At 43.3% G+C, this 72,089-nt stretch overlaps 1 protein-coding gene across 8 annotated transcripts; it reads left to right on the top strand.

Moving 5' to 3' along the window:
- Positions 1-13,567: 13,567 nt before the first annotated feature.
- On the top strand, positions 13,568-70,251 carry GGTA1 (glycoprotein alpha-galactosyltransferase 1 (inactive)). Of its 8 annotated transcripts, XM_016185014.2 has the most exons (8): positions 13,569-13,588; positions 28,381-28,496; positions 39,536-39,624; positions 45,713-45,748; positions 48,363-48,428; positions 49,672-49,767; positions 60,031-60,168; positions 66,381-70,251. In XM_016185014.2, exons 3-8 carry the CDS (start codon positions 39,545-39,547, stop codon positions 67,072-67,074), a joined length of 1,110 nt encoding a protein of 369 aa, XP_016040500.1. In that variant the 5' UTR covers positions 13,569-13,588; positions 28,381-28,496; positions 39,536-39,544; the 3' UTR covers positions 67,075-70,251. The 8 variants fall into 8 exon arrangements, with proteins under 8 accessions (XP_060056062.1, XP_016040500.1, XP_060056061.1 ...); XM_060200079.1 differs by lacking the exon at positions 45,713-45,748 and having other exon boundaries at positions 13,568-13,588; XM_007539931.3 differs by lacking the exons at positions 13,569-13,588; positions 28,381-28,496 and adding an exon at positions 34,571-34,735.
- The last annotated feature ends 1,838 nt before the right edge of the window (positions 70,252-72,089 follow it).

The raw sequence follows: 72,089 nt of genomic DNA, 5'->3' as shown, positions 1-72,089 counted from the left end.
ATAGACCATAATGTGTTTACTCATTTGCTTATCAAGTTAGTTGAACTGTTTTCACCTTAATGACTCGGGAATAATGCTGCTTGGACACTGGCAGACAAATGCCTCTTAGGGTGTCTTCTTTCAATTATGTGGAACATATACCCACCAGGTCGATCATATGGCGATTCTTTGTGATTTTTTTATCAGAAGCTGTCATAGTTTTCCAGTAATTTTGATAAATAAGACCTATAGTTGAGAATATAGTCAGTGTGCAATTTGCATTTATTTTTCTATTTTATTATCCTTTTTAAAGGGTGTTTTCTATTTATTGTTGTTTATTTCTTTTTAGATAGAGACCGAGAGGCAAATAGAGAATGAAAGAGACCACAGCACTGAAGTTTCTTTCAGTAAAGGCCTTGAACCTGGGTCAAATGCATATAACAAAGCAGCACACTATCCAAGTGAGCTATTTCACCAGCTCAAAAAGATGCTTTTGGGGGCCAGGAGGTGGTGCACCTGGTTGAGTGCACATAATACAAAGCACAAGAACCCACACAAGGATCCCAGTTTAAGCCCTTGACTCCCCATCTAAGGGTGGGGGGGAGGTTGCTTTTTTTTTAAGTTTTTTTTTTGTATTTATTTATTTTCCCTTTTGTTGCCCTTGTTTTATTGTTGTAGTTATTATAGTTGTTCTTGATGTCATCGTTGTTGGATAGGACAGAGAGAAATGGAGAGAGGAGGGAAGACAGAGAGGGGGAGAGAAAGATAGACACCTGCAGACCTACTTCACTGCCCGTGAAGCAACTCCCCTGCAGGTGGGGAGCTGGGTGCTCGAACCAGGATCCTTACGCTGGTCCTTGGGCTTTGCACCACGTGTGCTTAACTTGCTGCACTACCGCCTGACTCCCTGAAAGGTTGCTTCATAAGTGATGAAGCAGGTCTTCAGGTGTCTCTCTGTCTCTCCCACTCTCTATCTCCCCCTCCTCTCTCAATTTCTCTATGTGCTAGCCTATAAAAATGGAGGAAATGGCCTCCAGGAGCAGTGGATTTGTAGTGTAGGCACCAAGACCCAGCAATAATCCTGGAGGCAAAAAAAAAAAAAGCTTTTTAAATGTCACATAATATTCCACTGCAGGACTACCTACACTTTTCCCCATACACATTGACTTTTGGGCCACAGCAGAATATTTTAAATTATGATAATGGTGGAAAGAACTTTATAATAGCCAAAACCTGGAAGCAACCCAGGTGTCCAACAACAGATGAGTGGCTGAGCAAGTTGTGGTCTATATACACAATGGAATACTACTCAGCTATTAAAAATGGTGATTTCACTTTTTGCATCCCATCTTAGATGGAGCTTGAAGGAATCTTGTTATGTGAGATCAGTCAGAAACAAAAGGATGAATATGGGATGATCACTCATAGACAGAAGTTGAGAAACAAGATCAAAGGGGAAAACACTAAGCAGAACTTGGACTGGAGTTGGTGTATTGCACCAAAGTAAAAGATTCTGGAGTGGGAGTCGGGGGGGGGGGTTCAGGTCCTGGAATATGATGGCAGAGGAGGACCTAGTGGGGGTTGTATTGTTTTGTGGAAAACTGGGAAATGTTATGCATGTACGAAGTATTGTATTTACTGTCAACTGTAAAACATTAATCCCCCAATAAAGAAATTTAAAAAAGAAAAATTTCCTCTAGGAAATAACCATATCCTTTGTTCATACTCAACACAGGTGGGGTGCTGCCTTCAGGGAATTTTGGAATTTCTCTTTGAGGTTGAAATGTTGATTTTATTTTTGCCTTTTAATTTTTATTGAGATAATGTTAGTGGGCAAGTTGATATGTTTTTGGTGTCCAATTTTTTATTAGTGATTTAATATTGGTTTACTAAATTATAACAGAAGTATAATTCTTTTTTAAAAAATTATCTTTATTTATTGGGTAGAGACAGCCAGAAATTTAGAAGGAAGGGGTGATAGAGAGGGAGAGGGAAAAAGAGACACCTGTAGCCTTGCTTCACTCGCAAAGCTTTCCCCCTGCAGATGGGGACTGGGGGCTGAAACCTGGGTCCTTGTGCACTGTAACATGTGTGCTCAACCAGGTGCGCCACCACCCAGTCCCTACAGGGGTATATAATCCTCACCTTTTCCACCACCAGAATTCTGTGTCCCCATTATCTTCACTGGACACTGCATTAGTTCTACCAAGATCACAGATATGGGTTGATATATATATATATATATTCCTATGGTCTTGCTTTCTCTTCCTTTCTGAGTCACACCTACTACTTCTGAGTGTCCTCCCCTTCTTTCTCCAGGTTTAGATGTACAATTAATTTAATTTAATTAATTAATTAATTTATTTTCTCTTTTGTTGCCCTTGTTGTTTTATTGTTGTAGTTATTGATGTCATTGTTGTTAAGACAGAGAGAAATGGAGAGAAGAGGGGAAGACAAAGAGGAGGAGAGAAAGACAGACACCTGCAGACCTGCTTCACCGCCTGTGAAGCGACTCCCCTGTAGGTGGGGGAGCTGGGGGCTCAAACCAGGATCCTTAACGCTGGTCCTTGCACTTTGCACCACATGCACTTAACCTGCTGCACTACTGCCCAACTCCCTAGATGTACAGTTTTATACAATTACCTCATGTATACTATCATAGCCATCCATCACCAAAGTATCAGTAATCCTCTACCAAAGTCTGCTGGATCCCCAACCCTTGTAGTCCCCACTTCCATCTTCCCTTTTGGTGATCCCCCTTCTTCACTCAGTGCCTAAGGGCTTATTTCCCTTTGACTTTGTCTCCTTGTTTTGTTTCTTTATACTACAAGTATAAGTGAGATCATCTGGAATCTTCCCTTTCCCTTTTCAATTCTTTCAGTTAGCACAACCCCCTCCAGGTCCATCCATGTTGTAGCAAAGGGCAAAATTTCATCTTTTCTCACACCTGAGTAGTATATGTATGTGTATGTGTATGTGTATATGTCATGCTTTCTTGCGCTTAGTACTATATGCGCTTAACGCAGTGTGCTACCGCCCTACCCCAAATGTCATGCTTTCTTAATCTACTTGTCTGTTGAATGCTTGAATTGGTTCCATTCTGAACCAACCATATATTGTAAACAGCACACAGTGAACACAGTTATGCATACAATCTTTGTGTGTGCTTGTGTTCTTCAGATTAATTCAGTGATTTCAAAAATTCTTTGTAACTAAGAAGACTTTATGACAAACAGTATATTGGCTGTTTGGGGGCTGGCAGTGGCACAGGGGTTAAGCTTACATAGTATGAAATGAAGCTTAAGGACCGCCAGCAAGGATACCAGTTGGAGTCCTCAGATCCCCACCTGTAGGGCGCAGATGGGGAGGGTTGCATCACAAGCAGTGAAGCAGGTCTGCAGGTGTCTATCTTTTTCTCTATCTTGCTATCTTTCCCTCTCCTCTCAATTTCTCTCTGTCCTATCAAAAAAAAAGTGTTCAACCCTTAAGCATGATGTTCTGAGCAGGATTGCAGGCAATGCATGTGTCAGAGTGATACTCTGGTGCTCGCTCTTTCTTATTGATAAATAAATAGCTACTGAAAAAAAATACAGAGTCCTAGGGGGCTGGGTGATAGGGCAGAGGGTTAAGCGCACATGGTGCAAAGCATAAGGATTGGGGCGTGGATCCTAATTTGAGACCCTGGCTCCCCACCTGCAGGGGAGTTGCTTCACAGGACTGTGAAACAGGTCAGTGGGTGTCTTTCTCTCACCTTCTCTGACTTTCCCACCTTTATCCTATCTAACAACAATGACATCAATAATAATAACAGCAACAACGGCAACAACAAAGGCAATATAATAGGAAAAACAGCCTCCAGGAGCAGTGGATTCGTAGTGCAGGCACCAAGCCCCATCGATAACCCTGGAGTAAAAAAAAAAAAAAAAAAAACCAAAAAAACACACAGATTCCTATGTAGGTTTGAGCCAAGTCCCCACCACACCACCACAATGGAGGAAATTTAGATGTTGTGTTGTGGGACCTTTCTTTTTCTCTCTCTCTGTCTCAATCTGAAAAAGTTGGCTTTGAACAGTGAAGTCTGCCTATCTGTATGTATCTAGAGAGAGCAAAACTCTGGGTCTTCCTAGATCCAAAGCAGTTTGTACAGACCAAGGTCAGAACTGGAGTCTCCCAACTCCGCAGCCCACACTGTGCAGTGCAATGTGGGGTGATGGCCACTGTAGTCCCCTGCATTTGCAGATGCTTGTTCTTTGAATATCCTTCTTCCTCCACACAGGACTCCACCTCACCCTTTAAAGCCTAGTCCAAATGCAGCCACTTCCCCTCTGAATCTTGCACAGCCCAGTGAAGACTGGCCGACTCCCCTCTCAGACCCAGTTACCACAGGGAACTTCTAGCTCCACTCACACTGGTTTTTCCTTGTCTTTGCTTCCAGGCCTATTTCCCCACTAGAATGTAAGCTCCTTATGGAGCATGTATAAAAGCTCTGATTTCCCCAGGATGCTATGTGTATGGTAGTTGTTTTGTGATTTTTTTTTTTTTATGGGTGGCACTTGGTTTCATAAAATCCCAGATACTCAATAACTAATAGGAGGCCAGTGGCCACCTGATTCCAGAGTTTTCCAATAACCTGGGATTTTTTTTTTGGCATGGCCGGGGAAGGGGAATCTGGAAAACTGTCTGATTTATGATTCAATATACCTGTTTGGATGCCTCTTGAAATTAACCTGCTGAAATTTCAGTATATACAGTATAGATTGTTACGTGAGTGCTACTTTGACTGTGTACAGCATGCAGATGCTAAGAAAGTGAGTCTGGAGAGGATGCATGATGTGAGGGGTAGATCAGTCAGCACTGTTTTCAGAGGAGGGTGCTGCTAGCCCCTCTGTTCTCCCAGCTTTTTATCAACAACTGATACTTAAGACACTGGATGTTAAAATTATTTTCTTTTTTCTTTTTTTGCCTCCATGGTTATTGCTGGGGCTCGGTGCCTGCACTAAAAGTCCACTGCTCCTGGAAGCTATTTTTTCCCTTTTGTTGCCCTTATTGTTTATCGTAGTTGTTATTATTGGTGGTGTTGTTATTTCTGTCATTGTTGTTGGATAGGACAAAGAGATATCGAGAGAGAAGGGGACAACAGAGAGGGGGAGAGAAAGATAGACACCTACAGACCTACTTCACCACCTGTGAAGCAACCACCCTGCAGGTGGGGAGCCGGGGGCTCGAACCAGGATTTTTACCTGTCCTTGTGCTTCATGCCATGTGTGCTTGACCTGCTGTGCTACCACTCAGCCTCATTGCAATACCTTTCTATCGGGGAAACACATGAAATCAATTTTGAACAAGGATTTATTTATTTACTTATTTATTTTTTAAGAGGGAGAGAGAGAGAGCGAGCTTTCACAGCACCAAATCTTCCTTCACTGCAGTTGGGATCCAGGCTCAAATTTGAGTCTCACACATGGCAAAGCAACATACTATGCAAATAATCTTACAATCCTGCAATCCTGTAACCTATGATTAATCATAAATAAAAAATGGGGAGAGGAACATGTCTTTGTGGCTGGGAAAGTTATATAGTGGTAGGACACAGGACTTGCAAGTATGAGGTCTCTAGTTAGAGCCCCAGCACTGCATATGTGAGTGATGCTCTGGTTCTATCAATCTTGTTAATAAAGACATCTTTTTAGGGTGGTGAAATAGTTCACAGTGATAACTCCCATATTTCTCATAAAGGACTTGTTCATTTTTATGATAACGTGTATATCCTCATCCCTCCTCAGTGTCTTCTTCCAGAACCCAAGACACTTGCTCCGAAGCTGGGTGATTCCCAAGTTGGTACCCGCACTCGCTCTTATCAAGTGATCTAGCTACCTATTTCATTGGGAAGGAAGACTAGAGAGAACATACTGAACCTCTGTCTCACTCCTTTCAAGTTCCACTGAATGTGTCCCAATCGTCAGTTAAGGAGAAAATTTCTACAGGACGTTGGGGCAGTATTGCAACATTGACGTCACTTGTTTTTCTTTCTGTAGGACTCTCATAGATGAGGGCAGAGCAAATTTTGGAGGGAAGTGGTGGATTAACATTTAGAGAGTACTGCGTGTGAGATGGCAGTGGATCCATCAGAATGGGGAAGTTATGCTGCAGCAAAAAGCAACCATATTTTAGGGGCTCAAACCACAAAGATTTCTTTCATTTTAAATATTTATTTACCAGAGCACTGCTCAGCTCTAGCTTATAGTGGTGCAGGGGATTGAACCTGGGATTTTCAGCCTCAGACATGAGAAGCTCTTTGCATAACCACTATGCCTTCTACCCCTGCCCAAGATTAATTTATTTAATGTCACTGTAACAACTACATTTTTTTTAAAAGATAGAGATGGAGAGAGAGAAAATGGAGATATAGAGAGAGATAAAAATATATAGAGACCACATTGAAGCTTCCTTCAATGCTGTAAAGGCTGGATTTGAACCTGGGTCCTGCATATAGCAAAGTTGTACACAACTACAATTTTGCAAAACGAAATTTCTTCAATTAAAAAATTATTTTCAATGAGCAAATATATACAAATATAGATAGAGAATTGTAGAAATAATAATTAACCCATATCTGCAACCTTAGGAGAACTGCTGTATCTTGCAATGGAGGGATTAGGGATTCAGAACTCTGGTGGTGGGAATGGTGAGGGAGCTGTACCCTTGTAATTTTTTCTTTTTGCCTCCAGGGTTATCATTGGGGCTTGGTGCCTGCACTATGAATCCACTGCTCCTGTGGCCATTTTTTTGGAAAAAATAAAAATAATACATTTTTTTTTTGCTAGGACAGAGAAATTGAGAGAGGAGGGGAAGATAGAGAGGGAGAGAGACAGAAATACCTGCAGACCTGCTTCATCACTTGTGAAGCGACCCCCCTGCAGTGGGGGGAGCCAGGGGCTTGAACCAAGATCCTTGCTTGGGTTATGCTTATGCTTCATACTATATGTGCTTAACCCTGTGCTCTACCACCTGCCCCTTGTCTTGTAATTTTATAAATTAATATTAAATCACTAATAAAAAATTTTGGTCCATACCTAAAAAAATTGTTTTCAAAGGACCCACACAAAGACTGGAGTTCGAGTTCCTGCTCCCCACCTGCAAAGAGAATGCTTCACACGTGGTTTCTCTTTCTCTCTCCCTCTCTGTCTCTCATTCCCTTCTCAATTTCTTTCTATCCTATTGAATAAAATAGGAATAAAAAAAAAAAGGAAAAAACATCCCCCCAGGAACAGTGAATTCATAATGCCAGGACCAAGCCCCAGAGGCAACCATAGAGGAAAGAGAGAGAGAGAGAGAAAAAAAAAATCTCTATATATGTATATAGATTTTTTTTTTCAAATAAAGATGCTTATATAAGTAGCCCAGGAGGTGATATAGGAATAGAGGGCACAACTTTCCAAGCATGGGTGTTCTGAGTTTGATCCCTGGCTCTGTATATGCCAGAGTCATGCTCTGACTCTCTCTCTTCCTTAGATAAATAAATAAGTAAATAAATATTTTTAAAATTGTTATTTATTGTGTCTGGAATGAGAACCAGAGCACTATTTGGCCATATGCAGAGATAGGGACTGAACTCAGGGTTTCTCACATCCAAGGAATGTAATTCTATTCACTGAGCTAGCTCCATGGTCAGAGATACAATGTTTTATTTTGTACCCCAGTTAACATGAACATCTTGGCAGACTGTACTCCTTATTCAAAGTTAGAACAATTACTTTGAGTATGCTTCATGGCGTAGACAAAGAGCCCTAAAAAAGCCTTTCACTGGCAATTAAAAACTTAGGGCTACCCTCTAAAGAGGGAGAGAGAGAGGAAGAGGAGGAGGAGAGACCAAGAATAAAGACCCTCCCATTTATAGTGCTTTCTTTGGCTCAGTCTTGGTTTGGGGTGCTAAAGATGAAATCTTGGGCCTCTTGCATGCAAGGCACCACTGAGCCGCCTTCCTGGTTGGATCCTCTCTTCTTATTCATCAGACTAGTGGCATGGTCCTACCCAACCACAGGAGACCAGAAAATGAAATCTTGTATGAAGGTGAAAAGCTGGAAAGTCGTGTTAGAAGAGCACAAATGAGTAGCCCAGCAGGGCGACATAGACAGAGTAGTCTGTGAACTCAGGGAAACCATGCCCAGAGAGGAGAAACCCCAAAGCCACTGCTCAGCCCCCTAAGTACTAAGCTAAGAAACAAGAAGGAACACACAGCCACCAGCCAGCATCTCTGGGGAGACGAGACAGAAGCTCAGGGAAGAAGGTATGAATCATCCATGAGGAAGGTAGACCATACCTGCTGGAAGCAAGGGGCTAAAGGAGGCATTCAGCGTGTGGGAAAGGCAGAGACAAGGGGCCTGTCCGTGTTTCCAAACTGTAGCCTTCTTGACAGACTCACCTGGTGTTTCCCAGGTAGGGCTCACATTTAGGTGTTTTCACTTTCTGGCTGAGCTTAACGTATACTTGACTTTGTTCTGAATTGAATACCTCACTTACCTTTGGTCCCCACATGATGCTAGCCTTTTCCCAATGGTGTTTCTCTGCCACATGAGAAGACCCACCAGGGCTTCCCCCAACCTTGCAGGAGCAGCAGGGGTGGGGAAGGGAAGGATAGTAGTGTGGTCATCTTGGGCAGAGATATCTGGGATTTCAAATAAAGAAACTTGGGAAAGGAGATGGATGACTGCTTGGAGGTTTCCTATGCTGTGGTAAAGAGGCTGCTAGTCCTGGAGGAGTCATACCCCTGGGTCATACCCCTGGGTGTCAGCCTTGGCTGCCTCATGGCCTCACTGGGGTCTTTAGCTTAAGGATGAAGGCCGGGATCATTCTTGAGAAGAGAGTGAAGTTGGACAGTAAGGCTGTTCCTGCAGCCACACAGTTGAGGTAGCATGTGAGACAGCTCTCTAGTCTTCCAAAAGTTCATGAGGCTCAGAGTCAGGGTGTGATTGAATGTTGGGCTGTCATTTGTCATTGTCAGGGCAAGGCACTCATCACAGTTGCAGAATACATTTGATGGCATGGTAATTGGATTCTAGGCTTAACTTCCCACTAGAACTCTACAAAAATAAGCTTGTAGAGTTCTGACCTTGTGGACTTAATGACCTGAGTAATGCCTGGCATGTCACTGGTGCTGATAATGACATTTAATAAATATTCACTTAATCAATGAATAAACAAGGAAACATGGAGCTCCCGTCAACTTTGACTCAGTGGTTTGCAGATGGAGCATAAGAAGGTTGGAGAAATTCTTGGCTTCACCCTGTCCCAGCTTCCACTTCCAGTTCTGAGTCACCAGATACCTGTCTTGCACAGCAGAGAGAGCTACCCTCATGCGACTTCATGGACGGTGTGGAGGTTGCTGCAGGCCAACGGGAGGAACTGAAAAGCAAAGGAGGGACTGGTGGTTGTTAGGATACAGGGAAGTGATGGATTCTCTGGGGACACAGAGCAGCAGATGGTAGCAGAGCCTCTGTGTTGGAGAGTGTCAGATTCATTATCATTAGGAGTTGAATAGCTTTTAGGCAACATCCAATATCAAGAATACCTGTGCCAAGCATTTTATGTGTGCTATCTCATTTATGGGAATCCAAGAGAGGGGCATGGTTCATCTCTTTTACAATGGAGAGAAACCATGAGTGGCTTGTCCAAGGTCATGCCTTTAGTTACAGTCCAGGCCAATCTCTCTCAAATGAAGGCTTTATGTCTGTTCAGTTGCCTTCTGCCATGGAAGATGTTGAGATGGTGTTGTCTTAGCCATCAGTGCAGATTGTGGCAACTGATTTTTCCTTAAGAACTCATGAGGTATCAGAAACTTTAAAAATAAATTTATTTATGGGGGCTGGGTGGTAGTGCAGTGGGATAAGCACACATGGCGCAAAGTGCAAGGACTAGCATAGGATCCCGGTTCGAGCCCCCGGTTCCCCACCTGCAGGAGGGTTGCTTCGCAAGTGGTGAAGCAGGTCTGCAGGTGTCTATCTTTCTCTCCCCCTCTCTGTCTTTTCCTCCTCTCTCAATTTCTCTCTGTCCTATCCAACAACAACAGCAATAATTACAACAACAATAACAACAAGGGCAACAAAATGGGAAAAATAGCCTCTAGGAACAATGGATTCGTAGTGCAGGCACTGAGCCTCAGCAATAACCCTGGAGGCAAAATAAAATAAAATAAAATATTTTTTAAATAAATAAAAATAAATTTATTATTTTATTTCTTTATTAGGGAATTAATGTTTTACATTTGACAGTAAATACAATAGTTTGTACATGCATGACATTTCCCAGTTTTCCATATAACAATACAACCCTTACTAGGTCCTCTGTCATCCTTTAAATTTATTTATTAATGGATAGAGACAAAGAGAAATTGAGAGGGGAGGAGATAGAAAGGGAGAGAGACAGAGAGACATCTCCAGCATCCACCTGCAGGTAGGGATCAGGGGCTTGAACATGGGTCCTTGCACACTGGAATGTGTGTGCTTAACCGGGTGAGCCACTACCTGGCTTCTTAGGTACCAGAAACTTTATAGACATTGCTGTTCATCCTTGGAACCATTCAAAAAGTTAGGTACCATTACCCCTACTTTATAGATTAGTATACTGAGGTGCACAGAGTGTGAGGTGACTTACTAGGGTCTCACCACAAGAAAGTGTGTGTATATGATTTCTTTTTAAAAAATGTTTTATTATCTTTATTTATTTGATAGAGACAGCCAGATATTGAGAGAAAAAGGGGGAAATAGAGAAGAAGACAGAGAGATACCTGCAGACTTGTTTCACTACTTGTGAAGCTTTCCTCCTGCAGGTGGGGACTGGGGCCTTGAACCTGGGGCCTTGCACATTGTAATATGTGCACTCAGCCAGGTGCACTACCGCCTGGCCCAGGAGTAGAATTTCAACCCAGGTCTATCTTCATTACAGAGTAGGCAGGTTAGCCCATCCCCATGGAGGTCTTCAGTTCAGAAATTAGTAGTGGTAGTGATTTTCTTTCATTCATTCTTTCTTTCTCTCTTTCCTTCCTTTTTTCCTTCCTTTTTTTTCCCCTTAGTTTCCTGGAACTTTATCATTAGAGATTAATCCTTGGAAGGCCTTCTATGCTCAAATCATCTAATTAAAAAAAAAAACTGAAGAAAAAGCTTGTGGATGGGAAAAACAAAACTAAGACAAAGCAACCTCTTGAGTTTCTAAAAAGTTTTTAGACTTTAAAGTTTTTAGACGTTTCCTGGCTGGCACAAGAAAAGCAAGGGGAACAGAGATGTTCCCAGCCACATGCACTGCTGGAACAGTGGGTCTGAGAGGTGCAGAGGTGCATCTGGAAGGCGCTGTTTCTGAGCAACAGCAAGAGGGACACCCGATGCTGGATGAGGATTTCCTAAGGGGCCAGTGGGTGGTACATACAAATCCCAAGTCCTAGAGCCCCTAAGTTAGAAGGGATCTTAAAGAGAACTTCACAGGGGCCAGGCAGTGGTAGACATGGTTAAGCACACATATTTTAGTGTGCAAGGATCTAGGATCAAGCCCCTAGTCCCCACCTGCAGGGAGAAAGTTTCACAAGTGGTGAAGCAGGGCTACAAGTGTCTCTCTGCCTCTCTCCCTTTCTCAATTTCTCTGTCTTTATCCAACAATAAATAGAGAGAAAGAGAGAGAGAGAACTTCACCAAACTCATCTTTTTTATGTATTTATTTTCCCCTTTGTTGTTATTGTTGTTTTTCATTGTTGTTGTAGTTATTATTGTTGTTAATAGATGTCATTGTTAGATAAGACAGAGAGAAATGGAAAGGGGAGGGGAAGATAGAGAGGGAGAGAGAAAAATGCCTGTAGACCTGCTTTACTGCCCGTGAAGTGACTCCTCTGCAGGTGGGGAGCTGAGGGCTCAAACCGGGATCCTTATGCCAATCCCTGCACTTTGTGCCACCTGTGCTTAACCTGCTGCACTACCGCTCAACTCCCCAAACTTGTTATCTTATTGAACCATTTCTACATAGCCTGAGCCTTTGGCTTATCCTCCAGGATCTCATCCTGACAGCATGGGGGTGGAAGGGAGCACTAAAACATTGACTTAACTGCTCACTGATCTGCAACAGATGCACATTAGGACTATCTGAGAGAAAGCAGTGTGTATGGTCACCCTGATTTCAGAGGCCTTCTCACAGTTCCTCTTTCTAGATCTGCAAAACAGGGTGGACTACTTGGAGGTAGTCCATATGAAAAGGCAAAGCACAAGCAGCAAAGATAGTGAAAAATAAATATTGGGGGTGGATGATAAATAACAGGGTGGTAAAACCATTCAGAAGCACGGGCCGTGGGGCCCTGCAGTGGGACCTTCAGGGACCCACACCAGCGGACACCCATGAAGCCTTGCTGTGTGCCAAGCCCGGCCTGGAGAGCACTGACAGAGGCCAGCAGACAGATCCTCTTTGGTATTTGTGGGCACACATGCTCCCGATACCTGACTTGGGCTTGAATCATGCAGGGTGTGGTTCTGATACCTCTCTGCCTGTCCCAGCCCCAATACAGTCCTGGGTACAGAGTAAATGTCCTCCAAATGTTTACTGATGGAATAATGGTGCTGGAAGGGCACAGCTTTCCCGAACTCTGCTAGTGCTGATGGTTTTTGCTCAGAGAGGAAAAAGTCAGAGGTCCCTATCTCTGAGCATCTGCTAGGCACTGTAGACAGGAAGAGCTTATTAGTTGTGTGATGTCTTCATTACTTAACTGCTGAGCCTGTTTTCCCTGCTTGGAGAGGATGGTTACCTGTTTTGTAGTAAGAGTTGCATGAGCTGGTTTCTGTAATGAGTGGTAGGGAGTTCTTTGTATTACTAATAGTAGCATTCCGAAAGCGGGGCTCAGTTTCACACTGAAAAGATGTGTTTCATAATCAAAATAGTTCAGAGAAGAAACAGATTTCTTGGGAGATGGTGAGTTCCTACCACTAGGCTTCAAGCAGAAGCTGTCTGGCCTGGATACACTAACAGGGAGCAGAGGGGCACTTTGGGGAGGGAGGCGGGGCTCCTGAGACTGGCAGAGGGTTGACAGATCACCACAGGCATGACTCCTGTGCATGAGTGCCTTGTTTATTCTTCTGTGTCACCTGAAGAGTGCTGTCTAGCAGCCTGACAGGGCGGGGCTGAAAGTAGATCATAACTAGAAGCCGAGAGGCCTGCTTTGTGGCACAATTGGGGACAGGCAGAAGCCAGTCTGGGAACTTTTACTTCTTCCCACAGGAAACTCCCCTCTGCTGGCTCCCGGACCCCCATTTGACTGCAGAAGGAGAAGCCTTCTTTGGGACTTGACTATCAGCAGTTCTGAAGATGGTTCCCAGATAAAGCCTGAGATCAGCCGCACCCATTGGCTCTGCTGCCCTAGCAGAGTGCCCCTCCTCTATTCCAAAGCCAACACCTCTTCTAACTCTGGCCTCCAGAGCCTCTCCATGTGCCAATGGCTCTGAAGACACTGACGGCTCCTAAGCAAGGGGTGGGACTCTGCGCAGAGCCTGTGACTGGGCATGAAGCATTGCTGTGAACCCCCAGAACTGGGGTGCAAGATAGAGTTAGAGACACTAGTCTAACCTTCCCATCCAACAGAGGGGTGAATTCTTTTATTTTTTTCTTTTTCATTTTTTCCCCCTTTTGTTGCCCTTGTTGTTTATCATCAGTTGTTGTTATTATTGTTGTTGTTATTGCTGTCACTGTTGTTGGATAGGACAGAGAGAAATCAAGAGAGATGGGGAGGTGGGGAGCCAGGGGCTTGAACCGGGATCCTTATGCTGGTCCTTGTGCTTCACGCCATGTGTGCTTAACCCACTGTGCTACTGCCCAGCTCCCCCAGAGGGGTGAACTCTCCAGGGACATGAAAGGAGGTAGCTGGCATTGTGGGCAGGGCTGCCAGTGGATCTTATGTTACCACACTGCGTGCCTTGGGACTGTCAAATAGCCTTGCCTGGGCACAAGCCTGCTAGCTGCTCTCTGGCAGAGCCAGGTGGGCACATGTGTTCAAAGGAGGGTGCCACAGAGGGAGGCGACCTTCGAACCTGGCCTGGAGTTCGCAGACTCCCATCTTTCCACCTGCATACTGGCATCTTGGCTGCATTTGTTGTTTTCTCTTGGCATTTGGGCCTTCTTTTGTTCCGGGTTCTCCTGCCAGTCTAGCTGTGGCCCTCAGGCTCCAGGGCAGTGCTTGAAAGATGCCCCACTTTGCCTTCTGTGCTTCCCCTCCCTCAGCACACTTGCCTGCTCTTGCCTGCCTCCTGGGCTCCCCTCACCTGCCAGCAACACGCAAATGCACTCCCCACCCCACTCCCAGCTGTCACTAGAATTCTGCTGCTTAGCTGGCCCCACAGACTTCAGACTCTAGTGGATCTACCACAGAACTCATCTCCCTCTCTCTCTCTCTCTCTCTCTCTCTCTCTCTCTCTCCTGGTCACCTATAATCCCCTTTTCAATCAACACTAGCCACTCACTAACTTCAAAAGCCTGGCCAACTCCACCTGGTATAGGCATACATTCCTGAACCTCGCCACAGACATCCTGACTCCATGAGAACTGGTGCGCCTTGTGCTCTACCTTTCTTCCTCCTCCTCATTCTTCTTCTTTCTCCTCCTCCTCCTTTTCCCTCTTCTCTCTCTGTGGAGAGAGGGCTTCATATACGTATGCCCCCCATCATGTTTTCATTCTGATAGACAGAGAGAAGGAACACTAGAGCTTGGTCCAGTGCCATAATACTTCCCATGTGATGCTAGAGCTCAAACCTGTGTCCTGCACTTGGCAAAGCATATGCCCTGCCTGGTGAGTTATCCCTCTGCCCCCGCCCCCAATAAATAAATATTCATTTATTGTGAAGGGGGATTGTAGAGAGAATAAGAGGTGGGCCAGGAGGTGCCTCCATGGATAAAGCACTGGACTCTCAAGCATGAGGTCCTAAGTTCAGTCCCTGGCAGCATATGTACCAGAGTGATGTCTGGTTCTTTTTGTCCTCCTATCTTTCTCATTAATAAATAAATGAAATCAAGAGAGAGGGAGGGAGGGAGGGAGGGTAAGAGTACTACTCAGCTCTGGCACAAAGGCAGTGCTGGGGATTGAATCTCTGGGACATCAAGCACACAAAGTGGTGCTCTAGCAGGCTGAGCTATCCCCTCCCCCTGCCCTGATGCTGAGGCTAATGGTGGCTCAGTTCATAGTCGAGTAGCATTAGACTAGCTTCATCTCTCTCTCTCCCTCCCTCCTTCTCTTTATACATAAATCAGTGGTGTTCTTTTTTATTTAGTTTTTAAATTTTTATTTATTTTATTGGATAGAGACAGTCAGAAATTGAGAGGAAGGGGGAGATAGAGAAGGAGAGAGACAGAGAGACAACTACAGCTCTGCTTCACCACTCGTGAAGCTTCTTCCCACAAGTAGGGACTGGGGGCTTGAACCTGAGTCCTTGCACATTGTAACATTGCACTCAACCAGGTGCACCCCCACCTGGCTCCTACTAACTTCATCTCTGTCTCTCTCCATACCACTGTTCACTCTTAATAATAAATCATTGAAAGTATAGCTAAAGGGCTAGGGAGATAACATAATGAATGGCTAAGCAAAAGGTTTTCATGCCTGAGGCTCTGAGGTCTCAGGTTCAATTCCTGGCAGCACCAAATGCCAGAGCTGAGCAGTACTCTGGTCTCTGTTATTAAATAAACAAATAATTTTTAAAAAGACAATATAGCTAGATAATTTTTTAATGTTTAGGCATCAAGCACTGTCATAGGCATACTTTTTTTTTTTAAACCTATAGAGATGTACCAAGTGCCAGGTACTGCAATGGGTACTTTCATGCTGTCCATGAGTGTCTGCCCAAAGAGCTGGTGTTTTGGTAGAGGAAGGAAGGAAGGAATTGACAGGATTCAGAAATAAACTGGACTGCCAGAAAGTAATTTTAAGTTGGGGTTGGTATCACCAAGATGACATTCAAGCAAAGTTTGAAAAAGATTTATTATTTATTAGTCTATGATCTCCAGGTGCCACTCACTTTGTTTCTCTTCCCCTGCGGCAGCCAGCCTAATTCTTGTCTCCAGTCCTCTCCATCTGCTGATCTCTCAGCTGGACAGTGGCCAGGCCCCTCCTGGCTGTTCTTCCTGGCTGGAGGCTGTCCTTTCCCACCCAGCCTCACCCTGCAGCCAAATATTTCCTCTAAAAAATGAATTATGTAACTTCGTTTTACCTAAAGTCATACAAAGATTCTCCAGTACCTTCAGGAGGGAAGAGTCCCCTTTGAGATGGGGACTCCGGTCTCCTGGGGACTGGATTCTGCAGGGTTGAGTGTGGGTTTGGAGGGGTTCTTCAGTTTCTTTGCTTTCTGCTACCCCGCCCCCTGCACACGCACACGCACACGCACACGCACACACACACTGGCCCCCAACTCTGCCCACTTAGGCTGCTCTGGGTTGGAATTTGTCAATTTCCCATGTTGTCCCCCCCAAAAAAAAAAATCACCAAACTTATCATCTTTGTCTCTTTTGCCTTTGCACAGGGGGTGGGGGGTGGGGGTGGGGGGGTGCACTTTCTGCTTCTCTTGGGGACACCTCTAACCCCTCCCCTGCAGAGGGAAGCACTCCTCCATTCACTCCACCCTACCCAACCCCACAGTCTCTGAACTTTCAAACTTTCCCCTCCTCACCCAGCCTCATCAGGTTTCCCACTGTCTGCACACCCCCACCCCAAGACCTTTCCCTTCAGAGCCCCTCTAGCTGACACTATTAATTTAATCAGAGCACAGCTCAGCTCTGGTTTATGGTGGTGCAGGGGATTGAACCTGGAACTTCAGAGCCTCAGGCATGAGAATCTGTTTGCATAACCATTATATCTACCCCCCACCCTGTGACAGCTTCTCCAACTCCTCTCTGAGAAGCTGCTGGAAAGAGGTACTACCCTTCCTTATGTCAGTTCCTCCCCTGATGGTATTCCTGATGCCTTGAAATCTGGTAACAGGCTCCATATTTTCTTCTTCCTCTTCCTCGTCTCCTCCTCCTCTTCTATTTCTCTTTCTTCTTTCTCTTCCTCCTTCTCCCCCCGCTTCTTCTTGATTTATCTTATTTATTCTGTATAAGAAAGTTTCCAATGAGCAGGAAGTAGTGGGATGGAGAGACAAGTGGAGAGACATGTGGTGCCAGGCATTGAACAGGGAACCTCAGGCATGAAAGCACACTGCTCTACCAATTTCCTTTTTTAAATACTTATTTATTGGGAGTCAGGCGGTAGCGCAGCGGGTTAAGCGCAGGTGGCGCCAAGTGTAAGGACCGGCATAAGAATCCCAGTTCGAGCCCCCGGCTCCCCACCTGCAGGGGAGTCACTTCACAAGTGGTGAAGCAGGTCTGCAGGTGTCTATCTTTCTCTCCCCCCCTCTGTCTTCTGCTTCTCTCTCCATTTCTCTCTGTCCTATCCAACAACGACAACAATAATAACTACAACAATAGAACAAGGGCAACAAAAGGAAATAAAAAATACATGTTTATTACTTTATGAGAAAGAAAGTGAGGATAGAGAACCAGAGCATCACCTTCTGGCACATGTCATGCTGGAACATAAACTCAGCACTTCATGCCTGGGAGTCCAGTGCCTTATCTGTTGGGCCATCTCCTGGGCTGCCAATTGACCTAATTTCTCCAGCTGTTGCTTCCATGGTATGATCCCAGTTGTGCTGGCAGCTCCTCTACTCTTTACACACCCCCTCCCAGGGTGATATTGTGTACTTCCACCCTAGATGCCTGGAGCCAAGCATGAGCTCACCTGTTGTATCTCTGCTGGGCATCCCATACGCCGCCCAAGGTGTATACTCACCAGCATGGAGCCAGCATGGAGCACGTTAATTCTTTCTACATACCCATCTTCCCTGCCTTCCTGCTCCAGAAAATCCTGTTAAAATGAAGTCTTTCTAAGTCTTGTTCACTTTCCTCTTTCTTAGGAACCTCCCCTACACACACAAACACACACACACACACACATACACACACCCCTTTCACTTTAAACACTAACTGGACCTCAGATTTCAGTCTTCATAGAGAGTTTCACTAGAATTTACAGACCCCTGACCAATGGCCATTAGGTAACTGTCTCTATAGGTTGATTTATGTCTCTTGAAAAGATGCCTTCAAGTTCTAGCCTCTGGAACCTGGGAATATGAGGGATTTTTTTTTTTTTTTTAATAAAAGGGAAGCATTGACAAAACCATAGGATAAGAGGGGCACAACTCCACACAATTCCCACCACCAGATCTCTGTATCCCATCCCCTCCCCTGATAGCTTTCCTATTCTTTAACCCTCTGGGAGTATGGACCCAAGGTCATTGTGGGATGCAGAAGATTGAAGGTCTGGCTTCTGTAATTACTTCCCCGCTGAACATGGGCATTGACAGGTCGGTCCATACTCCCAGCCTGCCTCTCTGTCTCCCTAGTAGGGTGGGGCTCTGGGGAAGTGGAGCTCCAGGACACATTGGTGGGGTTGTCTGTCAGGGAAATCTGGTTGGCATCATGGAACCTGGTGGCTGAAAAGAGAGTTAACATACAAAGCCGAACAAATTGTTGAACAATTATGAACCTAAAGGCTGGAACAGTGCAGATGAAGAGCTGGGGGGGGTCCTCCATTTTGTAGATAGCTAGTAGGCATATTCTAGTTATATTCCAAAGGGCCTATACTAGTTTTTTTTTTCCCCCTGAGCCTGAAATCTGATATGCAGTGGATCCAAGTTATTATCTGGGGAGGTGATGTCATGGCTGGGAAAAGGACCAGAAAGATGGATCAGGGAAGAGAGTAGCTCCCTAATATGGGAAAGGGGTATAAATATTGTTGACTGTAAACCCCATCAATTTGATGTGATCTGGGGCTCATATTCTGCATCCCTATAGATCTGAGCTCACATTCTGTGGTCATGAGTAGGAACATTCCAAGCTGCCTCAATATTGACCCATCTTCCTCAGGTGTAGCATAGAGTACGTTTTACATCCTTTTTTTGGAAGATAGAACATTCTCTATCGTTGTTGATCCATAAATAGGTCTATTTTGTTGTTCCTGATGGGGATGACCGGTAACACTGGAGAGAGGGATTTATTTGAGGTCTAGGCCCATCATGTCTGTTTGGGAATCTCAGGACTCCCCGAATAGGGCCCCAGCTAAAGGAGTGGCCTGATAGTGACTAAAGAGTCATTATTAAAGTATGCCAGTCTCTTGCCCTTATTCAACATTTGCAGTCCTTGCTTTGATAAGGTTAGCTTTGGGGTGAGTAAGAGAACTGTAACAGGAAGTATTTTTTGCCTTCAGGGTTATCACTGGGGCTCAGTGCCTGCACTATGAATCTACTGCTCCTGGAGGCTATTTTTTTCCTTTTGTTGCCCTTGTTGTTTTATTGTTGTTGTTGGTTATTATTATTGTTGTTGCCATTGATGTCATTGTTGCTGGATAGGAGAAATTGAGAGAGGCGGGGAAGACAGAGGGGGAGAGAAAGATAGACACCAGCAGACCTGCTTCACCGCCTGTGACGCTATCCCCACTGCAGGTGGGGAGCCGGGGACTCGAACTGAGATCCTTACACCGTCCTTCCTGCCATGTGCACTTAACCAGCTGCACTACCTCTGGACCCCCAGGAATTTTTTTAATAGGATCTTTGCAGATGTAATCAATTTAAAGCAATGTCAGGTGGCATGACAGTGGTGCACTTGGCAGAGTACACACATTACTGTGTGCAAGAACCCATGTTCAAGCCCCCAGTCCCCAGGTGGGGACCTGCAGAGAGAGACTTCAGGAGTGGTGAAGCAGTGCTACAGCTATCTCTCTCTTTCAGTCTCCCTTCCTGCACTGTCTCAGTCTCTCTATAGATAGATAGATAGATAGATAGATAGATAGATAGATAGATAGATACAAGGTCAGAATGGATTTGGGTGGGTGCCAGTTCAGTGATCCATGTCTTTATAAGGAGAGGGAAGTTTGGATATAGACACACAAGGGGTGGACGGCTGTGATGACGTAGACAAACTTGGGTTCTGTAGCCATAAGGAACACCATGAGTTGCCAGCAAGCGCTAGAAGCCAGGAGAAGGCCTGGAACTATCCTCCTTCATCTCCTGCAGTAGATACCACCTTTGTGATGCTTTAATGGTGTGTTTCCAGCCTCCAAGCCTGTGAGAGAGTAAGCCAGTTTGTGGGGCTGTGTGAGGGTGGCCCTAGTTAGCTAATAATACACGGTCTATCTGTCCTTCCATTCACCTGTCCACCATTCCTCTGTTCCAGTCCTGTGTGAGGAGTACGAGGGGCATCACATTCAAGCAAGCCTCACTTCTGCCCTTGAGAAAGACTCCCTGACTTCTAGCCCCCCCCCCCAAACAAGTGTCTCTACAGGGGCTGTAGGGGTTCAGGGAGAGAGTGTGTTCTGGCCAGGATGTGACGAGCCCACATTCCACAGCCACATCTACAGAGCTAGTGGCAAGAGACCCTCCACAGCTGTCTGCCCTCATGGGTCCCTCACCAAGTTCAGGGGTCATGGGGGGCCTTAGAAATTTCCATCTCAGTTTCTTCCAACTCCCCTCTTCCCCCTCCCCGCCAAAAACAACCCAAGTTCCTGCAGGAGCCAGGACTCACCTGAGGCCACCTGACCTGGAGCCAGGATTTATAAGGCAGCACTTGATTGAACTTTCTTTTTTTTTTTTTTTTAAGGAGCAGTGGATTAGTAGTGCAACCAGCAAGCCCCACCGATAACCCAGAGGGAAAAGAGAGAGAGAGAGAGAGATGGAGAGAGGGAGAGAGAGAGAGAGATAGAGAGAGAGAAAGATGCAAAGAAAGACCAGAGCACTGCTCAGCTCTAATTTATTTTATTTTATTTATTTATTTTTATTTCTTTATTGGGGAATTCATGTGTTTTTTTTTATCTGTGTGCTTAACATTGATTTAAACTTGTATCTTCTTTGTAATTGTCTTCACTGCATGATGCCTCTACCCTTCAGGGGTGTTTGGAAAAGGAAGAAATTCTCCCCAGGTTGGAAGGTAGGGAGTACCCAGACAAGACTGTCAGCCTTTCTCACCGGTACCGCTACCATCACAGCTTCTCTGTGCTCAGTCTGGACTTTGCAGTCAACCGGGGGAAGGGAAAGGTCTCTGTGCGCCAGAAGCTGAGGTTCCCCACTCATTTTCTTCTTCCTTCCTTCCTTCCTTCCTCCCTCCCTCTCTCCTCCTTCCTTACTTCCTTCCTTCTTTCCTCCCTCCCTCTCCTCCTTCCTTCCTTCCTTCCTTCCTCCCTCCCTCTCTCCTCCTTCCTTCCTTCCTTCCTTCCTTCCTTCCTTCCTTCCTCCCTCCCTCTCTCCTCCTTCCTTCCTTCCTTCCTTCCTTCCTCCCTTCCTCTCTCCCTCCCTCCCTCCTTCCCTCCCTCCCCCCCTCTCTTTCTTTCTTTCTTTCTTTCTTTCTTTCTTTCTTTCTTTCTTTCTGTTGGGTGTCTCTGTCATAAGGTCAGAAATGGTGCTTGTCTCCTCCTTTCTCTCACTGGTAGGCAGGGTACCTCCCTCAGGAGAGCTGAGTAGGGGCGCAGATGAAGCTGTGGTTCTGTGGCTTCCGGCATTCCTCTAAAAGCCAAAGCTGGCAGGTGCACCAGACGCTCCCCTCCTCCAGGACTGGGGAGACAGCATAATAATTATGCAAAAGACTTTCATGTTTGAGATTCTGACCCCAGAACCACCATAAGCCAGAGATGAGCAGTGCTTGGGTCTCTCTATCTGAACCATTCTCTCTGTAACTCTCAAAAAAAAAAAATCCCCCCCCCCCAACTCCTGGGTACAGGCCTGAGCAGAAGAGGACTTTTAAGTCCTATTGGACAAGGTGAGTTTGCCTTTCCCAGTGAGTTTTCCAGCCTGTCTTCAGGAAGCATGTGAAAAGAGGGGAAAGACTGAGGGCCTGCTATGCCAGGTCGCTGGGGAGCAGAAGGGGTTGGAAACCCCTTGTGTAAAGACCCAGTCCTATTATCACTGCCTCCCTCCAAGAACACTTCTGATATTCCTCCAGCCTGGTTTCTCTATTGAGCCAGTTCATGGCTACATCATTGAGCTTGGGCCGAGCCAGGGCAGAGCAGAGCTGGGAGGGATCCCACACTTTACAGATGAGAAAGAAGACCCTGAGAAAAACCAATAACATGCTGAAGTCACATAGGCCAATGAGAGCAGAGCTTCAACCACAGAGCTTCTAACTTCCAGTACAAAGCAGTTTCCCCTAAAGAAGGAGTCATCTCTGCCCTCGGGACCACATTCTGTAGTCAGAAAAGTGCTGTGGGGCACTTCTTTTTTTTCCTTCATAACTCTGGTTTCGTTTTGATTTTGGCAGTTTTCCCCAATTACCACAGATCCCACTGCTGCCTACCACATGAGACCTAATTGAGTTTGCACACTTCTGCTGCCCATTGGCCCCAAGGCTTGTACTGGGCAAGTATCTAGTGAGTGTCTGTTAGCTCCAGCTGCAGTTACAGGTGCGAGCAGCACCTAGCAGTGAGCGAGGCAGCATGGCAAGTCCCCTGTGCTGGTAATGCTTGCATCTCAGTGGCTCTGGGTTCTAGCTCCTGCCTTAGAGTATATTTTATAGCATCACCGGCTTGATCTAGTTTTGCTCTCACTGATGGGAGAAGAGGTGAAGGTAAGATCAAGTCATGGAAAGGGACCAGACTTGCCTTTCTTTCCAGGGCTGGTGACTCAAGCCATACAACTCTGTAAGCCTCTTACCCTAGTGTCAGTTGCCTGCCTACCTTTCTTCATTTTGTGTGTGTGTGTGTGTGTGTGTGTGTGTGTGTGTGTGTGTGTGTTATGACAGGGAGAAACTGGGAGGGAAGGGGATAGAGAGAGACAGAGACACAGAGAGGCAATTGCAGCACCTCTTCACTGTTTAGGAAGCTTCCCTCCTGCAGGTGGTGACCAAGAACTTAAACCTAGAGCCTTGCATATAGTAGTCTGTGCATTGTGCTGAGTGTGCCGCTGTCCAGCCCCCTTTATTTATTTTCTGTCATTATAAAGAAGTTTTTTCTTAGACTCTTCAATGTTTTATTTATTTACTTTTTTAAGGAGTTGTGTTTTTTGCATTTTTTTTCCCTCCAAGGTTATCACTGGGGCTTGGTGTCTGCACTACGAATCCACTGCTCCTGGTGGCCATATTTTTTCCATTGTTGTTATTATTGTTGGTGGTGGTGGTGGTGGTGGCCATCTTTTTTCCATTGTTGTTGTTGTTGTTGTTGCTGCTGCTGCTGCTGCTGCTGCTGTTGTTGGATAGGACAGAGAGAAACTAAGAGAGGAAGGGGAGACAAAGGGGGAGAGAAAGACACCTGCAGACCTGCTTCACCGCTTTCGAAGCAACCCCCGTGCAGGTGGGGAACTGGGGGCTTGAACCGGGATCCTTGCACTTCACACTATGTGTGCTTAACCTGGTGTGCTACCTCTTGGCCCCATTATTATTTTTGTTTTCAAAGTGAGAGAGTGAATGAGAGAGAGAGAGAGAGAGAGAGAGAGGGTCAGATCACTGCTCACCTGGCATATGGTGGTGCTGAGGATTGAACCTGGGACCTTTGAACCTTTGGCATGAAAGTCTTTTATGTTGTCTTCCCAACTCTTGTCAGTTGCCTTTCTTAAAATGTGGGCCTATCACCTTTACCCCACTTACCTTCAAGGCTTATGTGAGAGTCAGATGGTGCTTTCTGGTTGGCAGTGGACTTTAAATGGGGTTGACTGTGACCTCGAGGGAAGCTGAGCTTCTCACCTGTTCAGAGAACATATCTGCTCCGATGCAGGAGGTGACCTAGAAGACTTCTCTAGACTCAGTGCCAGGGAGGGCTGAGAGGGTTGAAGGGGTGATGACAACCCCTGAGACCCACAGCTCAGTGGTGATAAGGACACCTAGGTACCTCTCTCACCTCCATCTGGGGTCTTCATCTGAGGGAGTGGGAAGAAGAGCCTAGCAGGACAGGAGAGTCCCTTGGTTGGGGAAACCCTCTCCCTACTTGGTGGTGATGATGGGGCTGGACTCCAGCCAAGGCTGCTCTTTGTGCTCAGATCTTGTCCCTCTTTGGAATAGCCTCATATCTCCCAAGGTATCATCAATACCAGCTTCTTCCTTCTCTAGAAGAGTCTAACCTATAGCTTGAAGAAGCAGGGTGAGCCTGGGAGTGGGGGTTTCCTTGTCCTTAACTTTGGTGAACGGTGGGGCCTTTCCTGGAGCTGGGTGAAACAGACAGAAGGCAGATCTCAGCATGCTTTTCCTTGTATTGCTTGGGAACAATCATCATGATTTCATTTTTACCATCCCAGGTTAACCCCTTCTTCAAGGAAATACACTCACTAGGGCATTTTTTTGTTTGGTTTGTTTTTTCTGTTTGTTTGGGTGGGCCTCACACATGTGTGATTCCACTGCTGCTCCTGGGCCAATGTTTTTTTTTTCTTTTATTCATCTGGAGAGAACAGAGAGAATGAGACACCACTCACAGGAGCTATCCCTAGTGCCATGGCACCATATGATGCTGGGGTTCAAACCTGGGCCATAACACAATGTGAGGCACACATGCCCTGCCTAGTGAGTTGTCTCTCTGATCCAGCATTTCTTGAATAGATTTTCACCAAGATCATTCAAGCTGGAACACTCACAGGGCTATGACCATTCTTGATGGTTATGAGAACATTGTGCCAGAAACCCCCCCCCCGTTTCTCCCTCTCCCCAGCCCCCATGAGAGCAGATGGCCAAAATATGTATTTGATACACTAATGTAAAAGGGAGCAAATAGCCACACTAGGTTAATGGAGTGCCTCCAGCCCTGAGCTGAGTCTTGTCAAGGAGTCTTTCTCCTTCACTTCTTATAGCGCTGGCTTATCTGTAGACCACTTATGATGCACCAGTCTCTCCCCTTCTTCTGTGGCTATTAACCCCATTTTACAGAAGTAGAAACAGGCACAGAGAAGGCAAGTTGTGCAGATTCACATGCACAGCTCACAGAGAAGAGCTAGGACTCACAGTCTGGCTCCACAGTCTGTGTCCCTCTCTGCCAGGCAGGAAGTTGCCTATCCACCTTGAGAGGAGAGGATAAGGTTTATCCCTGCCCCCGCCCACACACACAGAAGAACACCAGCCAAATGGTCTGTTCACTCACAAGCATGGGTGAACATGTCTTCTGTGACCATCAGTACGTGTTGGAGAGTAAACAGAATAACAACCTACAACCTCCATGTGTGCTCTATTCTCTGCCAAGAACATTTAATCCTCACGCCCCCACTGAGGGAAGCAGGGTGGGGACCTGGACCTTCACGTCTTCTGGAAGTGGTCCAGGACCTGAAGCCATGCTTCCCAACACCTGGGCAGCAGCTGCCTTGGCCTTGCAATCCTCTGACTGGGGTGCTACTCTGCTACCTGGGCAGCTGCTGCCCTCCTTTGATCTACAGAACCACGCAGCCCAGGGCCTCCTTTGCTCCCGCTCGCTGCCTCCCACTTACAGAATGGCCACAAGTGTTTAAAATGTGAGTGTGGGCCTGTGTTAGGGAAGGGGGTGGTGGGGGCTCATGTTGAATCCTCCAGAGCCGAATGTTCCGCCTTCCAGGACTGCACACTCTGTTGAGCTGTGGTTAACCAGCCCAGCTCCACTTACCCCACTATCTCAGAGGCAGTGAGGGAAGCAGGCCAGCACTGAACCTACCAGTGGCTGCCTGGAACAAGCCACAGAACCTCCTGGAACCTCCCTCTCTTCCTGAACACTTTGTGGGTGATGCCCAGGACCTGCTGAGATCAAGGAGAGAAGCCAGTTTGTAAACTGTAAAGTGGGAGGCTCATGTGAGTCTTGACTGGGGCTTGCTAGTCAAGAGGACTGGTTGAGGGGCTGGAAAGATGGCTCACTGGTAGAATGCACTTTACCACACACAAGCACCTGAGTTTGAGTCCCTGGAGCCTCCTGGGAGCACTGTGCAAGGGGGGCGTTTCATAAGTGGGAGAGCACTATGGTGTCTCTCCTCTTTCTTTCTCTTTCCCTCCCTCCTTCCCTCCCTCCCTCTCCTCCAACTGTCTCTTTCTGTTATTAAAAAGGGGGGGAATAGTCTTCTGGGAAAAGTAGAATAGCACAAATATAAAAAGCCCCTGACACAAAAAGAAAAGTTGACTCTAATCTCTCTTTTTAATGTCTTCATTGAGGAATAAATTTACACTCTACAGTAAAACACAACAGTTTGCTACATGTGTAACATTTCTCAGTTTTCCACAGAACAATTCAACCCACACGAGATCCTCCTCTGCAGTCATGTTCCAGGACCTGAATCCTCCCACCCCAGTCTTTTACTTTGGTGCAGTACACCAACTCCAGTCTGAGTTCTGCTTTGTGTTTTGACTCTAATCTCTTGATTCTGTCTTTTCCACTCCCGTTGACCACAGGTCTGGATTTCTGCACCATCTACTGTCACACAGCCAAGGTGACAGATATTCATCAAGTTCCAAGTGAAACACAGTACTTGGAGTTGAGGCAAAGTTCCTAAGAGAAAAGGCAGGGTCTGGCCATGGTTTTATGAGAGTCAGGGGCATACAGAGTGCTCTAGAGAAGGTAGCTTTCAGTAAGGGGAGGGGGTCTCTGTTCATTTTGTTCTGAGCATACATAATGGTGCCATCATGATGACTTTGCACAAAAGGGATGCAGCTGTGTAACCACTACCTAGTTCAAGAAACAACAGGACCGGTGCCCCCCCCTCCTCCCACCCCCTCAGGAAGCTCTGGGCCACATCTCAGGTTCTCCCACCACTCCCACCCCCACCCCCTGTCCCAACTTCTAACACTGCTGGCTGGCTTTTCTCTTCTTTTCTTAACTTTAAATAAATGGACTCATCCAGGCTTTGGGTCCATCCTCTGTGTGTGTGTGAGGTTGATCCTGTTGATGTCAGTACCTATAGTTTATCCATTCTTGTGGATGCTGTAGAATCCTATGCTCATCTGTTCTGATGGTAACCTTGGGGCCATTTCCAGTTTAGGATGTGTGATAAGTTTTCCAGTTGATGTTTCTTGGTTTGTTTATTTATGTTTTCTTTGAGGTGTAGGCCTAGAGTGGAATGACAGGGTTGCACGCTGGGTATTTGATCTTTTAAGTTAGTTTTGTTTGTTTGCTTGTTTTAAAGATTTACTTTATTACATATAAGATAAAGTTTCACATGAGACAGACAGACAGAGAGAGAGAGAGAGAGAGAGAGAGAGAGAGAGAGAGTGCACAGCCAGAACATCACTCATCACTCTGGTACATGCCATGCTAGGGATCAAACTGAGAACCTCAGGTATGTTAGTCCAGTGCTCTACCAGTTGAGCCATCTACCCAGCTGCTTCATTTAGTTGCTAGGAAGAATTTCTGGATCCTACAGATTGTAGTTACTTAGCTCATGTCCATAGAGGAAGAAGGGACTGTAAATTCTCTTTGGGGGAAATGGGAAAGAAGTTAAATTAGGCATTTTTGGGGGGGCTGGGCTAGGGGTGGGGTAATCTTTGCCTGCTTTCCTGTCAGACTTTGGTCCCCCTTTCTTCTCCTTGCTGTGGCCTTCCCAGGAGGTATTTGTGGTCACTTGGGAGAATGGTGGTTTTTTTTTTTTTTTGGGGGGGGGAGGCCTCAGTTCCTTGCCTCTGCCAGGACCTCTATATCCTCTGTTCGACACATCTGTATGTTTCTGAGAATGACTTCATGTGTTTCTTTAAAAAAATTTCTTAACTGTTATGATATTTCACAATCCACCCTTCTGGGCTCCCTTCCGGCTAGAAAAATTCTATTTTGGGGACAGGAGGTGATTGTGGGAAGGGTTAAGCATTATTCAACCAAAGAGCCAGGCTGGACCTCAGTGACCTTTTAAAGTTCTTATGGCTTGGTCTGAAGTGTGGGAGCACTCATAACATTCTCCAAAAATACAACGTTCAAGCAAAACAGCTTCTGAAGCTGAAAAGATGTGGAAGAGAAGTTCACTTGGGAGAGCATTTAGGCAGCATTTCAACACAGATCTTGAGTCCCCTGTCCTTGAGTCACCACCCTTTTCCCATCCTTCCTTCCTTGCTTGCTTCTTTGGCTGTTCCTGGTAGTAGTCACTTGGGCCTGTTTGGGTTCAGATTGTTGTCATATTTGCCAGGAGTAGATGACGTGGGCAGCCTGGGTGTCCCTCTGGAGGGTGGTAGCCTTGCCTCCTCAGCAGACCTAGTTTGGACCTGCAGTCCTGCTGGGTGTAGGAGGCTGGGCTGATCACAGGCTGGGAGAGAACTATCTCAGCCTTGGCATGTGGCTCTGACTCAACAGTCCTGATAAACAGCCCATTTCCCTGGGCCAGCAAGGAACAAAGCCCCAGCCTGCGGTGGGGTCTGTCTGCCCCCCTTTTCCTGAAACAGCTATTTATTCTTTTGACAGGAGCTGGAACGCAGCACCTTCCCTCCTCCCGGCCCTGCCTCCTTCTGCAGAACAGAGTTCACTGGAACTTGGTTGTTTTTCTTTTCACTCTTGGGGAGAGACACACAGACGATGAGGTATGTGAAATGCTGAAATGACTTAATTCTGCAGGGATGGTGGGGAAAGGAGGTCACCAGGGGAAGTCGGGAGCAGGCTGCAGTGTAGAGTCACCTGAGAGGCACTTTGCTCTCTTCCTAACTCTTCTCCCACTCCACTGCAAGTATTTGTGGGAGAAAGGAGAGTCCCTCTCTCCCCAGTATGGGATCTGGCCGGATGCTGCCTCAGGGGCTCCTCTGCTAGTTCTCCTCCATCCCCACCCCCCCACAGGACCTCACAGCTTCAGCCTGGAGCTTTCTCTGCAGGCTTCACAGTGATAATGGAAGGGCTAGAGGGCCGGTCTCAGGGCCCAGGAGGGATTGTGAGTGGATGCACAGCCATCCTGGGGCTGTGGAGCTCTCTTTACCTTACTTCTCTCAGAGAAATCTTACAATCGTTTCTGGGCCTGGCTGTAAGGAAAAGTGGGCCGCTGAGTACAGGTTTCAGATTTCCTAAAGTAGATTCCAGATGAGGCAGTGAGAGAGATGGACCTCAGAGAACAGGTTGTTCTTCTCTGATGGCTGAAGCAACTGTTTTGGATTTGGTCTTGAGTCTCGTCTCTTCCTTTCCACTGTCTGTGTTTATTCTGACCCTCATAATGAGAAACAACTGGAAATAGCCTTCCATGTATGTTCTTTTTCCACAAGTCGTGCCATGTTGCTTCCAACGAAGAGCACATTTCCCACCAGTCTAGAGAGGTCTGAGGCAGAGCTACACTTGTCCTCCTCAGCCGTCGGCACCAGCTGCCAGGCCGAGTGTTGAGTCTTCCAAGGCTGAGGGTCTGCTCTGTCAACCTCAAATGGTGTTCTGGGTCAGCCCAGTGGCAACAGCCTTCACAGAAGCTCAGTTGCTGCTACACTGACCATGATGGAGTTGGGGGGGGGGCAAGATGGAGGAAGGAAGGCCCAGCTAGGCACAGGGATGCAGAGAAGGTCAGCCAACATACCAGCTGGTCCAAGGAGCCCCTCAGTGAGTCTGGGCTGTGGCTGGCTGCTGTGGGTCAGTTGCTGTGTGCTGCTAATCAGGAGAGAATGTGCCAGAGAGAATGACTATAGGATGATCAACACATGGGTGGTAAGCTTTCCTATTTACAGAGAACAGAGCAGTGGAAAGGGTAGCCATGGGAATCTGACACACTGCACCTGGATTCCAGCTTCACCAATTCATACCATATGTTATTGGGCTAGTGACTTAACCTTGCTGAACCTCCATCTTCCTATCTGTGCAATAGAAATTATAAGAGAGTGATTTCACAGGGTCTTTGTGAGATTTTACTGCAAGGCTGAAGATAAAGTATTTAGCCCAAGATCTGGCCTGGTCCACTTGGAGAGAATCAAAGTATTGCAGCATCTAAATGTACTATATTTCAAGGCTCTCTTTGATAATGGGGAAAAGTGAAGTTGAAAATGCACTGTTAGATATGGACATGAACAGTTGTTAGGACCTAGAAAGAGATGCCACAGCAGATAGCAAAACAGATACACCAAAAAAGAAATAAGACAGAAATCCAACATCGGAATAAAATTATGTGAAAAATAATTGGTATCACCACACTTGTCTTATTTTGGCTGCATACTCCCTCTTTTTTGACAATTATTTTGTAATACTGTTTTCTGGATAAAAATGATTAAAAAAAAAAAACAGACAGACAAGCCAGTTTTGTCTATAGCATGATTGTTCTATATTACTGAGAGGTAGTTTTTCTTGCTTAGTGTGGCTCTGGCCAGAACATCAGAGAACTCTGTCCCTCTCTAGGTGCTGGGATGTATCTGGGCCTGGATCCTGGGTGAGGTGAGGAATGTGGACATGAAATGGTTCTGAACAGGGAGCAGAGCAGCATCTGGCTCAGCTCCTTCCTAGACTCTCAGAGAGTCTAAGAACTTGCCCTAGGGGGCGGGGGCCAGGCACTGGTGCACCTGGTTAAGCACAAATGGTACGAAGCACAGGATCCAGGATTGAGGCCCCAGCTCCCCACCTGCAGGGAGGAGGGTTCATGAGTGGTGAAGCAGGTCTGCCGGTGTCTGTCTTCTTCTCTCCCTCTGTACGTCCCCCTCCTCTCTTAATGGCTCTCTGTCCTATCCAATAAAAAGGAAAAATAGATTTGTAGTGCAGGCACCAAGCACCAGCGATAATCCTGGAGGCAAAGAAAAACAACAACAAAACTTGCCCAAAGCATACATTTAGAACTCTTGGTATTTGAGTCTGTATTGGCCTAAATTCTCTCTTGAACACTGCATCTAGAACTCCTGGTTTACATTGGGGGACAAAGGATAGGACTGCCTGAAATCATTAATATCCACTAAGTCACACACTTTCCCCTCCCCTTATCTGCTTTGTTTTCCTTTACCACACTTAGTACTACCTGGCAGTCTGCATCCCTGTGATGCTGGGCCAGGGCTTTGCAAGGAAGAGAAGATGGCTTCAGAGACAGCAGAGGCATCAGCAGCAGAGAGGAGAGAGATAGAGATAGATAGATAGATAGAGAGAGAGAGAGAGAGAGAGTAGTCAGGCCTTCATACGTGTTATTTCACCACTCCTGGACCAACTTTTACATTGAGAGAGGAAACAGAGAGAGAATGAGAAAGACCAAGAGACAGATACCAAAGCACCAAAGCTTTCCCCAGTTCTGTGGCACTTCCATGTGGTGGCAGGTCTCAAAATTGGATGATGCACATGACTAGGTGCATGTCCTACGTGGTGGCTGTCTTCTTATCCTCAGAGAGAAGGTTTCTTTAGCTATTGGAAAGTGAATGGTTTGGTTTCCTCTGCCACTGTTCCTCCCCTGCCTGACTTTCCTGGGATAATGGCTTTTCCAGGACTTCCATGTGCTCTTTTATTTGCAGACATTCACCTTTCCCCTGGCATAAGCTGGAGAAAACAAGATGCATGAGAATTCTTTTCACAGAGGAATTCGATTTGGAAGGGATCCTTGGTCTTAATCCAGCTGTGCTGGAACAAGGAGGAGATTCACTGGAGGGTGTGCGTGCGTGCGTGCGTGCGTGCGTGTGCGTGTGCGTGTTTTGTTTGAGATAGGCTAGGGATGGGTAAGGAAGACATTAATTTATGGGCCACGTGGAAAATTGTGTCTGGCACACCAGGGAAATAGAAAAAGAGGAGGGCAAGAGTGGACGCAGGTGAAACAATGACAGCCTTTATAGTGTGGCCCTTCCTCTGGAAATGGAAATGTCCCAAGGTTTTGGGGTTTTTGTTTTTTTTAGACACAACCTGCACATGTCCCAGGCGTGTGAGTGAGAGTAGTGTCACTCAACCCTTGCAGAGTCTGAGTTCTGCAAAGACAAATCCTTTCTGAGAGCAATCACAGCGGGGTGACAAGTGAGTCTGAGAGATGCTGGAAGGCTCTACAAGTTCAGTGGCTGTAGGATCAGGCTGGCTGAGGTCACTGAATCTTCTGGGAGTGAGTCCAGATGACATTAGGTTGACACTCTTACATGTCAGGGGTGTTAATATTCAACAGGTCCTAATTCTCTGTTCTACCCTTTAAGTGGGGGGAAGAAGGATTTATTAATAGAAGCATCTCCAGATTTCTGATCCAGTTAGGGAGCTCCAGAAAGACACAAGTTATTTATTTATTTATTTTATATTTATTTATTTATTCTCCCTTTTGTTTTTTATTGTTGTAGTTATTGTTGTTGTTATTGATATCATTGTTGTTGGATAGGACACAGAGAAATGGAGAGAGGAGGGGAAGACGGGGGGGGGAGAGAAAGATAGACACCTGCAGACCTGCTTCACCACTTGTGAAGCTTCCCCCTGCAGGTGGGGAGCCAGGGGCTCGAACAGGGGATCCTTACACCGGTCCTTGTGCTTGGTGCCACATGCACTTAACTTGCGGTGTTACCGCCTGACACCCGACAGAAATTTTAAAATTTCTAAGAGATGGGCTGGATGCTGACACACTGGGTTGATTACACATGTTACCATGCACAAGAACCTGGGTTCAAGCTCCTGGCTCCCACCTACAAGGGGGAAGCTTGACAAGCAGTGGCACAAATCCATAGTTATCTCTCTTTCTCTCTGCCTCCTCTTACCTCTCAATTTCTCTCTGTCTTATCAAAGAGAGAATGAGAGAGAGAGAGGAAAGAAAAATTGGTCATTGGGAGTGGTGGATTCATTGTGCTGTCAGGCACCAAGCCCGAGTGATAATCCTGGTGGCAAATAAAAAAAAAAATCTGAGAGACAAACACAGAAAAGAGTGATTTTTAAACCTCATTGGCTGCAAAATATCATTTGTCGTAAGGAGGAAAAAAATGAAACGTTTTAAAAGACCCATTGGCCATCCTGCCAAGCCTTCCTTCCCTGGAGACTTGGATTTCGGATTCCAGGAAGCATGCCTATGACCATTTCTAGTGCTATGCGAAAGCATCTGGGCAGCTTCCAGTTGTAAGTTTCAAACAAGAGTGACATCTGTACAAGGGGAAATAAGTGTAAGCAGGATCAAGCAGTCTGTGAAATCCAGGAATAAAGGAGCTTCAAGAGCTGTGTCTAGTGCTAATTTTGAAATTAAAAGCCTATCAAGTCTGCATATTAAGAGGTGTGTCAGGTGTCTCCCTATTGTAAGCATCAGTGTTCTCTATCAGAAAAAACATTTGTATGTTTCTCTGGGTAATGGTTCCTACATTTGGGGGACACTTTGCATTCGCTCCTCAGTAGGTGGGGCTGGTAAAGCTGGGGCCACACATCTGCCGATGTCGCTGCCTCCACTGCAGGAGGAGGGTATCTGCCCCCACCCCCAGCAAGAAGAATCGAGGCCTCACCACACTTCTACATTGCTCTTTGCCAGGCAGCAGCGCAAAGCAGATGGCTAAATCTTTAGAGTTCCTAATTTGCATATATTTGCACTTCACTGTATAACATGGTCCTTTTTTTTTTTTTTTTAACCAGAGCACTACTCAGCTCTGGCTTATGGGTGATGTGGGGGATTGGACCTGGGACTTTGGAGACTCAGACCTGAGAGTCTCTTCGAGTAACCATTATGCTATCTACCCCTGTCCCTATAACGTGTTCTTATTCCCAGTTCCCTTCCCCCGCTTTTTTTCCTTTTCCTCAAATGTGTTCTGAGCACTTACTAAATACCAAACATTGGGCTCTCCTTGGATCTTCCCAACAGCCCCCATTCTGCAGGACATCCAGAATAAGAACCTGTATGTTTTGGCAACTTCGATGGTGCCAGGCACAAATGCTAAGGGCTGTATGATTTCTTAGAGTTGCCACCATTGTATCCTCTTTCTAAAAACAATGAAACCAATTTAATGTGATCTGTTACAGCTCTTCAATCCCTTTTCTGAGACCCTAGGGTGAGACATGTTGGGATTTGGAGGTTTGGGGGCATGAATTATATGCCACATATTATACAACACCCTCCAGTGCAGGAGCACCACAGACATAATACATCAATATTTATGCAAAGAAGTGTTTAAACAGTCTCACTAGGTAAGATAAAGACTATAAATAGCCTCATGTCACTTAAGGTTCTTGATGCCAATTGGATTTCAAAAAGACTTGACTCTCGGGTTTTTTTGGTTTTGTTTTTTTTTTTGTAGTTGTGGGTGAGAGCCTAAGACACTGACCGCACATTCAGGGCTAAACCAGATTCACTTGTATCAGAGTTGGGTCCTTAATGACTGCCTTGTTCCAAAGCCCATGCATTTTATCAGCATCCACACTTCGCTGGGAGTGGCAGCATCACCATAGACAAGGGGCCACAGTCTTGATCAGTTTTCCTCCAGACCTGGTACTCAGTGTATTCAGTGCTAGTGTTGTTGATACAGATTTCAAGTAACTTTTTCCAGCAGTGGGACTGAGTGACATGCAGCTATCTGCTCTGTGGCTTTATTATGGGCCCTTGCCCATTTGTGTCAGTTTACCAGTTATTCCCAGGGAGAAAGGTCAAGTCTGAGGTTCACATCAGATCTATCTTTTGGAGGATTCTTGAAATACTACTGGTCATAGGAACATCGGAAAGCTAGAAGTTCATCTATGATACTGAGGTCTCTCCTAGCTTTTCTACTTCTGAACAGTTCATTTTCTTTCTTTTTTTTTTTAAGATTTTATTTATTCATGAGAAAGATAGAGGAGACATGTGCTGCCGGGAGATTGAACTCAGGACCTCATGCTTGAGAGTCCAATGCTTTATCCACTGCACCATCTTCCGGACCACTGAACTGCTCATTTTCTAAGCAGAAGGGAATAGAGTGTCATGGTTAGTAATCTCTCTATCTCTCTCCCTTCCCCCTCCCCCTCCCCTCCCCCTCTCTTCTTTAACTGGATTGAATAATAAAAAGTGGGGCTGGCAAAATAGTTTACTTGGTTGGTGCACTACTTTGCCATGTGCCATGCCCCAAGTTTGAGTGCCCCCCTCCCACAACACTGAAGGAAATAAATAATACAATATAAACCAATATGCCAGAACTGGCAAGATAGGCCACCTGGATAATGCAACTGCTTTGTCATGCATGCAACCCAGATTCAACCCTACTGCACCAAGGAAGCTTTGGTTGCTTCTGCTTTCTTCCTCTCAGCCTGTCTATCTCTATCTTTCTGAAACAGCTCACCTAGAGTGGTGAAGTCCCAGCACTGACAAAAATAAACAAACAAGTGTGGCACAACAGATAAGATCATCTATATCACTAGGTCATCATCGGTACATCATCTAAGAATCCTCTCTGAAAAGAGCTGGAAAGCAAGGAACCAAGCAGTGGTGCACTTGGTTAAGTGCTCCCATTACAGGGTGCAAGGGCCAGGTTCAAGTCCCTGGTACCTGGAGAGGGAAAGCTTCCTAAGTGGTGAAGCAAGGCTGTAGGTGGCTCTCTGTCTCTTTCCCTCTCTGTCTGGTTCAACCCTCTGAAGGAAAAAAATACTTAAAAAATAAATAAAAAGGGGAGTCGGGTGGTAGTGCAGTGGGTTAAGTGCACATGGCGCAAAGTGCAAGCCCCTGGCTCCCCACCTGCAGGGGAGTCGCTTCACAGGCGGTGAAGCAGGTCTGCAGGTGTCTATCTTTCTCTCCCCCTCTCTGTCTTCCCCTCATCTCTCCATTTTTTAAAAATATTTATTTCCTTTTATTGCCCTGGTTGTTTTATTGTTGTAGTTATTATTGCTGTCATCGTTGTTGGATAAAACAGAGAGAAATGAAAAGAGGAGGGGAAGAGAGAGAGGGGAAGTGAAAGATAGACACCTGCAGACCTGCTTCACTGCTTATGAAGTGACTCCCTGCCAGGTGGGGAGCCGGGGGCTCTAACCAGGATCCTTTCACTGGTCTTTGCGCTTTGCGCCAAATGCACTTAACCCGCTGCGCTACCGCCCGACTCCCTCTTCTCTCCATTTCTCTCTGTCCTGTCTAACCACAACAATAATTAAAACAGCAATAAAAAAACAATGGCAACAAAAGGGAAAATAAATAAATAAATAAAATTTAAAAATTATTAAAAAAAAAAAAGAAAGAACTGGAAAGCAGTCCCTCCCCTGGAGGGACACTTTAAGTGTTCATTACATTCATTTCAGTAATTCACCAAACACTTACTGATAGCCTCAACTCTCTCTGTGGAGCAGTAGGGACTTGGGAGTTGAGTAAGATAGCATTTCTGGCCTCAGAAAGTTCACCTTATCCAGTAGAGGAGCCAGAGCCCTTATCCAGCATACACACAAGGATCCCAAAACCTACCCCACAGCCCAGCTTCCTCCCCCAAAGCCTTTTGCTTTGGTATAATACATCCTACTCAATCCAAGTTTTTCTTTGTGTTTTCTCTTTCTGTCCTTGTTTCTTTCTTTTTAAAATTATTTATTTATTATTAGATAGAGACAGAGAGAAACTGAGAAGAGAAGGGAGAGAGAGAGAGAGAGAGAGAGAGAGAAAGAGAGACTCCTGCAGCACTGCTTTCCCATTTGCAAAACTTTCCCCCTGCAGGTGGGGACCAGGGGCTTGAACCTGGGTCCTTGTTTATTGTAATGTGAGTGCTTAACCAGGTGAGCCACCGCCTGGCCAACCTATGAGTGAGACCATCCAGTATTTATCTTTCTCTTTTTGTCTTACATGAGTGGCACAGTTGGCCACCCACTTCCCTTAGCTTCCAGCTAGCCACATGCTTGGGTTTTTCTGCTTTGCCCTACCTTCTAAAAGTTAGCATCTTCAGGCTACAGTTCAAGACTCTTCCCTTCTTTCTCTCTGCCTTCTCTCCCCAGGTGATCTCATGTTCAGTAACCATGCAGGGACAGCTGCTCTCACTGCATATCCAGGCTGTATCTCTCCAGTGCACTTCAGGCTTGACTGTTCACTCACCTGCCTACCATTTCCATCAGATGTCCCCAAAATTGCCATGTCCTATGGGGAATTCCTGATTGCTCCTCTCCAAACCTGTCCCTCCTACAGCTTTCTCAGCCCATCTCATGTCATGCTGCAACCACCCACCCAACTAAAGCAACAGCCTGGCTTCTTCCCTCTCTCACCTCCCCTGTGTCTGAATTACCAGTTGAGTTCTTTTGGTCCTTTATCTCCAAAGTACGTGTCATATTTTTCTTTAATCTCTTCGCTATTGTCCACTGAAGTCACACTGGTTTACACTTCATATTTTCTGAGTACAGCTTCACACCTCTTCAAATGTCTGTCACCACACCATCATTGTTGGATAGGACAGAAAGAAATGGAGAGAAGAGGGGAAGACAGAGAGAAAGATAGACATCTGCAGACTTGCTTCACCACCTGTGAAGCAACTCCCCTGCAGGTGGGGATCCAGAGGCTGGAACCGGGATCCTTACGCCAGTCCTTGCGCTTAACCTGCTGCGCCACCGCCCGAGGGCTGATACCCTCATTTCTAACAAGTGAATTCAAGAGTTTGTTTTGGTTCAACTTTGTCTGCCCCGCCCCCTTGCCGTGTTTCTTTATATACCACATATTAGTGAAATCATCCAGCATTTGTCTTTCTCCTTACATCCATGTTGTTACAAATGGCAAGTTTCATCTCTCCTTATAACTTGAGTAACATTCCATTTATATACTTACGCCATATCTTCTTTCTCTGCTCTCGCAAGGACATTTTGAATACCTTTTTTCTCTCTTTTGAAACTTTTATTTACTTGTAACCAGAGCTCTGGTCATCTCTGGCTTATAGTGGTGCTGGGGATTGAACTTGAGGCATCAGAGCATCAGATGAGCCTTTTTGCATAACCATTACTCATGCTATCTCCTCACAGAGATAGATCTCCCCAGGGATCAAACTCAGTGCTTTCTGTCTGAAAGACCAGTGCTTTATCCACTACTCCACCTCCCAGACTGCAAATTAATCCTCATTAAAATGTACCACTGGAGGTCAAACCTAGAGCCTTAGTCACCATCCTCACCCAATTCTTCCTCTTCCTCTTCCTACTCTTCTTTTTCTTCTCTTTCTTCTTCTTCTCTTTATCGTCATCATTTTTTCCATCACTTGGAGCTTTACTACTTCAGGAAAACTTTTTAAAGACACCAGAGCACTGAAGCTTTTTTCATTGCAATGGAGGCCAGGCTCCAACCTGGGTCATGCTCATGGTAAAGCAAGTGCACTATCCAAGAGAGAGACAGAGACAGAGACTGACAGTGACCAAACCCCTACTCCACCATCCTCCATGGAGCTCCACTTGTCTCTGTTGCTCTCTATCATGGTGTTAGGGATCAAATTTAGGGCCTCACACATGCAAGGCATGTGCTCAACCTACTGAGTCACACCCTGACCTTGAATGAATCCCCCCTCCGCCTCTGCCATCGGTTTAGTATAGCCCACCCTTCCTTTTGCCCAGTAGAGTTGTCTGCTGACTTCCTTTCCCATGCTCTTGGCCCTAACCCTCTTGTGCATTCTGCGCACTCTACACATCCGTCTTTCTGCAAGTAGTCCAACTTCAGATATGTTTGTGGTTCCTATCTGACATTTTACCCTTTCAAGTCTTTGTCAACTCTCCCTGCCTCCCACTGCTACCTACCTGTGGTCACAGCTGCTCTGAAGGGAGAGAGTTTCATTGTGTGTTTCTTGTTGTTTTTTTTTTGTTTGTTTTTTGTTTTTCTTTTCTTTGTATTCATCAGGCTTCACCACTCTAGAATGACTTTTTTAGGTAGAGAGAGACACCTTTTTTTTTTTTTTTGATAGCTAGAGAGAAGCTTTCCTCAGTGTCGTAGCACTCCAACACGGTGTATCAGGGGCCGGAACCCAGGTTGCATGCTTGGCAAAGCAGATGCCTTTCCCATAATCTGTTTCACCGGTCCCTCTTATTTTTTACTTATTTGTTTTCCCATGCGCTGTTTCACCAGTCCCTCTTATTTATTTATTTTTGTTTTTGTGAGTTTTGTCTCTTGCTATGCTGTGCCTGAAAACCTATCATCCCTTTCTGTCCGCATCTCTTGGGAACTTTAGTCATCTGCCAGCTAAGCCTTCCCTGCCTACCTGAATCAAAGGACTCTTCACCTGCTGTTCTCTACAGTGTACCTGGTCCTCCTTTCAACCTCAATTTCATGCAGTGATCAAGAAATACATATGTAGCCACCGTGCACCAATTATTTGCTTATGTGTATAGTAGGGAAAGGCCAGGTGGGGTGGGAAATACAGGAGTCTCTATCTCAAGGTGCTCTTCCCCTCAGAATGGGGTACATAGTTCATATATCAACACAGGGTAGGTAGCACAGCAAGAGACAGATGGTTTCCTGCAGTTACATGCCAAGATGGAGGGCATGCTGAGTCCACGGGAACCACTGGTAGACCTCACTCTCCCATGTCCATGGTGGACCCCATGATCTGTCTAGGTAGTTACCCTCAAGAGCCCCAAAGTGGCTACAACATCCTTTGAAGAATGTTGATTCATTGAACTGTTAATATTGTGGTTTACAATGTAAGGGAAGACATACTTCTTAGCTCTAAATATTTATAAAATCAAAATTTTAAAGAGGATGTAGGTAAGAAGCATTTTTAAAAACTGTCTATAATTCTTGATTTATCTAACCCATTTTTCCCTTTTTCTTCTGTTCCTCCTGTCCTCCCCCCCTTAGGAGAAAATAATGAATGTCAAAGGAAGAGTGATTCTATCAATGCTGGTTGTCTCAACTGTAATTGTTGTGTTTTGGGAATATATCAACAGGTAACTATGAAATGTGATGAAATTATGTTAATCAAAGTACTGCTCAGTCTCTCATTCACCACGAGTATCATGCAAGCCACCACAATGAATTAAAATCAGAATTAATTAAAACCATAAAGAAGGGATTCTACTCTTCCTAATCTATGAACCCTGAGTTGTCTTTAAAAATCATTCAGTCAAGGGTGGATGTTTGGCTTCATGGGGCGGGGGGCAGGATGGAATGGGACACAGTCTTTTGGTGGTGGGAATGGTGTTTATGTACACTCCTATTAACTTATAGTGATACAAAAAAATCATTCAATTTTTTGGTACTTTATTGTTAATTAATTACCTTACTTCCTGCAATGGTCCTAATATCTTGGTTATTGTCCCTTTGTGGTTCAATGGCATTTAAAATTCATCATATGATGAGATGTGAAAAATCACCTTGAGAAATATCTGAGAAATTCCATGAGAAATGAGCTCTGCTTTTTGCAACTTTAAAATACTATTCCATTTATTTTGGCTTTGTTCATTTTTTTTATGCTTTGATTCTTTATGTCACATATATTAGTGAAATTATCCAACACTTGTCTTTTTTTTTTTTCTTTTTATGATTTATTTGGCTTAGTATGTTGAAGAGTTGAAAGGAGCAATCCAAGTGGTTGACTTCTGCTGCAAAATACTCTGAGTCCTGGTGATTCATTTGTGCCTGGATCAAACTTTCGAATATTGCTTTTTTTTTTTCTTCCAAACTCTGAAAACAAAATGGACTGAATAGTTCTGAATTTTTAAATTAGAGCATAACCTCAAATATATTAGCTGCTTTTGGAAGCTATTATGCCTCTGAGATATTAGCTAGAGACGCTTCTGACAGAAAGAAGTCCCTACAAGTAGCTACAGACATGTATAATGTCTTTAGAGGCACTGGCACTGCTTAGCCCTTCCTTTGTTTAAAAAGTTCACTGTACAACTGACATGGAGAACTATTTCCATCATTAATATTTTCATGGTGAAATCTTTTAATCATCCCCAAGCTCCAGATGACAGCTAAGTTAGCATTTTAATGTCTCTATTTCCAAATATTCGAAGATTTAAGGAACCAGGAGAACTGTCTTGGTTGCTAAAAAAAAGAATTGTATGTTAAGGTGCCTTAATAGAAGGAGAACTCTCCAAAACAGATCAATAATTATTTCTAAATAATTAATAATAATTAATTATTGCTATATAGATCTAACTACTTCTGGAGTGAATGATATTTTTATTCATTCTGAACAACTCATTCTGTTTTTTTTTCTTTATTTATAGAGTAAGAGGGAAAGATAAAGAGACCAAGACATTTTTTCCATAGCTTATGATGTTCTATTTATTTTGGTTTTTTTTGTCTTATGTCTTACATATATGATTGAATCATGGACCTCACCTATGCAAAACATGCACTTATACTGCTAAGTCACCCCTCTGGTCCTTTTTTTTTTAATTCCTCAATTCATTGAAAAATATTTATTTATTGGATAGAGATAGAGAGAAATTGAGATATGAGCAGGGAGAGAGAAGGAGAAAAATATCTGCAGCACAGTTTCACCACTCATGAAGTCTCCTCTCTGTAGATGAAGACAGGGGGATTGAACCCAGGTCCTAGTGCATGGCAACTGTGTGCTTAAACAGGTATCTCACCACCTAACCCTTTTCCTTTTGGGCATTTTTAAAGAAAAATATAACACACTAGAATATGACTAAGTTAAAGGAATCTAGAAACCATTTGTGATACTGTGAATCCAACTCTAGGCCTCATACTAAAGTCCAACACTTTATCCACTACACCATCTCCTGGGCCACAGGACACTGCATTTATACAGAGGGGCATCACTAACCTAGAAAAGTTTTTCAAAGAATAAAACTGAACATATTAACTGATGAGTAAACAGAACTGTTGTCAGTAGAACATCCTAAAAGAGTGTCATCTGAGGTGATGTTTGATTTTGAGAGTGGATGAAAAGTAAATCATAGTAAAAATTTTGGGGTAGAAGAGACTTTAAAAGCCATGAGGGGGCTGGGCAGTAGCACTGTGGGTTAAGCACAAGGACCGGCATAAAGATACCGGTTTGAGCCCCCTGGCTCCCCACCTACAGGGAGGGGGTCGCACCCCAAGTGGTGAAGCAGGTCTGCAGATGTCTATCTTTCTCTCCCCCTCTCTGTTTTCCGCTTGTCTCTTGATTTCTCTCTGTCCTATTCAACAACAACAACAACAATAATAATAATAATAAATAACAAGAGCAACAAAAAGGGTAAAAATAGCCTCCACTCAGGAGCAGTGGATTCATAGTACAGGCACCAAGCCCCAGTGATAACCCTGGAGGCAAAAAAAAAAAAAAGCCACAAGAAAATAGTAATGATGATTATGACAAGTATAATGATAGCAGCTACTGGTTAGTGAATGTTTGCATGTGTTAGTCCAAGTTTCTAGATGAGGAACACTGAGGCTTCACAATGTTAACATCCAAGGTTATAGTTTTCTGGAAGATTTAAGTCCAGCAATGTCTGACTGCAGCAGTTCATTCTCTTCCTTAATGCACAACCCCTCCAGGACTTGAGGATTCATCTTTTCTTCTTTTAAAAAATATTTGTTCATTTATTTACTAATGAGGAGAGAGAGAGAGAACATTACTCCTGGCACACGTGATGCCAGGGATTGAACTTGAGACCTCATGTTTGAGAGTCTTTATCCACTGCACCACCTCCCATGTCACAAGATTCCCATTTTATAATTGAAGAAAGGAGACCAAATAAGTGATGGGAGTTAATAGTGAGTTTATGCCCAAGTTCTAATAAGAACTCAGATCTTCAAATACTCCTTGAGTATTTGCCTGTGCTGATGGCTGTGAGCTTATTAGAACTCCTTCCCTCAAGGGGTTATGAGCTGGATGGAGCAGTAAGACATGCCCATAAATAACCAATGATACAAAGAAGAAGGATATCAGTAAGGATAAAGGACAGTGACATTGTCTTTGACATAGAGAGGGATTTACTATTATTATTATTATTATTTTGGCTTTTATTTATGATAGTCAAGCAACTATGATGTGCCAGGCACTATGTTCAGGTCAGAAGAGCAGAGGGTTGGAGAGATAGCATTATGGTTATGTAAATGACTTTTATATCTCAGGTTCACAGGTCCCACCCAGGTTTGATCTCTAGTACCACCATAAACCAGAGCTGAGTGGTGCTCTGGTAAAAAAAAAAAAAAAAAAATTCGTAAAAAGAAAAAGTTACATTTGAGCTGTGTCTTGAAAGATGGATATGTTAAGTGTCCTGTATTGGCAAGGTGAATATTGCTGTGATGACTGAGAGACTTTGAAGGCACTTGGGATAGGCGGCTAAGAGAGGAGGATATTAAAGAGAAGTGGCATCTTGGTGTATCTGAATCTATAAATTGGTGGTCTGAGTGTTGAGACCTAGAGCCAGATTCCTCAGGTTCTACTGGTTCTACTGCTTATTAGCAGTATGACTTTGAGCAAATGACTTCACATCTGTGCTTCAATTTTTATTCTGTAGAGTTAGGAAGAATAGAACCTACTTTGCTAATTGTTGTGAGAATTTAGTGAGTTAATCTATGCCAGTGGTGTATGTTGACCTAAAAACTCGTGAGATCATTAAATGACAAAACCCATATATTTAGGATCAGAGAATTGCAATTCAGGGCATACAGATATAAATTTAAAATATACCCCCAGAAAAGACAAAGACATGGTTTTTTTTTATCAGAAGGAAAGATGAGGTCTATGGTTTTAAAAGAGTTAATTAGTCTTAACAAAGGGATCAGAGAATTGCAGTTCAGGGCATACAGATAAAAATTTAAAATATACCCCCAGAAAAGACAAAGACATGGTTTTTTTTATCAGAAGGAAAGATGAGGTCTATGGTTTTAAAAGAGTTAATTAGTCTTAACAAACTATTCTCAGAAACACATAATTGGCTACTGATCTTATTCTCTGGCAAAAAGTCCATAATTATCAGGCCTTGTGATCTGAATGATTTCCCAAACAATTGTTTGCTTGTCAGTTTCTTAGAACAAATGCTTCCCCCCCCCACCCCAGTCCAAAGGTCTTTGACCTAGTTCAGAGGAGACTATAGTGATTGTCTGGTTCCATTTGGAAAATAGCTATATAAATGTTAATTTATCACACGTAGAAAACTGCCTTCCCCAGTATCAGCTGTTATGAATAGTGTCAGAATCAGAAACAAGCAACTTTAGGACTTGGTCTGTGAGATCTGGCTCAGAGGGGAGACTACAGTGATGAGAAGGTAGATAATCTTCCTACAGAGATGAGAAGGGTGGAGTGAGAGGTCTTGGCAGAGTTTGACACATGTCCTGGTAATTATTACTTGTTTTTCAGAGATGAGGGAACTAAGTCTAGACAGGGGCTGGGCCAGGGTAGGAGCTAGCCTGTGTTCAGAACGCTTCCCACCAGTCTATCCTCTCTACCCCTTTTAAAAAATGTATAAGGGGTATATTTCCACACTTAGCCCTCTAGCGAAGTTCTGTGCCACTCCACTCCTCATAACCTCTATAGTTCTCACAAAATCTGAGAGACAGTTTAACTATTCTAATTGCTTATTCTTCTTTTTGAAAACTGTGTATTTTAGTTCTCTACATTACACTATGAAACCACTTGATAGTTGTCTTTCATCTCCTTACTTCATTTAACATAATCACCTCCATTTTCATCCATTTTGTCTAGAAGGATACAATGTCCTCTCTTTAAATTGGAGAGTAGTATTTCACAAATTGTATACATCCCATAATTGCTTTATCTAGTCATCCATTAATGGATATCTAGGTTGTCTCCATACCTTGGTGATTGCAAAGTATGAAGACTCATGCCTGTCCCCCCACCACTACCACCTCCACCCTTGCCCCTGCCTAGCTTGTTTTAGTGATTCACAATGAAATGAATCCTGAGTATTATGCCCAAGTGATACCACTGAGTGGAATTGTGGGCCAACTTTTTCATTTGTATTTTCCTTTATTTAAAAAAATATATTATCTTTATTTATTGGATAGAGACAGCCAGAAATTGAGAGGGAAGGGGTGATAGGGAGAGAGACAGAGAGATAACTGAAGTTCTGCTTCACCACTTACAAAACTTTCCCCCTGTAGGTGGGGACTGGGGGCTTGAACCTGGGTCCTTGCACACTGTAACATGCGTTCAACCAGGTGTGCCACCATCCTTCCCCCTCATTTATATTTTTTTCTACGAAGAGTGGGTAGAGGACCTTTCCTCTAAAATACAAAATACAAAGAGAGGAGACTTCAGCACCGGCTCTGCGATTCCTGGTGCTGCCAATAATGCTCCTACATGGTGCTCCCATGTGGTACTGGGGCTCAGTTATGTGCTCTTCTGGGTGAAGTGTCTCCTATCCCCAGGCTATAAGCCTCTTAAACACAGGAAAGATAAGTGAGCTAGCAAGGTTTAGCACTAGCATAGGTTCCCTGCACAGAACAATGGAATACTTCAGTGTGACAAGCCTGGACACTTTTTCTGGAAAATGTCTCGTCACTGAACTAGTTTCTGTCTGTCACATTCTGCCTTGAGCTGTGCTTGGACCCCTGACTAATCTGAATCACCTCCTACCTACTCACCCACATCTTCCTAGACCCTGGCCCTTATCCTCCAATGAACTTCCTCAGATGCCGAAAAGACCCTCTTCCACTTCTGCTCAAAACACGTGGAGAGCTACCTGAAGCCTCTGGCTACTTTTTCTTCATTGAATTGCCCACATAAATGCTTCCTTCCTCTCTGTGTCAGAAACACTCTTCATCTGGACACCTGCTTACCCTTCAGAACACAGTTAAAACGTCACTTCCTCCTCCAGAAAATCTTCTAGGTCTTCCTGTTTAACTTGAAGTCACGTAGCCGAGGGTTATCTGATTAGGTAGATCTATTGGACTGCTCCACAAAAACCTGTAGAGACTGTGGTGGTGACATGGAAAAAGCCAAAGCCCAGACTCTCAGCTCAGCCCAGAGCTTCATGATAATGGCTGAAAAATAGCTTTTCTCAGAATCCAAAGTAACATGAGCTCTTTTTATTTCTCATTTGCTTTTAGCCCAGAAGGCTCTATCTTGTGGATATATCACTCAAAGTAAGTGCGGTGAATTCTACTGTCTCTGGGGTCCTCCCACACCCACTCTTCTATCCATACAGTCCTTTCTCCAGTTCTGGTTGAAGGTTGGGGGAGGATGGTGACCCATCGATTTGAGCTGCGTTCCTTTAGCCCCCTAGACATACATGCCTTAGTGGAACAGTGACTAGGAATTTGCCCAAACGTTTCACCAAGGGTTTCTTTCAGTGGTGTCATATAGAGGGCATTCCCCCCTTGTCAACAAAAAGAATCTGGGTAGACATTGTATATGTAGTATAGAGACCCTTGGAAGACATTTTGAGATGGGACAGATAGCATAATCTTACCTGGCATTACCAAGTCCCAGATTTAATTCCTGGCACCACCATAAACTAGAAGTAAGCAGTTCTTTGGCAAAAAAAAAAAAAGGCTTGAGATCAAGAAGAAAAAAATTGGATCTAATTATTAGCATGATTTAATGATGTGTGATATAAATGTACATATGTAATTTATTTCATAATCATTCTAATGAAATAATGTTGATTTTACTAAATCACTATATGACTTGCATTGCACATAAACATAATATGTGACAATTTGCATATAAGGCATCTGTTGTAGAAGCAATGAGAACTATAGGAGTATTCATTTTTTTGTCTTTGCTTTGTTTATCAGGAAACTTGCAATAAACTGTACTTTCTTCTACCTTCTTTTTTTTTTTTTTAAGATCAGTTTACTGGGGAAAATACTGACTTACAAGGTTATTGTTGCCTTCACTTAAAAAAAAAAATGATCCTTGGCCTTAAAATCTGACATATGTGCTTACAAAACACCATGGAATTTTTGGCAGATTGCCCAAACCCATTCAACCAACGACTCAGCTATAAAAATAGAAATAGTGGGGGAAAACATTTATTTATTTGTTTTTGTTATCACTGGGGCTTTACTGCTTCAAGCTGATGTCTTCAGGTAGAGTGACACAGATGGAGAGCAAAAGAGACAGAGACCACAGTATCACAGCCTCCCTCAGTGCTGTCATGTGGTATGACAGAGGCTCAGTCTTGATAACACAGCCTGGTAACACAGCTGCCCTCCCAGGTGAGCTATCTCACCAGCTCCTGGGGTGGGGGGGAACTTTCTTCTCACAAAATGACTGGGCTAACCAGCATCTACCTACTTGAAAACTTAAGTAAAGTGAAACTACCTACTTGAGTAACTTAAGTAAAGGTTCTTTTCTGTTCCACTTTCAAAACAAAACAATCTTATTATTTGCCTGTTAAATGGACCATCTCACTTTCTGAAAGTCAGTGAGCTTTGGCATATATTTCTTACTTATTATGCCTTTTCCCTCCCCCCTACCTTATTAGTCCACACCCACTAGTGTCCCTCTTGGTTTCCCCTCTTTCTTCTTCTTCAGGAAGGCCCCCAACTAGAAGAGAGAATGTATAAACACCCATGTGTGGGAGCTAAGCACAGCTTATTGAGCTTTGGGTCCAGAGGCCCTCAAATTTCCTAAGATTTTCATTGTTCACCTCCATAGCAACCTGAATTGTCCTAGCTTAGCAAACGACGTCTTCTTGGAAAAGTACACTGTTTTTGTTGTTAAATCAAGATAGTACCTTGTCACAGTAGTTTTCACCTGACAGTGATGTATGCAATTTCACTTTATATTCAAACCTACCTTCATGATAGCTGTTCACTGTTCTTACTGCTGTTGCTATTATTATCATCAACTGACTTTTTAGAAGAGAAACATCAAGATTCAGAGAGGGGAAATAATCTCACACTCACACATTTTATAAGTGATAGATCTAGAACTTGGATTTATGTTTCAGTACTCCCTCACCCCCACCCCACCATGCCATTTTCTTTTCTCCCTTTTGCTCACTGTCTAGACTCCCTGGATGAGGAGCTGGGAGCTGAGGGCTGCCCATGGGATGAGAAGGGGGTGTCACCTCTTCTTCATTCTGTGAGAGCAGCTCCACATTTAAGAATGGGCAGTTGGTGTTATAGGAGATGGTGCAGTGGCTCAGGCACTAGACTCTACTAGACTCTCAAGCATGAGGTCCTGAGTTCAATCCCTGGCAGCACATGTACCAGAGTGATGTTTGGTTTTCTCTCTCTCTCTCTCTCTCTCTCTCTCCTATCTTTCTCATTAATAAATAAATAAATAAAATCTTAAAAAAAAAAAAAGGGAGAAGAAGAATGGGCAGTTGAAGGCTGGTTGGTAGCACACCCAGCTTAGTGCAAAGGGTTCTGGGTTCAAGCCCCCAATGTCCATCCACAGGAGGAAGAAAGGAAGAGAGAGAAAGGAAAGAGAGAGAATGAATGAATGAATGAATGAGTGAATTGGCAGTTGAAAAAAAATTGGGTCATCTACCATAAAAAGAATTTGAATCACAAGGTGGGAGGGTGCCTGCTTTGTCATGCTTATGAATCAAGTATGACCCCAACACCTGGGCTAAGTTTCAGTACCATAATGTCTTTCCCTCTCTCCTGTCTCTGTCTTTATCTCTCTTTTTCTATCAAAAACTTGACCCATAGCTATGAAGCCACCACGACGACAAAATCAATCAAACAACAAAAAATTTGTTTCATTTTCTAAAAATATTTTGTAATCTTTTTTATTTCTTAGAAACACAGAAATTGGTGGCAGTGGCATTCAGAAGGGTTGGTGGTTTCCAAGCTGGTTTAACAATGGGTAAGGGATGTCTGTCTGTCCACCCACCCCACATCTGTAGAAAGTTCAAACTTGGAAACAACCTAGAGGCCCAACAACAGATGAGTAGTTTAAAAAGTTATGATATATATATGTATGTATATATATATATATATATATATATATATAATGTGTATATTATATATATATATCCATACTACTCACATTGTAAGAAGTGATGAAATCTCATTTGCCATTACCTTGGATGGAACCATGTTCAGTGAGATTAAGTCAGAGGATGGACAAATACAGGATGATCTCATTTATAGGCAGAACTTCAGAAACAAGGAAAGAAAAGGAAAACATAGGGTGAAACTTGAACTATGTGTCTATGTGTAGTCTATTACAGCAAAGCCAATCCTCAGTGGGTCTGGGGAGACAAGCTGGGGCTATGAAGACATTGAGGACCTAGTGTACATTGGTGGAGGAGGACTTTGGTTGTGGTGCAAGTAGTGTGCAAATACCTATAACAGGGAGATCAGAAAATGTCTTCATGTGATAACAAGTAGCTCGTGCATCATTATTTCCCTAATTAAAAAAAAAATCATACTAGTTTTCAAATGCTAGCTCTCACATTTCTGAGACATTTCACCAAGAAATTTGAATAAGCTCCCCAAACCTAAAACTATCATAAAGTTAAAATGTTTTGATGAGGGCTGTTTTGATCAAGTTTCCCACATTAATTGAAGTAAACTGAATGCTGACAGATCTTTAAAACTGCTAAGAAAGGGAAGAAGAAACGTAGTACTTCATACTAGAAATGTATCTGTAGGAAACAATGTTTAGTCTCCTAACTCTTACTGGCACCTGTGTTCTCAGGCTTAGAAAGCACTTTCGGGGGGAGCCGGGTAGTGGCGCAGTGGGTTAAGCGCACGTGGCGCAAAGCGCAAGAACCAGAGTAAGAATCCTGGTTCAAGCCCCTGGCTCCCCACCTGCAGGGGAGTCACTTCACAGGCGGTGAAGCAGGTCTGCAGGTGTCTATCTTTCTCTCCTCCTCTCTGTCTTCCCCTCCTCTCTCCATTTCTCTCTGTCCTATCCAACAACAACGACAGCAATAATGACAACAGTAATAACTACCACAAGAATAAAAAAAACAACAAGAGTAACAAAAAGGAAATAAATAAATATAAAAAAAAGAAAGCACTTTCAGGAGATATTCACCAACTGCCTGAGACCACAGCTTACCCTACCTTCCTGACTCAGCTTGTTTTTTTCTTTTACATAGGACCCACAATTACCAAGAAGAGGAAGATACAGAAAAGGAACAAAGAAATGGTGACAATGAAGAAGGGCTGCAGCTATGGGACTGGTTTAATCCACAGTAAGAATAGTCTTGTGGTCATTGCACAGTAAACACACAGCTCAGCAGGAGCACGAGTACCATTGAGAATGTCTGTGGTGAGGGTCAAAGCACTATTAGACCTTTGACAGCAAATAAGATGAGAAACTGAGTCTGTGTGGTTTGACTCAAGGGCTTGAGCAAGAACATGGATTCTGACAGTAAGTGACCAATAGCAACGGGCAAGTCACAGAAATAGGAGTGAGAAGGAAGGGAACTTATAGGACATAAGCCATTGTGGAAAGTCATACCAGAGAGCCAGTGCAAGAAAATCCTCTCAAAGACCTGCTCTGTAGAATGACAATGATGAAAAAAAAAAAAATGCTTATCAAGCACAGGTGTTGTCCAGTGTTTCTCTTTTCTTTAAAGTTTTAAATACTTGCCTACTTACTTATTATTGGTAATATATATATATATATGGAGAGGGAGAATATATTTGAGCATCATGCTGGCACATGTGGTGTTTGGGATCAAACTCTGGATCCTGAGCCTGCAGGTTCAGTACTATAACCATCCTTCCCTCCCTTCTCCCCTCCCTTCCCTTCCTCTCCCCTCCCTTCCCCATCCCCTTCCCTTCCCTTCCTTTTCCTTCCTTCCTTCCTTCCTTCCTTCCTTCCTTCCTACCGTCTTTCCTTTCCTTTCCTTTCCTTTCCTTTCCTTTCCTTTCCTTTCCTTTCCTTTCCTTTCCTTTCCTTTCCTTTCCTTTCCTTTCCTTTCTTTTCCTTTGTTTTGTCAGAAAAAGAGAGTGAAAGAGACCACAGCAGCAAAGCTTCCTTTAAAGACTCAAACTCAAATTGCACAGATGACAAAGTAGCTTACTATCCAAATGAGCTATTTCACTTGCCCTCTAGTCACTGTTTTCCAAACTCCTGGGTTGCCAGTGTTTTTCCAACTGCCATTCATGACCTATTAATATGTCCAGGAACTAGCTTAATGGGTTGAAACATTTTTTTTCAATTACGTTGAATAAAACATTAGATAGCATCACAGGAAGTAAGATGAAGTATTGCTTAGTTAGATGTCTTGTTTCTATGTATATGTGCACATGCATGTATTTGCAGTGTAAAATGCACCTTTCACTGTGAGTGGTGGTGGTCCAAAATTCTATACTAGCTAGTGTTGTGCACAGGAGACAAGAGGAATTGATCACTGTGTTTTACAGTCAAGAAGTTCATGTTCTGTGGAGGCCAATTATACTTGTCAGGATTGATAGGGAGCTGTCATCTGGCTTGGAAGGTTGTGGTTTGGGGAGTAAGGAGGTGGGAGCTGCCTGGGATGACCATGAGGTCTGAAAGATAAGTGGATGGTGGTGTCACTAACTGAAAAAGGAACTGGAGGAGGGAATCCAAGTGTAAGAGGAGAGATGTAATGACCTGGATTTAGGACAAATATGGATTCAGATACCTGTGGAGGCAGGAACCTGCACTGAGATTCACAGGAAGCTTGTTTTAGTCTGTTCAGGTATCTATAGCTATAACAAACTCCCACAACTGAGTTGGTTTATGAACAGCAGAAATCTATTTCTTTTTCTTTTTTTTTTTTTTGTTTTTTTGTTTTTTTGTTACCAGCACATTGTTTGGCTCTGGCTTATGGTGGTGCGGGGGCTTGAATGTGGGACTTTGGAGCCTCAAACATGAGAGTCTGTTTGCATAACCATTATGCTGTCTACCCTCCGCCCCACAAATCTATTTCTCACAGTTCTAGGTGGAAGTTCCAAGATTAAGACACCAGCAGATATGATGTCTGATGAGGGCTCACTTCCTGGTTTGCAGATGCTGTCTTCTCTCTGTCCTCACATAGAGAAAGGAGCCAGGGAGCAAGCTGGAGTTTCTCGCTTTCTTTTCTCTTTTTGTTTTGACTTTATCATTTTTATTTTTTTTCTACATGTGTATAGTTTTTATTTGTTTCCAACACCATTTGTTGAAGAGACTCTGCTTTCCCCATTTAGTAGTCTGGGCACCGTTGTCAAAGATTAGATGTCCATGGTGTGGGGGCTTACTTCTGGGCTCTCAATTCTATTCCACTGGTCAGTGTGTCTATTCATGTTCCATTACCAAGCAGTTTTGATGACAAAGGCTTTATAATACAATTTGAGATCTGGGAGTGTGATGCCTCCAGTTTTGTTCTTTCTTCTCAAGATTGTTTTGGCAATTCTAGGTCTTTTCTGGTTCCAGATAAATGTTTATAGCATTTGTTCTATTCTCCTAAAAAATGTGGTGGGAACCTTGATGGGGATAGCATTAAATTTGTATATGGCTCTGGGTAATATATTCATTTTAATGATGTTAATTCTTCCAACCCATGAACATGGAATATCTTTCTACTTCTTTGAGTCTTTTTCAATTTCCTTGAGTAGTGACTCATAATTTTCAGTATACAAGTCTTTCACTTCTTTGGTTAGGTTTATTCCTAGATATTTTATTGTTTTTGTTGCTATAGTAAAAGGAATTGATTCTGAATTTCAACTTCTTCTAACTTAGTGTTTGCATAGAGGAATGCCACTGACTTTTGAATGTTAGTTCTGTAGCCTGACATCTTACTGTATTGCCTGATGATATCCAAAAGATAATTGCTGGATTCTTTAAGTTTTTCTATGTATATTATCATGTCATCTGCAAATAGGGAGAGTTTGACTTCTTCTCTTCCAATCTGTATGCCTTTAATTCCTTGCTCCTGCCTGATTGCCATGGCAAGAACTTCCAACACTATTTTGAATAGTAATGGTGATAGTGGGCATCCCTGTCTAGTACCTGATCTGAGAGGAAATGCTTCCAGTTTTTCACCATTGAGTGTGTTGTTGGCTATAGGTTTGTTGTATATAGACTCCAATCTCTTGAGGAATTTTCCATCTATTCCTATTTTTTGTAGTGTTTTGATCATAAAGGGATGTTGTATTTTGTCAAAGGCTTTCTCTGCATCTATTGATATGACCATGTGCATTTTTGTTTTGCTTTTGTTGATGTGGTGGATCACACTGATTGATTTATGTATATTAAACCAACCTTGCATGCCTGGGATAAACTCCACTTGGTCATGATGAACAACTTTTTAAATATACTGCTGTATCCGGTTGGCTAGAGTTTTGTTCAATATTTTCACATCTATGTTCATCAGAGATATTGGTCTGTAGTTTTGTTTTTTGGTTGTGTCCCTGTCTGTTTTTGGTATCAGAGTGATTTTGGCTTCATAGAAGCTGGAAGGGAGTGTTCCAGTGTCTTCAGTCTTCTGGAAGACTTTTAAAAGTAGAGGTATTAGTTCTTCTTTGAAGGTTTTGTAGAATTCATTTGTAAAACCATCTTGTCCAAGACTTACTTTTGGGAAGATTTCTGATAACTGTTTCAATATCATTAGCTATGATGGGCCTGTTCATGTTATCTACTTCTTCTTTACTTAGTTTAGGAAGTTGGTAGGTATCTAGGAAATTGTCCATTTCTTCCAGGTTCTCTAGCTTGGTGGCATATAGTTGTTCATAGAAGCCTCGCATGATATGTTGAATTTCTGCGGTGTCTGTTGCGATATCTCCTCTTTCATTTAGTATCTGATTATTTGGGTCTTCTCCCTTTTTTGTTTTGTGAGTCTGGCTAAAGGTTTGTCGATTTTGTTCACTCTTTCGAAGAACCAACATTTACTTTCATTGATCTTTTGTATGTTTTTCTTATTTTCAATGTTATTGATTTCTGCCTTAACTTTAGTGATCTGTGTCCTTCTGCTTGCTTTAGGGTTCCTTTGTTGTTCTTCTTCTAGGTCTTTAAGATGTGCAATCAGGCTGTTTATTTGTGCTTTTTCTTGTTTCCTAATGTGTGCTTGTATGACTATGAACTTCTCTCTCAGTACTGCCTTAGCTGTGTCCCAGTTTCTATTTTTTTTTACTTTATTAATTTTATTTGATAAAACAGAGAGATTGAGAGGGGAGGAGAGAGAGAGAGAGAGGAAGAGAGAGTAGAGAGACACTAGCAGCACTGCTTCATTATTTGTAAAGATTTCCCCCTTTAGGTTGGGACTGGCGGCTTGGACCTGGGTCCTTGTGCATGGTAATACATGCACTTAACCAGGTGTGCCACAACCTGGCCCTTTTTTTCTTTTTTTTTCTCCAGATTAATTCCACATATGAGTGAAACCATCTGGTAGTTGTCTTTCATATCTTCATTTATTTCTCTAATCATAATCATCTTCAGTTCCATCCATTTTCTCCCAAAGAACACAATATCATTTTTTTTTATTGCAGAGTATTATTCCATGGAATACATATCCAGGCTGCTTTCACTCTTTGGCTATTGTGAATAATGCAGCTGTGAGCATAAGGGTGCATCTGTCCCTCCGAATTAGTGTTTGTGCAGTGGATAAATGGCTGAGTAATATTGATGGGTCATAAGATAATTCCATTTTTATTGGTTTAAGGACTCTCCATACCATCTTCCAAAAGGGCTACACCAGTTTACGTTTCCAACAGCAGCATAGTAGAGTTTTGGGGGATCTTTTTTATCGGGGCACTAATCCTATTGATGAGGGTTCCAGGTTTCAACATAGGTGTGTGTGTATGTGTGTGTGTGTGTGTGTGTGTGTGTGTGTGTGTGTGTGTGTGTGTGTGGTGGTGGTGGGGGGAGCACTGGTATTCTATCTATAGTAGTTGTCCTGGAGCTCAGAGAGCCCATCAGAGTATATGGACAATGGAACCTATAGGCCTATATAAGGCCAGACAGGAATGGAACAGAACCCATTTGACATCAGCTATGACAGGGTTAGTAGAAGGAGAGATATCTGTAAAGGAACAGGAATTGCTAGCTATAGATGTAGGAGGATGATTAGGAAAAAGTAGCATTTATTTCAGTGTGAGGGACCTTGGCTTCTGGAAAAATTGAGTATGTCCTGGCAAATTCTTTGTTTGTTTTTAATAAACCAGGGCCTCATGAAACCATGATTTCAGCATTCCTGGGCTGCTGGTGTGTGTGTGTGTGTGTGTGTGTGTGTGTGTGTGTGTGTGTGTGTGTGTATGTGTGTGTGTGTGTGTGTGTGTGTGAGAGAGAGAGAGAGAGAGAGAGAGAGAGAGAGAGAAATTTAATAACGATTTACAAGAGTATAAGATTACAGGGGTATAGTTCCACATGGCACCCACCACCACATGAGTGAAACAATCCAGGAATTGTCTTTCACTTCCTTACTTACTTCACTGTGCATAGTTACCATCTATTTCGTTCCAAAGAACACAATATCATCTTTTTTAATTCCAGAGAAGCACTCTAGAATATATGTCTTATAATTTCTTTATCCGTTTGTCTATAGATGGACAGTTAGGTTGTTTCCACTCCTTGGCAATTATGAATAAAGCAGTTATGGACATAGGGTTGTGTATGTCCCTTTGCATTAGTGTTTTCATGTCCTTGGGAATATGTCTAGGAATGGTATTGTAAGATTTTTGTATTTGTTTAAGAACTCTCCATACTGTTTCTCATAGAGCCTACAGCAGTCTGCCCACCAACTGTGTAACAGAGTCCCTTTTTCTCCAAACCCTCATCAACACCTATCATTTCCTGTTTTGTTGATGTAGGTCATTCTCATGTATATGATTGTGTTTTTAATTTGCATTTCTCTAAGTATAAGTAAGTGAAGCATGTTTTAAAATCTTATCACTAGATCATCTGTATATTTTCATTGGAAAATTATCTATTCAAAGCTTTCATTCATTTTTTTAAATTGAGTTATTTGGATTTTTTGTTGTAGTTGTTTAACAGTATGATTTTTAAAATAGATGTTTGATATCAATCTCTTGTCAAATGCATGATGTGCAAATATCTTTTCCCAGTTGCTGTGTTGCCTTCTCATCCTTGTGCAATTTCCTTTCAATATGTAGACGCTTTTCAAATTGATGTTTTCCCATTTGTCTAATTGTGTTTTAGTTTCACTTTCCCATGGGGCTGAATCTCCATATACATCTTTGATGTTCAGGTACTGAAGTGCTTCACCAGAGTTTTATTCTATGTATTTTATAGTTTTAGCTCTGCTATCTAGTTCTTTGATTCATTGAGTTCATCTAGGCGTATGACATTATATAGTAAGCTAGTTGCATTTTCTTGTGGGACTTCTCTCAGTAGTTCTTGCAAAGCCAAGCCGGTGATGGCAAATTCCTTTAGTTTCTCTGGGTTTGAGAATACCCTTTTCTCTTCCTCATCTGAAGGATAATTTTGCAGGAGAGTAGTCATGGCTGCCAATTCTTATCTTAGTGTTTTGAATGCGTTGTTTCACTTTCTCCTTGTTGCTTTTTTCATTTCCCAAGCAGTCTGCAATATTTTTTCTCTGGCCTTGATTTCTGATTGATTTACAGTGATGTGTCTTAGTGTAGGTCAAATTTATTTGCTCTCTCGGTGTCCTGTATGTCTATGTCGTGAACATTGCCCAGTTCTGGAAAATTCTCTGCTATGATTTCTATGAATATGGTCTCTTCTCCCTCTAGCAATCCTATAACTTTCACATTTGTCCTACTAGTGGGGTCTTCTATTTCATGGAGAGTTGCTTCATTTTTCCAAAAATTTCTTCTCTACGATCTTTGAATATTGTGGGGGGAAGAGATGAGGTATTTACCAGTGAAGTAATTTGGCTGTATTACCTGCACTCAGACGTCTGTGGACTAGTTGTACAAAATCTGTGTAAGGATTTTTACCCACCCCCCATCCCCCGCATACTCAGAGAGCACAGCTTGCTTTTTCAGCCACAGCCCAGGCACAATCCCCCCCAAATCTCCCTTGGGGTAGGGACAGACTGCATGCCTTCACCTTTAGTTCTCAGGTGAGTTAATTATCTGTCACACAGATGAGTACTGAAGTAAGGGATTAAGAGCTCAGAGGTTTTCAGCTATCCCAGTGTGGTACCAGTGGCCAGTAAGCATGCTTTTCTTTTTGTTTCTTCTCCTTCCCCTTCCTCCTCCTCCTCCTCCTCCTCCTCTTCCTCTTCCTCCTCCTCCTCCTCCTCCTTCTTCTTCTTCATCTCTCCACCTCTCTCTCTCTCTGTGTGTTCTTCTGTTTCTCTTTTTCCAGATCACTGCTCATCTCTGGCATAGATAGTACCATAAGGTGGTACTGAGGTTGAACCTGGGACCTCAGAGCCTCAGGCATGAAAGTCTTCTGCATAACTACAATGCTATCTCCACAGCCCTTCCTCTATGTTACTTCTTTTTGGAGTATGTTATTTCATGCAGAGGGAACTGATCTCTGTCTCACTCTCTCCTCACCTCCTCACCTCTGCCTGCATTTTCAGACTATGGTCTGATCTCTTACCCTGACATGTTGGGATTGCTGGTAGAATTGAATAATTAACAGCTGAGAAACTGAACATTTTAATTTTAATTAGATATTAATTTTTAATATTGCTACTTTTGCTTTCCTGCTAGAAGACATCTTCCAGCCAAGTCACCACACTGGACATGGTTTTTCTAGAAGATATGGACTGAGTGGCCATGCTCTTGAGCAATATATAGTAGACTGACTTCCTGTTAGACACTCAAAGGTGGGATGGGATCTGATTTTTCAGATCTCCACACTCAGCATTGGGCCTGAGACAGAGCAAGGATTTAGGAAATGTGTATTGACCCTTCCTATAAATTGACTAAAGACCCGTGTGTGTGTGTGTGTGTGTGTGTGTGTGTGTATACATGCATGCATACACACGTGTGTGTATCAGGGTCTCGTGTTTAAGCAATTCCATCACTCCTGAAGCTGACTTTCATTTTGTTTATTTACACAGAGATACATATTTACACAGAGAGACAGATAGAGATGGAAAGATACCACCACCAGAAGTCCGTATTCCATCCCCTCCCGATAGTTTCCTATTCTTTAACCCTCTGCGAGTATGGGCCTCCTGTGTTTCCTTCTATGCCATGTGCTCCCATGTGGTGCAGGTTCTCAAAACTAAGCCCTGGAAATGGCAAGGCACATACCCTACCCTACACAGTGAGTGCTCTCCCCTGGCCTCAGCAATTGTAATTGTACTTTGTAACTAGAGCGCCACTCAGCTTCAGCATAAAGTGCTGCCACGGGACTGAACATGGAACCTCTCACATTCAAGTCCCATGTCTCATCCCCGATGTGAGCGAGTAAGGCCTGTCTAGGCTCAGATAGTACCCACAGGGGTGAGATGGTGCTGGCAGTTACAGAAGGGGAGATAGAGAAAGGGATTAAGATGGAAGAAGAGAGAGTAAGGAAAGCAGGAAAAGGGGGTGGGGGTGTGAGATTACAAATATGAACCTGCTGAGGGCCCTATCAGAGGCTCCTACTTCTTATCAGAAGGATGTTTCCCAGTAAGGTTTTATGACATTGTGATATGTTTATGAAAAACAGAAAAATGTGTCATGACTTTTCTGACAACCTAATACATATATTTGGACTTTGTCCTCTTTTCTGTCACAGAACTCTTAAAATCCTTGTAGTTGGGTGTCAGGCGGTAGTGCAATGGGTTAAGCACAGGTGGCACAAAGCACAAGGACCGACATAAGGATCCTGGTTCGAGCCCCCAGATTCCCACCTGCAGGGGCATCGCTTCACAGGCAGTGAAGCAGGTCTGCAAGTGTCTGTCTTTCTCTCTCCCTCTCCGTCTTCCCCCTCCTCTCTCCATTTCTCTCTGTCCTATCCAACAATAACAACAACAATAATAACTCCAACAATAAAACACTAAGGGCAACATAAGGGAATAAATAAATATTTATTTTTAAAAAATCCTTGTAGTTGTCTGAGGGATGAGAATCACCAAGATGTCTTGCATTATATGAGTGGAGCAATTCAGGTCTAAGGATGAAGGCTGGCTGCCTACAGAACTAAGCTTTTTCCCCATTTATTTACTTGGAAAGAAGCAGAGCATCATTCTAGTACATGAAGTGCAGGGGGTTAAAGTCAAATATCAAGCCTGCAAGTCCAAGACAGCTGCACAATCTCCCAGGACATCTAGTCTCTTAATTTTAAGGTTGGGACTTTCAATCACACCCCCTGACCACTAGGAAGGAGAAAAGAATTGGAGGTTGGATAAATTGCCAATGACTAATGATTTAATTGAGCAGGAATGTCTATTTAAGGAAGCCTCCATGAAAAATCCCTAAAAAATGAAAACTGGGAGGGGCCGGGTGGTGGTGCACCTGGTTGAGCACATGTGTTACAATGCCCAAGGACCCGGGTTTAAGCCCCTAGTCCCCACATCCAGGGGGAAAGTTTCACAAGTGGTGAAGCAGTACTGCAAGTCTCTCTCTCTCTCTCTCTCTCTCTCTCTCCTTCTCCCTCCCCCTCAATTTCTGGCTGCCTCTATCCAATAAATAAAGATAATAAATTTTTTTTTAAAAAAAAAAGAATGAAACCTGGGGGCACACATAGTACAAAGCACAAGGATCCCAGTTCGAACCCCTGGCTCCCCACCTGAAGGGGGGGCACTTTAAAAGTGGTGAAGCAGGTCTGCAACTGTCTCTCCCTCTCTATATCCCCTCCCCATTTCAATTTCTCTCTCTCTCTATTCAATAAAATGGAAAAATGGCCTCCAGGAGCATTGGATTTGTAGTGTCGGCACTGAGTCCTGTGACAACTCTGGAACCCTGAAGCCCCCCCCCAAAAAAAAAAAAGAATGAAGCCGGTGATCATGTGAAGGTTCAGAGACAGTGGCCTCCGTAGATTGGGGTGGATGTAGTGCCCTTCCCCCATACCTTGCTGTATGCACCTCTACTCCTGGTAATCTAATAAACAAAACATTTATTTGAGTTGTGTGAGCTGTTTGAGCAAGTTAACCAGCTCCAAGGCAGGGGTGGGGCAGGGGCTTTTGGAATTTCAGAGCTAAAGCCAATTAGTCAGTATTCCTGATGGCAATTTGGACTTGTGACTATTGTCTGAAAGACTGGGGGATTTGGCAGAAGGTAGGGGAGAGGAGACCGATATGAAACTGAGCCCTGAAGCTGTAGAAGCTGCCACTATCTCTGGGTAGGTAGCCTTCAACTTGAGCTGAATTGTAGGACATCTGGTTGGTATTCCAGAATTGATTGCATATAGGTGGAATACCACGCATACACATACGCACGCACACACACACAGTAGAACTGAATTCTAGAACCACTGTAATGTCACATTGCCCAGCTAATTTGCATGGAGGCTAAGCTTGAGTCAGGATTCAAGGACACTCACTGAAAATCATAGTTGGCCCTAGTTTTCTCTCAGTTAGTCTTTGTCCGCTTCCACCTCAGCAAAGCTATCCTGACTCTGTGTCTCCTCATATCCTCACCAGAAAACGCCCAGAGGTTGTGACAGTGACCGGATGGAAGGCACCAGTTGTGTGGGAAGGTACTTACAACAAAGCCATCTTAGAAAACTATTATGCCAAACAGAAAATCACTGTGGGTTTGACGGTTTTTGCAATTGGAAGGTAGGTATTGCTAATAAAATGGACCTTTATCTTGTTACACAACTGTCACAATGTTTGTGAGTGAACCCTCAGGCTTACAAAGGCTATTTACAAATTATATGGATTATTGGGTAGGAGAATCTCATAAATGGGCCATTTCAGTCTCTTTGCTGCCGAGGCCCAAACACTGTAAGAATGCAATGATTCCTTTCCGACTGCAGGTGAAGTGTCCGCTATCCCCCAGAAGCCCAGTATCTACAGCACATTCACAGCCACCTCCTCACAGAGCTCCTTGCCTTCCTCTGAAAATTCCCTAAGTGCCAGCTGTCAGAGAACCCAAGTGCGTGTTGTTCTTTCTCTTGCTGACCACTCTTCTATGGGCTCCTCTGCTCTCTCCCAACCTCTTCTGAAGCTTCCAGTGATTTGGGTGGTGGGAACTTCTCCTTTCAGAGGTTAAATAGGTTCCTGCTTTAGCTTCCATTTCCTTATTCAGAATGCCTCCCTCCTCCCACTCCAAACTGCAGTCATTTTCATTCAAAAGCAGTAGCTGTATTATCAGTTTGAAAATGTATCTTTTCTTGCTTCTTTGGCTCTTTTGGAGATTTAAGTTTTCTTTCCAAGTTCCATTTTCCTATCTCCTCCCCCAACCACCACCCTCTCTGCCTTTTCTGAAAGTCATATGCAAAGTGGATCTCTTTGCCTTCCAGTTTGACCTGGCCATGAGCTCTGTCAAACTCAGCGCCTAGGGAGAGGTCTGTGAAGAGATAAGTCTTTCCCAGAGCCATGGCTGCAACCAATCAAGTGCCACCAATCAAATGCTAATGTCACTGAAAGTGCTGATCCTAGGGGCCTAGATGGCACCTCTATAGAAAAGGCTGACTGTGGGGCTTTGACATTCCTAATAGAAAAATCTGTACCATTAAGGAAGCAGGATCTGATTTTACTCAGTTCACCTAATACTTTGACACAAAAGGGAACAAGTCAGTCATGTGGCAGATTGATCTTGTCCTGATGTTTCCAAAAAGAACAGAACTGCCCCCAAACCCCACGGTGACTTCAGTTGTCCACTTCTAACTCTCCAGAACTTATCTGTAATATGAACCTCCTGGTGAAGATGCTGTGCTCTCAGCTCTGGGACAAGGAAGGACTATTTATACTCCTTACTGAAGTGGATTTCAGCTTTTAGGAGATGTGACATTTGGTTTGTTTTCAAATAGTGGTGTTTTAATCTCTAAACAGTGTTTAACTTCATAATGTCCTCCCAAGATTATCTTCCAAGCTGCAGGGCATAATAGATTTTTCTTTGTTTCAGAGTACCAAAGGATTTCCTCGCCACCAGCCACTGAGCCATGTCAAAGTCTCTCTTTACATTGCCCAGATACATTCTCTCCGTTTAAAGAACCACTAAAGTAAATCCTTGAATTTACAAAGACTAACATTAGAGGCATACTTTATTTTGGTAGTAAAGAAAGGGAATCCAGGGAGTCGGGCGGTAGCGCAGCGGGTAAAGTGCACGTGGCACAAAGCGCAAGGACCGACATAGGATCCCGGTTCAAGCCCCTGGCTCCCCACCTGCAGGAGAGTCACTTCACAGGTGGTGAAGCAGGTCTGCAGGTGTCTATCTTCCGCTCCCCCTCTGTCTTCCCCTCCTCTCTCTATTTCTCTCTGTCCTATCTAACAACAATGACATAAATAACAACAACAATAATAACTACAACAACAATAAAAAAACCAACAAGGGCAACAAAAGGGTATATATATATATATATATATATATATATATATATATATATATATATATTAAAGGAAAGAAAGGGAATCCAAGCAACAAAAAAAAGTAAAAAGTGCAATTACTGTATGATCAGCAAATTCATTTCAGTCCACATTCACTGAGCATGAGTCCGGGGTCATACAAACCCCTCTGGGTTAAACCACTTGACTGCTCTTCTTTCTTCTTCTCTCTGATCCCCACAGCTTCATAAGATAGTATATAGGGGAGTCGGGCTGTAGCGCAGCGAGTTAAGCACATATGCAAAGCGCAAGGACTGGCATAAGGATCCTGGTTTGAGTTCCCAGTTCGAGCCCCCAGCTCCCCACCTTCAGGGGAGTCGCTTCACAAGCGGTGATGCAGGTCTGCAGGTGTCTGTCTTTCTCTCCATCTCTCTGTCTTCCCCTCCTCTCTCCATTTCTCTCTGTCCTATCCAACAATGATGACAGCAATAACAACAACAACTACAACAAGGGCAACAAAAGGGAATAAATAAATAAATACTTTCTTTTAAAAAAAAAGATAGTATATAGACTGGGTTACAGAAGACACAGTGTAATGCTTTCCTTTCCTTTCACCCTCCCCTCCTTCTTTCTTCCTTTCTTTCTTCTTCTTCTCCTTCTCCTTCCCCTTCTGTTGCTAAAAGGGTTATCACTGGGCCTCAATGCCTGTATGATATATCTTCCACTCCTGGTGGCCACCTCGCCACTTCTAAAACTTTTCTTTCTTCTCTTGTTAAAGACATATTGAGAGGGAAGGGAGAAATAGAGGGAGAAAAAGACAGGGACACCTGCCACACTGTTTGACCAATCACAAAGCCCCCCTCCCCCCTCTCCCATAGGTGGAGACCAAAGGGACACAAGATAATACGTGCACTCTACATGGCTGTGCCACCACCTGACCCCACTGTTTTTTTCAGTGAACCTAAGTCGTTGAGCTATCACTAAACACCTATTAGAATGGTCAAAATCTAGAACTGGCAATACTTGTGAAAATGTGGAACAGCAGCAGGCACTCTCATTTGTTCCTAGTGGGAATGTAAAAGGGCACAGCTGTTTGGGGGAGCTGCTTTGGCAGGCTCTAACAGAAAGGTCGACATCCTCTCGCTACACTAGCCAGCAATCACATGTATTTACCCAAAGGAGTTTAAAACACATCCACACAGAAACCTACACAGAGATACTGATAGCAGCTTTATTCATAATTACCCAGTTTGTGTTGGAGGGCTGACTGTCTTTGCACAGCTGCCTAGATTTGAAAGCAATCAAGATGTCATTCATGAGGTTAATTGATAAATGTGTTAACTCTAGAACATGCAGTGCTACCAGCCCCCTCCCCCCCCCCCCCGCAAAAAAAAGTTATCACGTCCTGAAAAGATATGGAAGAAATGTAAACATTTGTCATTAGATGAAAGGAACCAATGAGACATGGCTACTGTGTGATTTTTTTCTTTTTAATTTTTTTTTTTTAGCTACATGACATTCTGGAAAGAGTAAAATTATGATGACAGTGAAATATCCAACGGGTTTCCAGGGCTCGGTGGGAGAGATGGATGAATAAACAAGGCATAAAGGATCTGTAGGGTATTGAAAATAATGTGTAAACACATAATGATAGCAGGGGCCAGGAAGTGGCACACCCAGTTAAGCGCACATAGGACCCAGGTTCAAGCCCCCGCTCCCTACCCGCAGTACACTTCACTAACGATGAAGCAGGTCTGCTGGTTTCTTTCTCTCTCTGCCTCTCTCTCTCCGCCTCTCTTCTCAATTTCTCTCTGTGCTATTGAATTAAAAAAGGGGGGCGGGCGGTGGTGCACCCTGTTGAACACATATGTTACAATGCTTGAGGACCCAGGTTCGAGCCCCCGGTCCCTACCTGCAGGGGGAAAGCTTTGCAAGTGGTGAAGCAGGGCTGCAGGTGTCTCTCTGTCTCTTTCCCTTCTCTACCACCCCCTTCCCTCTTGATTTCTGGCTGTCTCTATTCAATAAATAAATAAAGAAAAAAATTATTTAAAAAAAAAGAACTGAAAAACAAAAAAAGGGGAGGGAGAAGGGAGTGGTGGATTCGTAGTGCAGGCACCAAGCCCCAGTGATAACCCTAGAGGCCAAACAAAACACATAATAATAGCTACATATTGCACTTCTGCACAAACCCACAGAATGTACCAAGAGTCATCCTAATAGAAACTTGGCCTTGGGTGGATAATGATGTGTCAGTGCAGATTCACTGATTGCAACAAATGTATCACTTTGGTGCTGGATATTAACTGTAGGGGAGGCTGTGGGGGTGGGTTAATAGGAATTCTGCTTTTGGATCAGTCGGACTTTGAACCTAACAATACTCTAAATCATACAAAATTTTTAAAGACAAGTTTAAATTAGACATTGTTTACTCTGATATTTGGATCTAATAATGGCGGCATCTAAATAATGAATTGGTGTTTTGAGTGACCAGCTGGAAGCTAACACAGTGAATATGCAGTAGGCAAAGATCTGAGTCACTGAACCCACACTCAGGAAAAAAGACTGGCAATGGCTTATTACATTAGCAAAAGACTAACGTCACATCACCTTGTCCAAGATCTTGTAGGGTCTTAGCAATAGAGGAGTACAGCCTGGTTTTTTTTTTTTAATTTTTCATATACTTTTACTAGGTTTAATATTTAGGTTAATTCTTTAATACCTATCTCTAGGGATTTATATTAAGGATATAATGAAATAATGATGTATGGGAACACAAAAGAGTGTAATGAATGTTATTTATAGAAAAATGAGAAATAGCTTCAAATCAGAGCAGAAAATGGTTTTCATACACATGGAAAATAGAATATTTTGCAGCATTAAAAACATCTTTACCACAAAGATTTTAAAAACTATGGAAGATGCTCATAATATGACAAGAAAAAAGAAATTGGTTATAAAAATTTACACACATATATATATATTTAAAGGAAATTCAGTTTCTCTGATATTATATTTTTTCAGCCACCAAATATGTGGGTTCCCCCCGCCATCATATTGATGGGTTCACTGATGCTATGTTCTACAGTTCACTTTAATTCTGAGGTCTGCGTGGAGATAACATCAGGCTCCAAAAGTTAGGGACCCAGTCCCCCCATATTGCCGCTATTTCAGATGACAATCTCAAGTCCAGAACTACTGTATTTCTGATAGAACAGCCATAAATTAGGAGTTCCCACAATTACTTTCCTCAGTTGGGATGATTTGTTCAACTTACTTATCATTACTGGTTTAATAGAAAGGACACAATTCAGGAAGAACCAACTGGAGGGGATGCCTGGGCAAGTGTTGACAGGTGGAGCAGTACTGGGTTTCCATGTCCTATCCAAGCACCTTAGTACATTCACTAATCAGTAAACTCTCTGAACCTTTTTGTTCAGAGGGTTTTTGGAGGTGTTATTACATAATAGTAGTTGATTAAGGTGAACCACTGATAGTTATTTCTGTTCCAGCCTCCCCTATCTCCAGGGTGAAAAGTCAAAGTTTCATTCTTCATACTATGCTTTGGTCTTTCCAGTAACCAACCAAGTCTTGAAGTTAAGGAGGGGCCCCTAACCACACAGGCTGGGATTTTTTTAAAGAGAAACTAGCATCCCCTAGTGTTCATAAAAGGGAACAAACTTCCAGTTGTAAGATGAGTCATTCTAAGGATCTAATGCACAGCGTTGGTGATTATAGTTAACAGTACACTGTATTATGTACTGAGAGCTTTTAAGAGAATAGATCTTAAATATGCTCACCACACAAAAAATAAATGGTTACACAATAAGGTGGAGAAGTTGGTAAATACTATGGTAATTATTTTGCAATGTACACCTCCAACTTACATAATAATTGTACCTCAGTGCAGTAAGAAAAAAAAGAACTAGGACTTCTTTTGTCTGCAAATTCTGAGCCAACTGATACATTAGACATAAACTTAAGTTTTTGGTAATGAATATAAACTTTATTCCTTAGGGCTGATATTAGAGGACATGACTTATATACCTGCAGGCACTTAGCTTCCTATTACAGAACCACAGAAGTGGAAAGACACAGGTATCTGCAGTGCTAGAAGTTGAAGGTCTCTGAACTGCCCATCTTTGGAATGAAATGAAGTCTTCTGAACATGGGACTATGGTCTGTGTCACTAAGCTTACTGTAAGGCCAGAGAAATTAAGGACACATGTTCTCTTGGACTTGCTGAGTTCTGGAAGCTAGGAGGGAGGAGGAGTCAGACTGTGCATGCCCAGTTACCTTTCCAAAATTGGTATTTGTATGAGTTCATTTCCCTAGGACTAAGTGACTGAATTGGGGGAAGCAGTCAGGAGTGCTCATATGAAAAACACATATGAGAGGGGAGAATAGTTTCTCTTCAACCAAAAACTACACACAAGGTGGTCGTAATAGCACATAAGCTCCTGCAGAAATTCTGGAAGTTATATTTATCCCTTTCTTTGTTTCAGATACATTGAGCATTACTTGGAGGAATTCTTAACATCTGCCAATAGATACTTCATGGTTGGCCACAGAGTCATATTTTACGTCATGGTGGATGATGTCTCCAGGATGCCTTTCATAGAGCTGAGTCCCCTGCGTTCCTTCAAAGTGTTTGAGATTAAGCCTGAGAAGAGGTGGCAGGACATCAGTATGATGCGGATGAAGACCATTGGGGAGCACATCGTGGCCCACATCCAGCACGAGGTAGACTTCCTCTTCTGTATGGACGTGGACCAGGTCTTCCAAGACAGCTTTGGGGTGGAGACTCTGGGTCAGTCAGTGGCTCAGCTACAGGCCTGGTGGTACAAGGCAGATCCTGATGAGTTCACCTATGAAAGGAGGAAGGAGTCCGCTGCATACATTCCCTATGGCCAGGGGGATTTCTATTACCATGCGGCCATTTTTGGAGGAACCCCTGTTCAGGTCCTCAACATCACCCAGGAGTGCTACAAAGGAATCCTCCAGGACAAGAAAAATGACATAGAAGCTGAATGGCATGATGAAAGCCACCTAAACAAGTATTTTCTTCTCAACAAACCCACTAAAATCCTATCCCCAGAATACTGCTGGGATTATCACATAGGCTTGCCATCAGATATTAAGATTGTCAAGATATCTTGGCAGACAAAAGAGTATAATCTGGTTCGAAATAATATCTGACTTTAAATTGTGCCAGGACATTTCCGAATTTGAAAGAGTATTATTCTGTCTACTTCTTCAAAAAAAGTAACACTTAAGTTTAACTCAAAAAGCATACTAACAAAACACCAAGAAAAAAGGCACATACTATTCCTCCTTGTGACTTTGAACCTTGTTATATGAGAGGATGAAACCTGGACAATCAGATATAAATTCCTAGTGATTTCCTATCTGTTCATTGTCTGGGAGGAATACCATCAACTTAACTAAGACAGAATTTGTCACTGACAAAGATAAAGCCAGAAACACTCAACACGTGCCAGATAATGTACAGGATGATAAGACTGTTTGGTAACATGATACAGTCGTGGGGAGTTTCCCCTAGGTTTCAGTACCGTCCTGTCTTTGCCGAGTCTAAACTTTAATATAGAGTTGCTTTGTAGCAGAACTCTTAACAAGGACTCAGTAATATTTCAAGCCTGCCTTGACAGTCCTCAAATGGTTTTAACAACAGATTGCTTTGGGCCATTTTTGGTCCATGCCCTTTTCTCATCAGGATGGTGTTTAGTTTGCGTGCAAAATGGATATCTTGGTAGTGAATGTCTGGAGTCACGAGGAATCTGACTAAGCCAGTAAGTACTTGGGGTGAAGTGAAGACAGAACCCCAAAGTATGTTTGCTTGAAATAGCAAAGGAGAGTGGGAAAAGAAGGGGCTCATCACTATGGGCAGTGCTACCCCAGAGGGATACAGCACATGAGGTTGGCATAGGACAGGGTGTTGGCGCCAACATCCATTGTGGATCCAGGTGCTACATGGAGGACAGTGTGGGTAGTCTCCAGTCTTCTTGACCTCCCAGTGCCACTGGGTTATAAATGCAAGATATTTCTTGCTTTGCCCAAGAGTACATCAGACTCTGTAACTTGTGTCTTCAGATGAAGATCTTTCACCAGATGAAGTAGATGTTCTCCAAGAAGACAACGCTTGCAGTGGATTGAAGTGTCTTGCAAGGAGTTTTATTTTCCAGACCTGATTTGATTGAGCTTCCTGGAAACCAGTCACATTGAGACAGAGTTCATAACAACCAGTTGTCAGCAAGTTCCATGGCGCTTGCTCCAACCCTCAGCCCATTATGTATGAACTTGGAGAACTGGCATCAAAGAGTGGACTGGAGAAAAGGTCCTCATTTTTTAACCACTTTTTTTTTTTTGCAACCCATTCTGCACTACTGAAACATAACAACCTTTATTAAAATAGTTAATTAATTATAGTAGAAAAGCAGAGGAGATGGCAATAGAAGACAATGTCCTCAAAACTGAACAGCTTAACATTCAATATCCTTCTCTAAGAGAAGCTATAAAAATCCTACATATTATTTAAAGTTAAGCAAAACAATCAGTGTAATGGAAGTTAGGAAGTAACACTTCATATGTGCAGATATATTTATATTTTGCTTGCTTTCCAGGCTATGTGGTTTGCTTCCATTTTCAAGTGATTTGAAGAACCATTTATGCTGGCTCAATGTTCAACACAATGGGTTGCTTTGATAAAACGACATCCACATGTCCCTACCCTTCACTGTGACTCCTATACTTCAATTCTTGCCAAAAAGCCTCACCACTCAACAAATAAAATCAACAAAAATCCTGAAGAAGTAGTAGAATATAAAAGGAAAAGGAGACAAATCCCATCGGTTAGGATTCCTACCTCCCTCTGAAATTTATATTTTCTGGAGTCCACTCCAGAGAGTTAAAGATTTAAGACCGGAACCAAAGAAATCATCTATCTTGAAAGATTAAATGGCTGATATTTTTAAAGCAATTTTGACTTTTTTTTATTCATTCATATTTAAATTCCAAATCAACAAACGTAAGATCTTATTAATATTTGTTCTTAAACATTAGAAAAGTAAAATTCCTGATTTACAATTGAATAAATTATTTTCTCAGTATATTCTGGTCTGGTAATGGATTGTGTGATTTCTACCAAAGATACTCATAAATATCAATAATAGAATTTTTGTTCACTTTTTTGTCTATTTTAACATCTTTATTGGTAATTTAATACTAATAATGCTATTAATTTATAAGATAACAGGGGTATAGTTCCTTATAGCACCCGCCCACTACCCGCATTCTCTACCCCACCCTCCATCCACAACAATAACCACCATAGTTCTCACAGTCTTAGAGACAGATTGACTATGTTTTTAAAAATTCATGTATTTCAGTTCTCTAAATTCCATGTGTGAGCAAAACCAATGATAGGATTTAAATTCTTAAGTTCAAAAATGTTCTCATGCCCTTCTAAATATGTGTCCATAGCTATAAAGGAGGGAGAGAACCAGGGCATAGAGATAAATTTATAACTATATATATATATATATATACACACACACACACACAGATATATATATATATATATATATATATATATATATATATATGGTTATTAATCTTGAGATCAGGCTAGTGTATCTGATCAAGGGAATCCTGGGAAAAGACTGGACTTCTAGCAAGCCTGGGCAGGTCTATTTGGAATAAAACTAACAAAGGTGACCAGGCTAGTTTAGGTGACACACACAAATATATATATATATATATATATATATATATATATATATATATATATAGAGAGAGAGAGAGAGAGAGAGAGAGAGAGAGAGAAAGTCAAGGCAAATGTAACTATTAGTTGTTTTTTTTTTTTGCACGACCATTGTACCATCTCCCCAGCTCTCCCCCCACCCACTCACACACAGGGATCTTATAAAAAAGCACTTTTTCTTTTTTGCCATATAGAGTTAATGTTTCCACCCCCATCCCCCACTTGCAGTGGGGAAGCTTCATGAGTGTTGGAACAATGCTGGAGATGTCTCTCTCTGTTCTTCTCCCTAGCTCACCACTCTTTTTCTTTCTGTCTCTATCCGAAAAGAAAGAAAGGAAAAAAGAAAAATAGTTGTCCATCAGGAATGCAAGCACTAAGATCCAGCAATACCTGGTCAACAAAAACTATTTTTTCTATGCTTTACTGGAGAACTGATCATTTACAAAATGGTTGTAAATTAATATATAGTTTAAATTATGCACACTCCCAGGTCTACACTATTTCCTAATTATAGGCATAAGCCTTCCCCAAATGCATTGAAGTAATTTAAATGAATCATGTAAAAAAATAAATAAAATACTGTGTGATCATTCTTATCTTTGACTGCTCATGCTGGGAGGCTTTAAGTAGGGGGACATGCTGAGCTGCTGTGCCAGGGTAGGGCCTTGGAGGGCAATACTTGACACAAGGGATGGGTGAAAGGGACAGTCATGCCTCCTCCTTTCAGCTGGAAAGATAGTAGTTTCTTTAAGACCTGAAAAATATAACTTTTCTTGCCCTTGGAATGACACATCTTTGATCTCTCCCAGCCAGTCACCATGTGAGGGAATGATAGCTGTAGCAATACTCACAGTTGCAAGTATCTGTTAAATATTTGTTGCATAAGTGCAACAAGCATGATAACATATAAGTATAAATGTCTAACATGCAATGTATACTTTAAGAAAAACATGTTACAAAAGATGAACAAACCAGAACACCATTCCATTCTGCTATATGTGGTATTGAGGATGAACTCTGGAGGTGGGGGGGGGGGTCATGTGTATAAGACATGTACTCTACCCACTGAGCTACCTCCCCAGTCACTACTATGCATACTTTTTTAAGAAGAGAAAACAGGGCTAAGAGGGAAATCTATTAGTCAAACAGTCTCAGATCCACAGCAGGACAGAGATCAGATTCGACTCTGATACTGTCTGGTCCTAAATCTTTGCTCTTACCACAGCTCTAGCCTGTTCCCTTCACTCACTCTTCTTACACATGGGTATGCATACACACACACACACACACACACACACACATAGACATACACATCATCTTTCTTTTGATATTTGAGGACACCAACAAAATTACCACCAAAAAAGCTTTTTGTCCTTCTATTAGGAGTTAAAAGGGGAGAATTTAATATGCAAAAACACTCTTCAAAGACAGAATATAAATCTACTGCCTAGTCAAGCTGGAGAAGCAGACAATGAAACCCAAGCAACACAGGGGCTAAGGGAGTATGGAAGAGGGAAGGATATCTGGGGAGGAACATATGCTGACTGATGATAAACCAAGTCAAGGATAGTCTTGGAGGTGATACCTCTGTGACAGGTGAAGATAGAATGCGGTGTCATTCATTCTGAGTGCAGCAGACAGAAGGCACAGAGGACCATAATAAGATTTTCACAGACCCCCACCACATGGTGCTGAAGCTTTGGAATGAGATTAAGTCATTTGTCACAGGCTGTGTGGAAAACAGTCTGGACCTGTGAGTGCTCTGGCCACTTGAAAACTCCACATTCACAAAGTTGCTGTGGCCCACTTCTTCCCTTCCCAGCAATGCCTTGTCTCCTCAGGAGAATCTCTGTGATTTGATTTGATTTTGCCACCAGGGTTATTGCTGGGGCTTGGTACCGGGACTATGAATCCATTGCTCCTGGTGGCAATTTTTTCGATTTTATTTTTGGATAGGACAGAGAAAGGGGAGGGAAGATAGGGAGAAAGAAAGAGAGATACCTGCAGACCTGCTTCACCACTTGTGAAGCAACCCCCCCCACCCTTGTAGATGGGGAGCCGGGGGCTTGAACTGGGATCCTTGCACGGGTCCAAGCACTTTGTAATATAGGTACTTAAGCCAGTGCCCAGCCCCCAAGTCTCAGTGATTTTATAGAAAACTATGCTACACAATTGGAGCAAGTGATCTAGGTTAAGTCGATCAGTTCTTTGCATCCCCTTATTGGCAATGATCAAGCCAGGCATGGGCAGGTGCTCTCACTTGTCGGATCAAGTGGCTCTCAATCATGGGTCTTTTACTGGGAATGTGGAAGCATGCAACACTAGGAGCTGCTTATACCCTGAGGGTCACAGGGAGGCCAGCCTCTGGATAAAAATGGCAATAGAGAGGAAGAGCAGGGACACTAAATCCTTGATGACAACCAAAAGCCAACTG

The sequence above is a fragment of the Erinaceus europaeus genome, chromosome 10, assembly GCF_950295315.1.
Source record: "Erinaceus europaeus chromosome 10, mEriEur2.1, whole genome shotgun sequence".
NCBI classification, from domain to species: domain Eukaryota; kingdom Metazoa; phylum Chordata; class Mammalia; order Eulipotyphla; family Erinaceidae; genus Erinaceus; species Erinaceus europaeus.
Note: the sequence above shows the minus strand (reverse complement) of the source record. Positions and strands in the feature narration are given on the sequence as shown.

Bases quoted from the DNA above. Each gene is read 5' to 3' on its own strand.
- GGTA1 (XM_007539931.3), top strand. The intron at 39,625-45,712 runs GTAACTATGAAA...ATTTGCTTTTAG, and splicing joins TTTTGGGAATATATCAACAG to CCCAGAAGGCTCTATCTTGT. The intron at 45,749-48,362 runs GTAAGTGCGGTG...TTTATTTCTTAG, and splicing joins TTGTGGATATATCACTCAAA to AAACACAGAAATTGGTGGCA.